Here is a 72089-nt window from a genome sequence, read left to right as displayed (position 1 = left end):
TCAAGATATAGGTTGGGATACGAAAAGAATCACATGGAAGGATGGGTCCACAAGCCTTGCATCATTTGTCCTTTGAGTGAACTCACTTATTCACAACGCACATGATAGCACAAAATAAAACAGAATAATCAGCAAATCTCTGAACATAAGAGATAGTTAAAATAAGCTTTTTTTTAAATTTTAACCGAAAATTGACATGACTACACTTTCAAATCTTACTACCCAATGAATCAGCGCCAGCAACGGAAAAAAAGAAACCTCTCTTAAACAATGAGTAAGTAAAAGATAACTCTTGTGCAATCTTCTTAAACAGTCACAGTTATTAAGTTAACAACTGGTAATTTAGAATAAACACCCAAATTTGGCAGATCTGACATATTTTCTTACATCCACAGGACGAATACAATGACAAATTAAGCTCAGTCAAAGAATGGCGACTTATGACTAGAAACAGAAATCTAAGGTGATGCCGATCAGAATGTAAATTACATTAAAATTTGAACAGACAAAGAAACTACCTCAAATTTTAATTGCAACATCGCTCACCCATAAGAATTTAGGCATAACATTTAGAAGTTGAAGGAAGTACATCAGAGACTTAAGAAGTGAAGAGCGAAACTTGACTTAAGGAAGGCAAGGCGTCGGGGCGAACAGTTCCACTATAGCAACAGCGGACACGCCTCGAACACAACCGGAAGGCACGTTCTGGGGCACAACAGCAACAGGACCTCGCGGCCGCCAGTCGGCAAAATGTCGGGCTCGCGATTCACAAGGCGAAGAGGCGCTGCTAACACACTCCACATAAGTGAGACATATACTACACAAATACAAATTACGCGAACAACAGTTGCCACCTTAAGAGATCAAGGCTATAAGCCCAAAAACCGATCATAAAATAAGGTGGCAAATATTACTCTCCCCCCCCCCCCCTCCCCAAAAAACCGTCTAAAAGGGATATAAATATACTAATTAACGTCTCCCCAAACAGTTTAGACAAACTTTACACCAAAATTGCACGGCCAGGTGCCTACTTAAATCAAACAGATAGAGCAAATAAATGGTTAAAGTTACCCCTCCAAGAGAACACTTGTGTCTACGCATTACAAACAGTGTTGCCTTGAATCGGCCCACAGGCTCGACAATCATATAGAACCTAGTTTCAAAACACACATATTGAAACAGTGAATTTCCCTTGAAATAATAAAAAGGTAAAATTACGAACCTTACAAACCAAAAAAAAAAAAAAAATTGTCAAACTCAGTGAATAGTTATTATGCCACACAGACCATGAGCAAATTAATAAAACAAAGAATTTAATGAAATACTAAGGCTCAATTAGGAAACTGTCACACAGATGAGGCGAATGTTAAGTTCCACTAGTTTAGATAACAATTGAGTAACGCAAAGCAGCGAAATAATACTTTTACGCTTTGAGACTACATTAGAAAATGAATACCGGAGAAATCGGTGGGGCAGATTTTCAGAAATGACCATGTGTACTGTGTGGGGCTGCTTCACCATAACATCAACAGATATCGGGAATATGTTTACATACTTCAATCTATAAAGGTCTGCTTTAGGCCTTTATGATTCTCAGCAACTCAGCTTCTTCAAATTACCAGAAAAAAGCCTATAATTAAATATTTGGAGGTGAAGAAAAGAAATATAGCACTTTGACTAATGTACACCCACCGACCCCGCCATCTTGCAGAGTCACTGTATTTTGTCGCACTGATGAATGGTGGAAGAACGGGGAGCCGGAAACGAAGCTTCTTAATAGCTTCCGCACTGCGCGAAAAAACTGGCAGCGACCATATCCCGCAGGTGGCGCTGATGGTGGTCCCCGGATTGTCCTGGGGCGCGTCGTTTGTTGAGAGAGAAAACACGGGGGCGCGCGCGTCCAGCGTTGAGTAATGGGCGGCGACACAAGAAAGCAGCAGGAGCAGCAGCAGCTGCCGGGAATAAAGGGCCGGGGTGAGCGTCCCGGTCATCCCTCTTGTGTCCGCTCTCGGCCCTCCCTCTTTATTACCGCGTAATGCACACGCGGTTTGCTGAAGGCCGGACACTGCACGGGTGTGGGCGGCGCACACCTACACACCTTCGCTGTCTAGTTCTATGTGGACAGCCGTCAGCGCTGCTGCACTGTGGTTGTAAACTTACAGGGACACCGCGGCTTCTTGTCAACTTGTCATCAAAATTGTGTTACATATATATAGGATGGTCCAGTCATCGTGAGCGGGCCAAATTTCTCAGGAAATAAGCGTCAAACGAAAAAACTACAAAGAACGGAACTTGTCTAGCTTGAAGGGGAAAACCAAATGGTTGGTCCGCTAGATTGTGCTGAGATAGGTCAAACGGATATCAACTGGTTTTATTTAAAACAGAAACCCCCATTTCTTATTACATATTCATGTAGTAAGTAAGGAAATATGAATGTTTTAGTTGGACCACTTTTTTCGCTTTGTGACAGATGGCACTGTAATAGTCACAAACGTATAAGTACGTGGTATTACCGAACATTCCGCCAGTGCGGACGGTATTTGCTTCGTGATACATTACTCGTGTTAAAATGGACCGTTTACCAATTGCGGAAAAGGTCGATATCGTGTTGATGTATAGCTATTGTGATCAAAATGACCAACGGGCGTGTGCTATGTATGCTGCTCGGAATTCTAGACGACATCATCCAAGTGTCCGGCTCGTTCGCCGGATAATTACGTTATTTAAGGAAATAGGAAGTGTTCAGCCACATGCGAAACTTAAACCACGACCTGCAACAAATGATGATGCCCAAGTAGGTGTTTTAGCTGCTGTCGCGGCTAATCCGCACTTTAGTAGCAGACAAAATGAGTGAGAATCGGGAATCTCAAAAATGTCGGTGTTGAGATTGCTACATCAACATCGATTACACCCGTACCAAATTTCTATGCACCAGGAATTGCATGGCGACAACTTCGAACGTCGTGTACAGTTCTACCACTGGGCACAAGAGAAATTATGGAACGATGACAGTATTTGGCACGCGTTCTATTTAGCGACGAAGCGTCACTGCATGACAGATGGCGATGTACTTCCAATATATATATATGCACACCTTACCTTCGAGACAAGAGGAAAATCACTGTCTACATAAGATTTCGCAATCTTACGTGATACACACGTATATATGTAAATACTGTGTGATTTTTTTTACCGTGTATAAACTCTGGGGACTGATCGATTGAGGATACGGAACAAAAAATGTCTAATGAACTTATGTCCGGAAATGCATGGTTTCCATGCTAGAGATCATTTATTCAATCACATAGTGTTCCAGAGACTGCGGTCTAATATGCGCTGTACCACGCAGCCACAGTATGTGTAGAAAATGGTTTCCCTGTGCGTCAACACATGCCTGTACGCTCACATCTGCCAGGCTGCATCTGAACAGTGTCAGAGGCAGCATGAATTGTCTCCACATCTGGAATGGGAATTGCATACACGATACTTTTGAGATGGCCCCAGATGCGCTGAACAAGCAGGCCATGCAACTGGACCCCCTCGTCCGATCCATCGCCCAGGGAAGACACGATTGAAATGCGTCCGCATGTTAAAGGCGAAGTGGGCTGGAGCAGTATCGTGTGGCAGCCGCATAACCCCTCGAGTCATCAATGGCAGGACAGGCAAATTCACCCGCAAGAAACGCCGATAGTTTCGGCCTGTTAGGCGACGTGTGAGGAAGACTGGTCCCAAAATACCATCGCCAATTATCCAGATCCACACACTGCACCGATGCTGATTATTCGCTGCCACCATACCATGGGGGTTCTGCATATCTTCCACAGATCACTATTATGAATGTTGAAGATACTACTTCGCATAATGGTGGCCTCACTTGTGAATGGAATGGATGACACATATCCCGGGATCGTGGTTGCCTGGTGAAGAAACCAGTGACAAAACTGCTCCCGATGTGAAAGTCTGTCGCTAGTAAGCCCTGCACACTCAGCAAGCGATAAGGGAGTAACAGCTGTGGAGAATATTCCACACGGTCGTCTGGCTTACCCTGTACTGGCGGGCCTACTGCCTGGTACTGACACGGCGGTCATCTTCCACAGTTTTAATCACATTTTCCTCCAAGTCTGCTGTCCGAACACTTCTGGTGCGTCCTTCATGATTTCCTGCTTCCTGAAACCACCCTGTCTCAGACAAACGGTCAAACACTGTTGTGGTTGTTGTCAGGGGAGGGGAATAGATCTCCTGATACAACCTCGCTTCCCGCTGCCCATTGCCATTTGCCTTTCCATAAGTTTACGCCATGTCGGCAAATTGTCGATTAGAGTACGGAACCTCTGTGTCGACGCTGTATCACATCCACTACAAGGTGTGTCAGCAAGAGAAGTGAATCGGACACAACATTACCAATTACTATGGCAGGAGAGGGCGCTAGGGCATGACGTATGAGAACAGCACCACCCCGTAGGGGGAAACCAAGCATACTGTAACCGTGGATGCATGACGCAGCGCGTATTGGACCGCAGTCTCTGTAACAATGTATGATTGAATAAATGGTATCTAGCATGGGAACCACGCGTTTCCGGACACACGATCATTAGACCTCTTTTGTTCCATGTCCTCTCATGGATCAATCCCTAGAGATTGTAGACGATGGAGAAAATCGCCCTGTATAAAGTGGTCAGGTTGTTACCAAAGTTCCCTAAAAGTTATTGGCCGATTTACTTCAAATTCCTACACCATTCCCCAATGAACATTTGAGCGGCCGTAGGCTCTACATTTTTTATATACACAGTATTTACTGGCCAATTTATTTCAAATTTCTACATTCAGATGAAACAATGAAGAAAATTAGTGCAAAATTAAACGCCTAAGAAACGAAATATATCGTGGTTAACGAAATGTATCGTGGTTATCAGCCTGTAATTCCTATAGCGAGAATAAATTATAGCGGCAATATCAGTCTTGGACATAGGACCACCAGACGTATTCATTTTGCGGCATTCCGTTGACACCCAGGGAGTCAACTATTCCCTTCGATTTAATGCGGCTGCAGTTTCCCTTGCGGCTTGCATTCGTTATGAGTATCAATAAGGCACAAGGCCAGTCACTTTGTGTGGTAGGTATTAAAAATCTCGTGCAACGCCGGGTTACTGTAGTGATGTAGTATGCGCAGGGCTTGACCGAAATGAAAGTGACAGAAGTGCTGGCTCCAGATGTCCAAGTGTTTAGAAAAAATAGCATTTCTGGCGCGAGTCGACAGAAGCCTGAGCCAATTATATTAGGTAGTGGTTGGCGCAGCGGAGAGAACATGGAACAGGAAATAATCCGAGGATTGTGTGGTCGAATTCATGGGACGAACTTTAATTTTAAATTTTTTCGCTAATTACATGGCAAGTAAATTCCAACAATGGTCAACATCTTGTATGTATTAATATTTACTGTGAAGGATTTTATCGATGACGATGAATAACAGTTGTGGGTGTCCCCTTCAGAGAAAAATAAAATCGCCGAAACCTGAGTCCAGTGCAGCCCGACGAATACAGGTTAAGAGCTTAAGCAAACAACAAGAAGTAGTAAATTATCAAAACAAGAGTAGTGGAATATGGTTTTTAATACCTCAGATATGGAAACATAATTTTATTTTTCCGTCATTCGTCTGGTGTGATGCTGTCCTCTGATCAAAGTATTGTCTACCTTCTCTTCGTCGCTGCGTGATCTAAGCCTCCAAAGATGCCAGTACGGCGTCATTTGAACCAGTGAAGTACCCACTTGGGAGGGACGGGGGAGGGAATTTTCAGCAGGGCTTCGCTGATAAAAAAATGAACAGTTATCGAGTAAGAGACTCAGGCCGGTATCATGGCTTAAAACTGAAACCAGTCTGTAGTAGCTCATGGAGTAACGTCATGTGACATTGTTGTTGATGATCCATCCACCAAATGGAAACATTTATGCTGGAGAACTCGACGTCTTCGCGGTAAGGTCGCATTGTAAGGAAGTTGTGTCAGTGTCTTGTTATGACCCTAACTCGCAACAAACAAGGGCTACAGTCCGTTAGTATCCATGCCGTAAGCGAAAATAGCTTGTAGAAAGTGCGAGCTGTAAGCAGTTGCTGACTCCACCCTTAGACTAAAAGCGCTGTCAGTTTACTGCTCAGAAACCAGAGACATCACCAATACAGGCCGATTCATACGGTCAACTTTACTGGTCCTAACTGAGTTCATCGGGATAAAGGGTCAATGCACCCGAAAAGTGTCTTTAAGATTCTAGAATGAATATCTCACTGGAACAGGTTGAACCAAAAATGACTTTTGCATAAATATGCTAATTTACTCAAATTTCTTAATTTACTAATTTCGATGTCTTCTTTGTTGTTGGCTGCCATTAAAGTTGATTCCGTGCATTATGGAAGTAAGGATTTCATTTTTACGATATGCATACGAAATAACTATTTACAGGTGTTTGACCTTCGAAAAAAGCTTCTATTCTTTTACCTGCTTGTCACAAACAAATCATCTCAATATTCAGGTCAGTCTTTCACAATAAAAAATGTCACACCAGTAACAACTCCATACTCTGTCTCTCAACAGACATCTTCGAACTACTCTTTGGTACACAAAAGTCAATAACAGCAAATATACAAAAAGTGACCAAACACGCACAGTTTGAAATACAAAGACATTAATCCTTCAATGTCGATAATTCGTTTTCACAGAAACTTATAAATGTTTTATAAATTATAGACTGCAGCAATCCTTTTTTTAGATTTTATTACGCAAATCGAAATTTCGGCTAGTGGCTAGCCATTCTCAATGCACTATTTCTATTCTCGATGCATGTAAGTCCGTGTTGTTCGGGCGCCAGTCACATTTCTTTGAATACTATTGTCACAACTGTGGCTCAATGACACGGTGCATTGTTATCCATAAAAATTCTATGTTCGAATGACTGCAAATGGTCTCCAAGTAGCCTAACGTACCCATTTCCAATCAATGATCGGTTCACTAGGACCGGCCCCAGCGCATTTCGTGTAAACACAGCCCTCACTATTACGGAACCACGACCAGCTTGCACAGTGCCTTGGTTCAAATGGCTCTGAGCTCTATGGGACTTAACATCTGAGGTCACTAGTCCTCTAGAACTTAGAACTACTTAAATCTAACTAACGGAAGGACATCACACACATCTATGCCCGAGGTAGGATTCGAATTTGCGACTGTAGGGGTCGCGCGGTGCCAGACTGTAGCGTCTAGAACCGCTCGGCCACTACGGCCGGTCTCAGTGCCTTGTTGACAGCTTGGGTCCATGGCTTCGTGGGGTCTGTGCCACACTTGAACTCTACCATCACCTCTTACCAATTGAAATCGGACTCATCTCAAGAGGCTAAAGTTTTTCAGTCTTCTAGGGTCCTACGAATATAGTCACGAAACCAAGAGAGGTGGTGCAGGCGATGTCGTGCACTTAGCGAAGACACTAGAGCCTATTAGCACTGACAACTTTACGCAAACGTCGGTCATTAAATGAAGGCTGTCTGCCACTGTGTTGTCAGGGGTGAGAAATAATGCCTGAATTGTGTATTCACGACACTCTGTTGACACTGTGGATCTCGGAATACTGAATTCGCTGACGATTTCGAAAACTGTAGGTCCTACGTGTCTGGCTCCAACTACCAATCCGCATTCTAAGTCCGTTAATTCACATGCATCTCCTGACTACACATGGAATCTCTGCCAGTGATCTGCCGTTTTATACCTTATGAACGCAGCGCCATCTGTATGCTCATATCGCTGTTCCAAGACTTTGTAACGCGCCGACTGGCGGTACCCAAGATCTAACTTACAACGACAATGGATCGTACTGTACCAACGTCGCTATGCCGTTAATGTATGGCTTCCTGCCGCGCAAAACGTTTGGGCGAATCAATCGACCACTACAGCTTTAATTAGGTACAGTTTTTAATTTCACAGTCGATGTTATGACTTCGGATCGCTATCTGACTTTAGAAGATTCCAGTCGTAGTGGAGCGCTGGCGACTACTCGAAGTCTAGCTCGTACAGTAATCGCACTCTCAAGAAACAAATTGAAGACAGAACACTCTTATTATAATTACTACTGCAGCAACCTCAACCACTGACTAAGCAGCCGGCTCGAATATCGAATAATGAAAGACAGCACCCTTACTTTACGCAACGTCGAGATCGAACAGTGACACGATTACACTACGAATAGACACATCCAAGTATTCTAACGACAATGATCATCAATATCAAACAGTAATTGCAAGATAGACTGTTTTAGATAACAACTTTCATTATCTAAGCTACTGGTCGAATCCAAGCATCAAATTTACTAATCTGTGAAGTATCTGTGAAGTATCTTGTGTAATAGTTGACCTTTCCGTAATAAATTACGACAACCTCAATTCTGGTTGCATTTCTTAGACACTCTTTCCATCAATGACATCGTTTTAACTTTTTAGAATGTCTACCCTCTGTAGTTTTATCGGAGTTCCACTCAATCAAAGAACTTTTGATTAGGAAAACTTACAAATACCGGAGTATACTTGTGTCCTGCAACGCGGTATTAAGATCTCTGGAACTCACCCTTTTCTTTTCTCGTAAAATATATATACACACACCAGATACTAATTAAATACACGTAAAGTTTATGTTAACCCAAGAACACTTGAATTTATTTTCTCTAGATACTTCAATACAATTTCATTCGCGTAAGTGAGTGAGTGCCATCAAAGACTACACCCCACAACACCGAAATTCGATAATAGAAAATTAAACAAAAACCCTAAGTGCCATCGCCACTTCAAATCTAACCTTAAGTGACAATTTAAAACAATTCTGAACCTCTTTAGGCGTTGACAATACTCGACCCACTGAGTTACCTACTTGAATTCGGCCACTCGCCACTTTGCCAAATCAAGTTTTTATTTAGCTGCGTGCTGCTTGTAAAATGGTTCCTTTATTTTCTCGTCGCTTATCCCCTCAACTACTGGTGTACTCTATCACAATATAGTGAAACAGTTCGTATTTATTCGAGCCAATTCTTGGTCCGCCGTAAGATGGTGGTATTTAAACAACAACTACGTACATGTGTTCGAGGCTTTCCCTTCTCGACACACACATCCACTTCAACAAAACGGCTAACAACCCAATTACCTTTGGGCGAGCCGCGACCAGTAATCGTACGACACGGACAGGATGTCGGTTCCACCGATTCCCAAAAACTCTGCACCTACAACTACTTCTCTTTCTAACCAAGCTCACGCTGGATTTAGGACTGCAAACTTTACGACTGAAACTACCCACAAGACGACAATCAATTGATAGCTCGTGCACCTAAATTCGCCAAAACCGATGTATCACCAGCGACTATTCAGAAAATCCCAGCGAATCTCTGTATATTCCGTTGCTCAATTTTGGGAGGAAACAACCGTCACAGCCACGTACATGAACAGGGGCCTACAGACTAAATGGCCACGCTGCCTCTGCGAACTGTACCCACATTAAAATACTGGTAACACCAATCGAAACTCCTTTCCCTCCCCCAAACCTTAACCGCCAGCTGCGGTGCCTCAGTACACCACGCAGTGAGTCGCTCTACTATCAGACCTAGACGCACACCCATATATCCACTTAGTCAGTGAGAGGTCTACATGGGAACTAACTAAGCCGTACCACAGGAACCATTTAAAACGAACAAACACGCAACGCCACGCCAACTTTTGACAGTTAATTAGTTATTCGTTGCTGCTGTCGGTTCCCTACGACAGCGGCCGGCTACTGCTCGTCTCTCAGGCACCATATCTGGACCCAGCGAAGTTGTTGCATTGCTGAAGTCGCGCGCTCACCACCTGTTTTTTCGTCGTCGTTCCAGGCTCATCTACAAAATATTTTTTTTCTTCACACATCGTACACGTATATTTACAGTAACCACCAGGTGTTATTATCGTTTAGCATGCTCAGCACTGGTAAGGGCGGCTGTAACCCGTGCGTTTTGACACAGCACAACTTCTGTCATCTCGGTGTATTATTAAAGAAGAATATATAAAAGAACGGTTTTTACGGACTTTCTTAATAATATTTCTCAGAATGTAGCAAGCGGCTGCAGGAAAAGACGAAGCAGTAACCTCTGTGGTACAGAAACCCTCGTCCGGAGAGTGGAGCCGAAGCAAGATTGGCGAGCATTTCGTGCGGCGCCCTTTCGCGCCACGTAACTACCCTGTCGGTCAACAACAGGGGCGCGGAATGAGCTGTCAGCCGGCCTTTACTGGCACGCCGCACACCAGAGTGCCTCATTTCCAGGTGATCGCTGCGGGGTCGTGGCGTCAGCGGACAAGAGTTCCGGCCATCCAGGGCGGCGCGGCGCAGCGCCACCTCGAGGCTGTTGTCGCGCTGGAAGGCTTGTCATGTCCGCGGCACGAGAGGCGGTAACGCCTCTCCGGCAGGGCGCCCCAGGGAGGCCCCGGCGGCCTGATGGCGTCATTACGGCCACTGCTGGCTGCGTCATCCCGGCCGCACAAAACCAATTAGCCCACCGTACTCTGCCACCGATATTGATCTGCGTTGCGTACTCACCATCACTCGCCACGGGCATGTCGCGTACCGCGTAAACCGTGCCCTGCTCACGCACCTGCGAAACGCGTCTCTGACTGCTGACCCGTGAGACATCTCGTCGACAAAGCGGCCCTCGTAGCGCTTGTTAAACACTTAGGCTACTTCTAGAAAAGAGCACTGATGCACGCCCAATTCTACACTGCTGACTGTTAAAACTGCAACACCAGGAAATATAGGAAATAACTTACTATGCGTATGCAGCGTGCTAGGAATCTTTTCCAGTCATCACCGGCGTATGTGCAGCCTGTTACTGGCCTGAAATTTAGTGTCCAGTCCGTAGCGAGTGAGACAGAAACTGAAACTGAGGGTGGCAAAGCAAAAGATGAAATGCTCAACCCCTTTTTCAATTGTTTCTTTGCAAAGGAAAATCCAGCAGGGCTACCCCAATTTAATCCTCTTACCACTCAAAAGATAAATGAAATAGGTATTAGTGTCAATGGAATTGAGAAAGAGCTGAAATCTTTAAAAGCAAGCAAAGCTCCAGAGTTCGATGGGATTCCTAACAGATTCTATACTGAACCTGCGGCTGAGTTAGCTAACTACAGTCTATCGTAGATCGCTCGAACAAAAAAACCGTGCTCAGTTCTTAAAAAAAAATAAAAAGCACAAGTTACATCTGTCAACAAAAAGAGTAGTGGAAGTCATCCATAAGCCTACCGTCCAATATCCTTGACATCGATTTGTTGCCCAATCTTAGAAGATATTCTGAGCACAAACTAAATCTGATATCTTGAAGAGAACGACCTCCTCAGAGCCAACCGGCACGCATTTCGAAAGATCGATCATGTGAAACTCAAATCGCACTTTTCTCACATGACATACTGAAAGATTTGGATCAAGGCAATCAAGTGGATGCTGTATTTCTTCATTTCCGAAAAGCATGTAACTCAGTACCGCACCTACGCTTATTGCCGAGAGTGAAACTTGTGACTTGACTGAGGACCATTTGGTAGGGAGGATGCAGCATGTTATCTTGGATGGAGAGTCATCGTCAGATGAAGTAACTTCAGGTCTGCACCACAGAAGTGTGTTGTAACCCTTGCTGTTCAAGTTGTATATTAGTCACCGTGTAGGCAATATTAAAAGTATTTTCAGACTTTGCAGATGATACAGTTATCTATAAGGAAGTTTTATCTGAGAGACGCTGCATAAATATTCAGTGAGATCTCACACACACAACCTTCCACATAAAATTAATTAATTAATTAATTAATTAATTAATTTAACAGTCTTCATCGCATTTATTGTTGTTATAATACCGCTAACTGGTTTCAACCCGACTTAGGTCTTCTTCTGGGCGTTTCACCATTGCTCGACTGCTGGTGGTATTACTCCTGTCTACATAAAGGCGCGAAACTAGTTTCCTGCCATTATGTAGACAGAACTGACATCACCAGCAGTCGACCAATGGTGTAAACGCCCAGAGGATGACCCCTACGTTGGGGTGTAACCGGTTGGCGGTATTATAACAATAATAAATGCGATTAAGACTGTTCTTGAATTATTGATTAATCACACTGATCGCTGTTCTCTCCACAACCATGTTGTCCAAAAATAGCCATAACAGTTTCAAAATCTTAATTTATACTTCAATGATTTGTCTAAATAAGTTGTATACTGTTGCAGATGACAAACTGTGAGAGAAAACAGACGCTATAAAAGCATAATACCTCATGAAAACCACACTATGTGGTAAAAGGTTATGAAGACATAATTGTATGTGTTCTTCATAAATCTGTAATTACGATTTGAAAAATTAATATTTACATGTTTACAAACAGTATAGAGCATTCTTTATGTTTAACATCCACAAAATAAAAGCCCACTGACGATGCTGCAGCTGCAGTAAAATATGTTTGGCATACAAAAACAAAATTGTGTTTTGCTAAAGGCGGACCCCATCCAAAAACATACATATCCTATCAATATAATATCAATGAGTCACTATTAGAATCGGCCAACTCACACAAATACCTGGGTGTAACAATTTGTAGAGATATGAAATGGAACCATCACTTAGGCTCACTCGTGGGTAGATTTTGGTTTATTGATAGGATATTGGGGAAATGCAGTCAGTCTGCAAAGGAGATTGCTTACAAACCACGCATGTGACCAGTTCTACAATATTGCTCAAGTGTGTGGGACCCATACCAAATAGGATTAACAGTAGATCTTGAGTGTATAAAGACAAGGGCTGCACGAATGGTCAATGGTTTGTTTGATCCATGGCAGAGTATCACAGAGATACTGAAGAAACTGAACTGGAAGATCTCTGAAGACAGATGTAAAGCATCCTGAGAAAGTCTATAAACAAAGTTTCAAGAACTGGCTTTCAATGATGACTCTAGGAATATGCTACAATCCCTGGCTATTGTTCACATAGTGAACTTGAGGATAAGATCAGAATAATTACTGCACTCACAGGGACATTGAGACAATCATTCTTCCAGCACTCCATATGTGAATGGAACCAGAAGAAACTCTAATAACTGTTACAATGGGAGATACCCTCTGTCATGTGCCTCAGGGTGGTTTGCAGAGAGTGGATGTGGATGTAGATGTAATGTGTAGGCCATAGGCCTGTTCCTTCTTATAAATATCTATCTAACTTTTTCTTGGTTTTCCTACAGATCTTGTACCTAAAGGTCTGAAATTTAAGGCTTCTTTTGGTAGTGTAGAATCTGGCATTCTTTGTAGATTTTCTAGCCAACTTAGACGATTGATCTTTTCATTTGTAGCATACACCCCAAGTTCAGCTCTTATGTCTTTGTTTCTTAGTCTATCAAATCTTGTGTGGCCCTTCACTGTTCCTAGAAATTTCATTTGTGCTGCTTGCCTCCTACTTTCTTGCTGTTTAGTAGTTGTCGAAGTTTCACTTCCATATAGCATTTTGAGGGCGGCCATTAGATTAGAAAACTACTTTTGCTGTGCCCGCCCACTTCATACATCGTAGCGCCTACTACATCGGCATCCCACTTCACGTCCAACCAACGCGGTGTGCCTGCATCACAGGGCGTATATTCACCAGGAAAACCTACGTCATCTGTGTTGTCAAAACAAATACATACCGGCGACCACAACACAACACAACACAACACCAGGTCTCCACCAACGGCCGGGAGGGGCCGCTACCCATTCGCGGAGCCTGCAGAATAGCTTCACCAGAGGTCACAACTAGCCCAGGACCTTCTTTGCTATGTCAGGCTCGTGATCGCAAATAGTTTCGGTAGATACCTCCACCAATGGGCTTTATAAGGCGGCGCACTGCCGGGAAAAGACAGTTCGATGCACCATTTGGAAGGATACAGAGCTGCCGCCCCAGCAGCCACGACCAGACACCTCTTCTAGCTGTCCGATCTCTTGTAGATGGACTTAGTGTAGTCGACGAACGTCTTGACGTTGTACAATTGTTTACTATGTTCGCTCCCCCTAAAGAGTAGGTTCTTGTCCGTTATTATTATTTAATATTTTATATTTGTTTCGATCCGCAGTTGGGATCGAGTCCATTGTTCTTTTGGAGATTGTATTAATGTTTCGTGTTGGTGAGCTCCATAAAATGTTTTTGGACTTGTGTTTTCAGCATTTCTATTATGCTAGCGCCGATACTCCAATTTTTATGTCTTTCCTCACTTTATTTCTCAATGTTCTATTGATTGTTATGCATATCATTCGATATTTTTACAATTTGTTGTCGATCTCTGGTTCCTTCTGGTAGCTTATAATATTTTCCTGGTAACTGAAAGGACTAGTTAGTCCGATGTTTTGGTTTCCTATTATTTATTTATTTATTTATTTATGCATTTATTTTACCTGGCAAGATTAGGGCCTTCAGGCCCTCTCTTACACCTAACCAGGCATACTCAGATTGAACGAGTTACAGTTACTAAATAACATTAAGAACATTTAACGTATTATGCAGTATTGATGTCAAACGAAAAAAATTTGAGATTATAACAGTAGTACAATGATAGTTATAACAATAAAAATAATTATAACAATCAACAATAATAATGATAATAATAATGATAATAATAATAATAATAATAATAATAATAATAATAATAATAATAATAATAATAGTGACTAAGTATATGAAAGTAAACATACATTTCTTTTGTGAATGTCAGTTAGTTGGGAATTTTCTCGTTATATTCTTGCAGCTTGTGAGTTATTCTCATCGAGCAGAGACTTAAGACGATAGAATGGGGTGAAAGAGATATATAAGAGGTAGATAGGTTAGAGGAAGATCTTTGTCCTCATCCGTTTTGTTCTTTAGAATAAAACATGGCCAGGCGTGTAGGTGGTTTGAGGATACACCAGGTGCGAATTCTACTACACAGAGCTGCCACCTCTATAGTCCGATTCACGAGCGATGGCGATCGCCCAGGTCAAGGCAAGGACGGAGATTGCATTAGTTTCAAGCGACAGATGCCGTACACCCACACACTTGCTTTGCGCATGGAGAAAGCATTCAAAATCAGTAGCATAGAGATTCAGTATGTAACTCGCTAAGATCACGTTTAATTCTCGAGTTGGCCACGACATTCACAGGAGAGCGCTCAGATTACGACTGAACGCTCATTGGCTGTTGGAGAACGTGTGCATACGAAGGCTATTCGGAACAAGAGGTCCGATGGGTCGCGAAATGGAAACGACAGTGAAAATCCGATGAAGCTTTGCACAGGTGTGTTGCGCAGTTTCTAGCACGCCAGTCGTTTGCTTTACGTCGCTCTTTTCACTTCTGATTATACAGGGGGGACATTAAGATACCTAGAACGGTAGTGTATCCCGCCTACTATGGGTACCTGCCGAAAAGTTTCGCCTGATTTCCTGCAATCCCACATAATTTAACTGTCACTCATTTCTGAAACCGGCAGTTATGGATGTAAGCCAAAAGGTTAGGAAACATGTAACATAATATGCCATTTCCTGTTACTACCTTGTTGAGATAACAGCCTCTGAAACAGGTATGCCTTTGCCAATCACAATTTCACTTAATTACAACACAGATTGAGTAAGCTCTCTGATCTCAATAATAAGGGTAGTAAAACAGATAGGCCTTGATTAATAAGAATTTCAGCTAACGCAAATTATGAAACAGTTCTTACTTTAATTAAAAGGGAATAGGCAGGCCTCAAATAATATTAGCTTCAGGTAAGTAAAATTACCAAATACAAAACAGGTAGACATTCAGTAATAGTGCTTCAGTTAAGTAAGACTACCAAATAGAAAACACGTAGGCCTTCATGAATAACTGCTGCAGTTAAGTAACCAAGAACTTGAGTTGCATTCTCAAAAGGAGTGCACTAGAAGGCTTATAAGGGAGGAGCACAAGACTACACCATATAGCGAAAATAATTCGTCATGCCAATAAATCAGGGTATCTCCTTCCTATCTCCAGGCTGAGGAAACTTTTTCACATCTTATTTCGTTCCTTGTCAATCCTAGCGCCGCTCCCAGGAATTAAATGACCCAGGAAGCACTCCTGTTTCTTAGCAAGTGTAATCTTGGACGGATTAACGGTCAATCCAGCATCCTAAAACTTGGAGAGGACCTGCCAAAGATGGGAAATATGATCCAAGGACTGATTGTAAATGGCAACATCATCAAGTTAATTAAAGACACAAGAAAACTTCAAGTCGCCTGCGATGTGATTTAACAAACGAGACAAACCCGCCACCCCATTGGACAAGCCAAACGGCACCAGGGTGAACTCGTAAAGGTTCTAATCATTGCAGTACGTGCTGACATGTTTGGAGTCCTCAGTAAGTGGAAGCTGACAAGGTTGGTTGAGATCAAGCACAGGGAACCACTTAACCCCTGAAAATCAGGTAAAGCAGTTGTGAAGATCCACCAATGAGACAGATTCTAAGATAAGCTTTCTATTAAGGAGTCTATAAACAGCCACTTGCCTGTAGTCCTGGCCCTGAGCTTTAAGAACGAGAAAAATCGGTGACGCGTAGGGGGATATAGACGGCCTAGTAAGCTCCTCCTTGAACACACTCTCCAATTTCTGTATCAAGATTGTCACTCTGGGTGGTGAGAGGTGATAAGGAGACTGTCGCACCGGACTATCGTCAGCCAAGCATATATGTAAGACGTTAGGACCACCATCTTATTAGAAAAAACTGGGGAAATTCCTCTAATAAATTCAACATCTGCCCCAGCTGACCCGGCTCAAGATGGGCCGCATCAAGTTCACTGTAGCTACAATTTACCGAATCCTCCACAATTGTGCAACGGCAAGAACAAAATGCTATCTTGTCTCTAGGCGAAAACCAATGAGAGAAGGTGCCACTTGCAAAGTCGAGAACTAATCCACTTTTTGAGTAAAAAATTGAGCACTAGATCTTTAACAAGCAAGAGCGTAACGGGCCATGAGAAATTACGAATGGACAATGGACACCTCGCCGACCAGAGGCAACTTTTTCCCAATGGCCACACGACATCTGAGGGCATGGGCGCTCGCTTGAATATTTTGCACAAATGCCCAATCTCTAAATACCAGTTATAATTCAAGAACGACATGGAGCTACAAGAATCTTGTCCTAGACGGGCACAGATGAAAGGGAGGGCAGATCCGAAGGGAGCATTAACACGCGCTCACCATAGCGCCTCCGACGGAAACAATCCGCCCCTTTCTTCACCTGGCGTCATTTACCGGGTCTGGATCTCATGTTACGGTGTAAGTAGGCTGTTTAGGTTTTTTTATTGGTAACGCCACATAGCGCTCTGTATGAGAAATCACTGGCTGTGCTGTGTGCAGTCAGTGGCCGGTTGGCATTGTTGTAATACTCGCCATTGTAGTGTTGGGCAGCTGGATGTTAACAGCGCGTAGCGTTGCGCAGTTGGAGGTGAGCCGCCAGCAGCGGTGGATGTGGGGAGAGAGATGGCAGAGTTTTGAAATTTGTAAGAATGGATGTCATGAACTGCTATATATATTATGACTATTAAGGTAAATACATTGTTTGTTTTCTATTAAAATCTTTCATTTGCTAACTATACCTATCAGTAGCTAGTGTCTTCAGTAGTTTGAATCTTTTATTTAGCTGGCAGTAGTGGTGCTCGCTGTATTGCAGTAGTTTGAATAACCAAGATTTTTGTGAGGTACGTGATCTGTGAAACGGAGAGGTTAATGTTAGTCAGGGCCATGCTTTTGTAGGGATTTTTGAAAGTCAGATTGCGTTGCGCTAAAAATATTCTGTGTCAGTTTAAGCACAGTCATGTATAATTTTTCTAAGGGAACGTTTCAACGAGACATTCTCGTACCACGAGATCGCGGGCGCCGCACCGAAAACATTTCCCAGAAAATGTGTTGCATGCTTGAGGGGCCAGATTAATTCTCGAGGTGGGCTCATCTGCAAATGACGAGGATTCATTGCATTTCCCAGAAGCAGGGGGGGGGGGGGGGGGGGGAGGAAGGAGAGGGGGGGGAGAAAAAGCTAAGCGCGTCCTATCCTTGGGATGCAATCCCTCCAAAATGTTTGATTCAGTATTGAGTTCCGAAACAGACATACCAAGAGCCAAGGCGCACTCGTTCGACGTAATGGAGACTTCAGATATAAAATCACTCAGAACCTTTCGCCATGGGGTAAAGTAATGCTAATATCACACAGTGAGGGTCCCCAAGGTATTCACATGAAGTTTAAATTGCACAAACAGCCACAAAAACTTCTGGACACAGCCGAAGTTGTCGAGTGGAAGCTCTGAAATACCGTTGGGTAGTCTAGCAAAACGATTAGCCAGAGGCCCACCAAAACTTTTGTCCCGGATACTTGATCAAAGACCAAATTCGTGGTGGTAGCTGTGGTACTTTCTCCTCCTTCCTGACTTTCCAAGATTAAGGACGCTGCATGGGCCTGCAAATCCGTCGCTCGATCACTCAGCTGCACCATCCTGGTAGCTTCAGACTGGCGATCACTCGACTGCCCCACCGTAGTTACTTCAGGCTGGCGATCACTAGACTGCCCCACCCTAGTAACGTCAGGCTGCCGATCGCTCGATTGCCCCACCCTGGTAACGTCAGGCTGACGATCGCTCTATTGCCCCACACTAGTAACTTCAGGCTGCCGATCACTAGACTGCCCTACCCTGGTAACATGTAGCTGTCAATCTTTCGACTGCCCACCCTAGTAACTTCAGGCTGGCGATCACTAGACTGCCCCACCCTGGTAACTTCAGGCTGGCGATCACTCGACTCTCCCACCCCAATAACTTCAGGCGGGCTAAGTTACAAGGAGGTCATGTCCCGCAAATTCTCCAAATGTCATAGGTGGGCCTGAATTCTACTAATATGCCTAATAGTAGGTTGTCTGTCCTGCAGTTAGGACCGGTTCCGCTGCACTTCTTCCAACGCTTCGGGAATATTATAGAGAGAAGCACCTTCCTTCCCAAGATATGACAAATGACCAGAGAAACGGTAGACAATTCAAACCACCCCCCCCCCCCCCCCTTTCCGGTGAATATCAGTTGAAAGCTATATGGGGATGTAACGCCAAAGGTTAGGGCTCATGTACCATCATGTGTCATTTCCTGTTATTACCTTTCCGACTAATACCTCATACAGGCAAGTCTTTGGCAATCCAAATTTCAGTTACTTATAACACAGATTGAGTAAGATATCAGATCTCAATAATAGGTCAATAAAAACAGGTAGGACGTGATTAAGAAGAGTTTCAGCTACGAAATAGCTATTAATTTAATTAAAAGGAGACCGGCAGGCCTTCAATAATAACAGCTTCAGTTAAGTAAGACTTTTTCTTTTTTGGGTCATCAGTCTACTGACTGGTTTGATGTGGCCCGGCACGAATTCCTCCCCTGTGCTAACATCTTCATCTCAGAGTAGCACTTGCAACCTACGTCCTCAATTATTTGCTTGACGTATTCCAATCTCTGTCTTCCTCTACAGTTTTTGCCCTCTACAGCTCTCTCGAGTACCATGGAAGTCATTCCCTCATGTCTTAGCAGATGTCCTATCATCCTGTCCCTTCTCCTTATCAGTGTTTTCCACATATTCTTTTCCTCTCCGATTCTGCGTAGAACCTCCTCATTCCTTACCTTATCAGTCCACCTAATTTTCAACATTCGTCTATAGCACCACATCTCAAATGCTTCGATTCTCTTCTGTTCCGGTTTTCGCACAGTCCATGTTTCACTACCATACAATGCTGTACTCCAGACGTACATCCTCAGAAATTTCTTCCTCAAATTAAGGCAGGTATTTGATATTAGTAGACTTCTCTTGGCCAGAAATGCCTTTTTTGCCATAGCGAGTCTGCTTTTGATGTCCTCCTTGCTCCGTCCGTCATTGCTTATTTTACTGCCTAGGTAGCATAATTCCTTAACTTCATTGACTTCTTAACTATCAAACCTGATGTTAAATTTCTCGCTGTTCTCAATTTCTACTACTTCTCATTACCTTCGTCTTTCTCCGATTTTCTCTCAAACCATACTGTGTGCTCATTAGACTGTTCATTCCGTTCAGCAGATCATTTAATTCTTCTTCACTTTCACTCAGGATAGCAATGTCATCAGCGAATCGTATCATTGATATCCTTTCACCTTGTATTTTAATTCCACTCCTGAACCTTTCTTTTATTTCCATCATTGCTTCCTCTATGTACAGATTGAAGAGTAGGGGCGAAAGACTACAGCCTTGTCTTACACCCTTCTTAATACGAGCACTTCGTTCTTGATCGTCCACTCTTATTATTCCCTCTTGGTTGTTGTACATATTGTATATGACCCGTCTCTCCCTATAGCTTACCCCTACTTTTTTCAGAATCTCGAACAGCTTGCACCATTTTATGTTGTCGAACGCTTTTTCCAGATCGACAAATCCTATGAACGTGTCTTGATTTTTCTTCAGACTTGCTTCCATTATTAGCCGTAACGTCAGAATTGCCTCTCTCGTGCCTTTACCATTCCTAAAGCCAAACTGATCGTCACCTGGCGCACTCTCAATTTTTCTTTTCCATTCTTCTGTATATTATTCTTGTAAGCAGCTTCTATGCATGAGCTGTTAAGCTGATTGTGCGATAATTCTCGCACTTGTCAGCTCTTGCCGTCTTCGGAATTGTGTGGATGATGCTTTCCCGAAAGTCAGATGGTATGTCGCCAGACTCATATATTCTACACACCAACGTGAATAGTCGTTTTGTTGCCACTTCCCCAAATGATTTTAGAAATTCTGATGGAATGTTATCTATCCCTTCTGCCCTATTTGACCGTAAGTCCTCCAAAGCTCTTTTAAATTCCGATTCTAATACTGGATCCCTTATCTCTTCTAAATCGACTCCTGTTTCTTCTTCTATCACATCAGACAAATCTTCACCCTCATAGAGGCTTGAAATGTATTCTTCACAACTATCTGCTCTCTCCTCTGCATTTAACAGTGGAATTCCCGTTGCACTCTTAATGTTACCACCGTTGCTTTTAATGTCACCAAAGGTTGTTTTGACTTTCCTGTATGCTGAGTCTGTCCTTCCGACGATCATGTCTTTTTCGATATCTTCACATTTTTCCTGCAGCCGTTTCGTCTTAGCTTCCCTGCACTTCCTATTTATTTCATTCCTCAGCGACTTGTATTTCTGTATTCCTGATTTTCCCGGAACATGTTTGTACTTCCTCCTTTCATCAATCAACTGAAGTATTTCTTCTGTTACCCATGGTTTCTTCGCAGCTACCTTCTTTGTACCTATGTTTTCCTTCCCAACTTCTGTGATGGCCCTTTCTAGATGTCCATTCCTCTTCAACTGTGCTGCCTACTGCGCTATTCCTTATTGCTGTATGTATAGCGTTAGAGAACTTCAAACGTATCTCGTCATTCCTTAGAACTTCCGTATCCCACTTCTTTGCGCACTGATTCTTCCTGACTAATGTCTTGAACTTCAGCCTACTCTTCATCACTACTATGTTGTGATCTGAGTCTACATCTGCTCCTGGGTACGCCTTACAATCCAGTATCTGATTTCGGAATCTCTGTCTGACCATGATGTAATCTAATTGAAATGTTCCCGTATCTCCCGGCCATTTCCAATTATACCTCCTCCTCTTGTGATTCTTGAACAGGGTATTCGCTATTACTAGCTGAAAGTTGTTACAGAACTCAATTAGTCTTTCTCCTCTTTCATTCCTTGTCCCAAACCCATACTCTCCTGTAACCCTTTCTTCTACTCGTTCCCCTACAACTGCATTCCAGTCGCCCATGACTATTAGGTTTTCGACCCCCTTTGCATATTGCATTACCCTTTCAATATCCTCATACACTTTCTCTATCTGTTCATCTTCAGCTTGCGACGTCGGCATGTATACCTGAACTATCGTTGTCGGTGTTGGTCTGCTGTCGATTGTGATTAGAACAACCTGGTCACTGAACTGTTCACAGTAACAAATCCTCTACCCTACCTTCCTATTCATAACGAATCATACACCTGTTATACCATTTTCTGCTGCTGTTGATATTACCCGATACTCATCTGACCAGAAATCCTTGTCTTCCTTCCACTTCACTTCACTGACCCCTACTATATCTAGATTGAGCCTTTGCATTTCCCTTTTCAGATTTTCTAATTTCCCTACCACATTCAAGCTTCTGACATTCCACGCTCCGACTCGTAGAACATTATCCTTTCGTTGATTATTCAATGTTTTTCTCATGCTAACCACCCCCCCGAATGGGGGACTTTTCCGGAATCTTTTGCCAATGGAGAGATCATCACGACACTTCTTCAACTATAGGCCACATGTTTGTGGATACACGTTACGTGTCTTTAATGCAGTGGTTTCCATTGCCTTGTGCATCCTCATGTCGTTGATCGTTGCTGATTCTACCGCCTTTAGGGGAAATTTCCCACCCCTAGGACAAGAGAGGAAGAGAGTGCCCTGAACCTCTATCTATTCCTCCGCCCTCTTTGACAAGGCCGTTGGCAGAATGAGGCTGCCAATGTTGATTATTTATCAAAATTTAGGCAGTGGCGGGGATCGAACGCGGGACCGAAGACGTTTTGATTATGGATCAAAGACGTTACCCCTATACCACGGGTAAGACTACCAGAGAGAAAACAGGTGGTGCGTCATGGCTAAAGGCTTCAGTTAAGTAATCAAGAATTTGGATTGCTTCCTCGCAAGGGGAACGCCGGAAGGTTTACACGCAAGGAGCACAAGACTACACCAACTACGAAGGCCAGGAAAGGGTACAAGGAGACGACCACCTTCCAAGGCCCTTTTCGTTGGGTACAGACTGGCAAAAGAAATATTAACGCAGCACATTTAATTACGTCAAAGCAACAGTAACGAGCCAGACGGTATAGCCGCGTCACTGAAAGAGACCGCCTCTACAACGACGACGAAACGTCCGAAAGAAATCTAGATTTTCAAACATAATTATATTGCCTCATAAATTGCAAATTTTGAGACCCAGGCACTTCGTAAGCAAACATAAGTAAGAGAGCAATGACGTCTGCAATGCCCGAAGGTATCTCGAAACCGGCACCTGGTGTTAACACCATCATTGGCTCACACAGTTTGAGATTTCCTATAAACAACAACGAAGGCCAGTATCGACTCAGGAAAAGCAAACAGCCACAATTCAAGGAACCAAACGGTGGTGAAATAGAGTAGCTAAGAAATCGCAATGATCCATAAGAAAATGACAGTAAAGTCATCAAAATCGAAAACTTAAGTGAAGTTTACGAGTAGAAGCTGAAGCTTGCCGATTCCAAAAGGCGCACAGAATTCAGCACAGCGAAACTGGCTTCGACACTCATCGGTGTGTCACGTCTTAGAGCTGGTTGGCCATATTAAACAGGAAGACGGCACTCGAAGTCAGCCACGGATTCAAATCGGGCCACAGATATGCCTAGCAACCACTCACCATACTCTGTGCACAACTCGCTTGGGCAAGTGCTCGCCTTACTCGCCTGGCGGACCTCTCACACCGTCCTCCTCGCTCCTTCACCACTCCCCAACTCACCACGCCACAACACGCCGTGGCCCCCTTCAACAACATAGAGCAAATTTCTTAGGGGCCTCAAACCAGATGGACATCGCAAGACAGATCTAGCTAGTGGCACCAGGAATTCGAAAGGCGACGCCAGCAACACCACCACGACTGGGTTTCATTCTTCATGACAAGTAGTTGGAAGGTGTGTCAAATGGTTGCAAATAGAACAATTCTGATTTTCATTGTGGTTTCCATTTCACGTCTATTTCATTCCTTGCTGCAACATACCTGTTGCTGAGTTCTCAGTCGACTGTCTGGTTCATGGTGGCATGCCAGCGTCTCAGTAAAGCTTGACCACACGTTTCCAGCGGGCGAGGCACCTGGAGAATGTGCTCGTTGGAGCAACAGTGTAACACCACCAGCACAAAGGGAGATCAGCATAGCTCAGGCGACATGTAGTCTTGCGTTATCTTGTTGAATATAATGTCAAATGAGATTCCCGCCCGGATAGCCCATGCGTGTTAAGGCGTAGCTTCCGGAACGAAAGGATGTACCGGCACCGGATCTAATCGAATCCTTGAGACAGGTTAACAACAGTGGTCGGCTTGGACGTGGCTCTTAGGCGGTTTCCCGCATCCCATCCGGTGAATACGGGCTCTTACCCAGCTTCTGCCTCAGACGTTTCGCGAACTTTAGAAAACTTTTCCTCACTTTCAAACGAATGAAATTATACGCAGTCAGCTGTGGGAGACATATTTCGTCACGGGAGGTGGAGGGCAGGGTGAAGGGTGGGCATCAGGCCCTCTTTAAATTAACCATGCCGGCCCTGTGCCGACGCTGAAAAAACGCACAAGAAAAAGGTCTTGGCCCATAAATGGTTCAAATGGCTCTGGGCACTATCTTCGTACAACATTCTTTATACACCTGTGAAATCTCGCTGAAGTTGTGTGTACTATCTGTTCAACATCAAGTTATCTGATGATGGGCTACGAAGCTGAAAGTCGTTCATAACGAACTAATAAGTATTATTGTGGAACAGTAATATGTTCTATTCAAGTTATTAATAAGTAAACATTCATGTAATCCGAGACTTACTCGGAGATTCTACCAAACCACATGCTCGTGCAACGCTTCTTATACGCGCGTAAACGCATACCATGAAGCAAATCAGCAAAGCTACACTCGGGGCTTCAAATAGGTTACAGTAATTGCAAGAAAAGGTTATTATTCAAACATCCCAGGCGAGGTTCACTGTGGGAATAAAAATACGCGCTGTAACTTCTTTAGCACTCCATATGCCGTCATTCAAAGCACTTTTCCGGCCGCCAGCATCCAAACTGCACACGGCGAGAACATTCGAGAAGGCAAATTACTGGTGCAATCTCTCTTTCTCCAAAATCCAGAAATCAGCCACAATGGATGCTATCCTACATACGGCTCCAAAAGCACCAAGAGACCACAACAGCCGCCACGTCAACAGACTAGCCCCTCAGTCCATACCTGCTGCCGCCTCGTACCGACACCAATTCGCCAACCGTGACAAGGGTCAAGCATTTTCCTCTCTCCCAAACAGCGATAAACCGCGCTAATCAGCGCGGCACTCACCCCTCCTATCGGGACCCCATTCGATCAGAGGATCCAACCACTACGGTTCACAAGGTATACGGAAAAACGGTAATGTACAACTTGTACAAGAACCGAAAGGGAATAATAAGACTGAAAGGCAAAGAACGAAGCAAAAGGGGTGTAAGACAGGGATGTAAACTTTCGCCGTTGCTGTTCACTCTATACATTGAAAGTATATAAATGATAAGATTCGCTGTGACATTGCTATCCTCAGTGAAAGCGAAGAAGAATTACAGGAGATGTTGAATGAACAGTCTAATGAATACAGAATAATGATCGAAAGTAAATCGAAGAAGAAAGTAATGAGAAGTGGTAGAAATGAGAACAGTAAGAAATTAAACATCAGAATTGGGAACACGAAGCAGACGAAGTTAAGAATTTTTGCTACCAAGGGAGCAAAATAAGCCATGATGGACGGAGCGAGGAGGACATAAAAAGGAGACTAAAAACTAAACTCCTCCCGAACAGGCCATGAAGGTCCAACGGTACTGACCGGCTTCCGTGTCATCCTCAGCTCATAGGCGTCAATGGATGAGGATACGGAAGGGCATGTGGTCAGCACACCGCTCTCCTGGCCGTATGTCAGTTTCTGAGACAGGAGAAAAGGAGACTAGCTTTGGCAAAAAGGGCATTCGTGACCAGGAGAAGTCTAATTGTATCAAACATACCCCTTAATTTGAGAGATAAATTTCTGAGAATGTGCGTTTGGAGATAGCGTTGTATTGTAGTGAAACATGGTCTGTGGAAAAACGAAACAGAAGAGGAACGAAGCATTTGAGATGTTGTGCTAAAGAAGAGTGTTGATAATTAGGTGAATTGATAAAGTAAGGATTCGGCGAGAAAAGGTTCCAATGGTTCAATTTAAACTGTGAAAATTTACCTCAAAAATCTTTTCTTAAAGAATTTACTTTATTTACTAGCGATTCATCAAGAACATTTACACACTATGTGAGTGTGGAAGTAGTTGCCAAGGAGTAACTGATGGAAACAAATTAAATTTCAACCAATGGAAGTTTTATTCATAAAAGCCTTTTCAAAACATATTTAAAATTTATAAGCAGAAAAACATCCTCGAAATATCAAGTTACAATTATTCAGAGGCAGAACAAAATTTTTTATCATTACAGTAGGAGCCTTCGGGCTGAGGAGCTTCCGCTCCGTTTCAACAAGGCCGTAGTCACGAACGCACACAACGACCACTGAAAAACTGCAAATCTGCAACACACCAGATTACTTTAAACTAAAATTTTTAACAACTCACTCAAACACATTAAGTATGCACCCGGTAAGAGGGATGGGAATGGTACAAACACTCAGACTAAGAACTTATTTTCCACCAAAAGTATAATTTGTTTTTAAATGCACTGGAAGAGTCGCAACTTTATAAAAGTAACTATGTAAATAAAACCCATGAAATTCAGACTTACATAAAGTGTACAACATACACTACATTACACATATGCCGCCTCGCAAGATGATAGGCAAGATAAAAACATTTCAGGAATTTGGCCCTTCCTTAATTCCATAAATTCGTTAACACCGAATCTGACAAACATGACGGAGGCAGCTACTAACGTATGGCAGATTGACAGGGGGGGGGGGGGGGGTGTTACTAAACAACCCGAACCGCAGATTGCTCTAAACCTCCCCAATTCTGCAAGGGAAAAACGGACCACTCAAGTCACAATAACCGCCTTCTCGCGGGTGGGCAAACGCAGAAGAATGGTGGGACGACCCCAAAACAAAGAGGCTCGTGACCTCACCAATAAAACAAGTAGAATTTAACAAGTGAATGAACCATCTCCAATTACTTAACTTGTAATAAACTGCGATTGCTGGCGAAGACCTGGCGCAGCACCCCCGACGCTTTCCCGAGCCGTCCGCTGCCAGCAGCTTCAACGGACGCAGGGAGGTGCGCCGATCTCCCGTCGCACGGCGTCGCAGCTCGCCCCGGCCAGCCAGATGTCGTGGTTCCGCTCCGGTTGCTCTCTTGTTAACCGCGAAGCCACCACCCCTTTCTATATGGCGCTGCCCACTGGACTCACGTGGGGACCTCACATGCGCCGACGCTCAAGGCGGGCAAGTCATCTCGTGTCTCAGTGCGCGACCAACCAACCGACCGATCCAACCGCCAATGACCGTTGCCCGAGCAACTCGAGCAGACTGGCGGCCTAACGCGCAGACTCAGATGCAGGAACTCAGCCCCGACCGGGCGACCACTAGCTGTGTTACTCGCGGAGTGGCAAGACTCTCATTTTCTGGCTCAAAGTTTGATCCAAACGACAGCCATACTCGCATTCCGACGACAGACAAACACTGACTGCCCCACACTGAGCCGGCTAACGAACTGACAGACTCCTGGCGAGCTTATAGCGCCCCTTAAATGCACGTGAACAGGCAACCTTTCCCCTTTTCCACCAAAGGGAGATACCAAAGCTGCGACTGCCACAGCAGCGCCACCGCCAGAAATGGAGGGTGACTGCTTCACACTAGGCGCTGCGGCGTGCTCTTCAAAACAGAAAATTTTATCACGGCTCACAAATGGCTCTGAGCACTACGGGACTTAACATCTGAGGTCGTAAGTCCCCTAGAAGTTAGAACTACTTAAACCTAACCATCCTAAGGACATCACACACATCCATGCCCGAGGCAGGATTCGAACCTGCGACAGTAGCGGTCGAGTGGTTCTAGACTGGAGCGCCTAGAACCGCTCGGCCACACCGGCCGGCGTGTGAAAAGGAATAAGTGGAAAACACAGCGAAGATGAGTGAACAGGATGACACCATCGATTAACTAGCGTCCTACTATAGGGAGCAGAAGAGTATAAAAAGTGTAGAGGAAGACAGAGATCGGAATACAGCCAGCAAATATTTGAGGACGTAGGTTGCAAATGCTACTCTGAGATGTAGAGGGTGGCACAGCAGAGAAATTCGTGGCGGGCTGCATCGAACTACCCCCGAGCTACTACCATGTTTTACAAGAACTTAAGCTCAATCAAATATTTGGTGGCATCTCATAATAATTATTCCTGTAATCATCGGCGGTGCACTGTTAAATATCAGCCAAAATCTTTACAGCAATTCTTTTGCCATCAGAAGTGACTGAATGTATAAGAGTTTACAGCCATATGCTGCTTGTGCTATAAAGGACGAGTATCTTTTTAAGATTCTAGCTGACTGGTACAGAACTTGCAGTGTGCTTCTTTGCACACACCTCGAACTTTCGCATGAAATGTGAACTACGCCGTTGAGGTACGTGGAGAGGTGATGATTCGGAATTTCGATATAGGTAATTCGGAGGATAAAGAAGTAAACGTACGTTAATCATGTCTGAATTATATGTTGCAGATAATTAATACTACAGGATCTTATAGATAGATTTACGTGATAGCCAGTACGTGTAGTACAGCAATGTAATTATTTGTTTTTCCTTACTTAATAACGCTTGATAATGTAGTAACGTAGTGGTGAAACATATAATATATCGTGCAGTTTTTACATTCTCAGTATCGATATTTGGATTTTATTGTCATCCCAGAAGAATTATCGTGAATAAGAGAAGAGTGGTTTCCCATAGTGTACTTATCGCATTAATAACGGTCCATTTCATCTGAAGAGCAGAGCTCAGCTGACTGCAGTTGAGAATAATTTACGCTTCCGGCTGTTCGCCGAACAAACGCCTACAGCCGCCGTAAAAGACAAGAGGCATTAAGTTTATCCTACTTGGCGAGCCGTGAATCCGAAATTTTATGTTTTCGCCTTTTGATAGCCTTTGCTCCCCGAAGGCGATGACGGACCATTAGGAGGCAGTCAAGCATGAAGCCGTCTCGCGAGTGTGTCGACGTATCGATTGCCGATGCTATCGACGGGCGGCGCCCTCGCTGGTCGGTAATTACCGCCACTTGTAGCCGCTGGCGACCTTCGCCGCGGCGCTGGGGGCTGTCCGCCCTCGAGGACCCGCTGCCGCCTCTGCCGCCGGCCATCGATCAGGGCGAGGGCGCTCTGGGGGGCCGAAGGGCGGAAGGGCGGAAGGGCGGGCCTCCGCCGAGCTGTTGCTGGCGCTGCCGAGGGTGCGCGGGCTCTGCTTAGTTAGGGGTCACATTAAAAGGGCTACGTGGGGCTGAGAGATTGTTAGCCGTGTCAGTAACCAAGTCACTACACTGAGGTGACAAAAGTCGTGGGATACTTCCCAGTATTGCGTCGGACTTCCTTTTGCTTGGCGTAGTGCAGCAACCTGATGCGACATGGACTCAAGTCGCTTGAAGTCCACTGTAGATATATTCAACCATCACAAATGCTGTGCATAATTGCGAAAGTCTTGCCGGTGAGCGAAATTACCTCTCTATTATGTTCTATAAATGGTCGACTGGATTCATGTTGGGTGATATGGGTGGCTAAATCATTCACTATTACTATCCAGAATGTTCTTCAAATCACTCGCGTTTAACTGTGGCCCGATGACATGGTGCATAGTCATCCATAACAATTCCATCGTTGTTGGGGAACATGAAGTCCAAAAATGGCTGGAAATGGTCACCGAGTAGCCGAACATAACCAAGACCCAGTCACTTCCATGTAAACACAGTCCTCATCATTGTGGAGCCATCACCAGCTTGCACAGTGTGTTGTTGGTAACTTAGGTCCATGGCTTCGAGGGGTCTGCGCTAAATTCAGACCGTACCATCAGTTCTTATCAACTGAAATCGGGATTCATCTGACCAGGCCACGGTTTTCCAGTGTCTAGCATCCAACCGATATAGTCACGAGCCCAGGAGAGGCGTTGCAAGTAATGCCGTGCTATTAGCAAAGGCACTCGCGTCGGTCCTCTGCTACCATAGTTCACAAACGCCAAAATTTGCCGCACTGTCCTAAAGTATACGCTCGTCGAGCGTCCTTTATTGATTTCTGCTGTTACACTCCTGGAAATTGAAATAAGAACACCGTGAATTCATTGTCCCAGGAAGGGGAAACTTTATTGACACATTCCTGGGGTCAGATACATCACATGATCACACTGACAGAACCACAGGCACATAGACACAGGCAACAGAGCATGCACAATGTCGCCACTAGTACAGTGTATATCCACCTTTCGCAGCAATGCAGGCTGCTATTCGCCCATGGAGACGATCGTAGAGATGCTGGATGTAGTCCTGTGGAACGGCTTGCCATGCCATTTCCACCTGGCGCCTCAGTTGGACCAGCGTTCGTGCTGGACGTGCAGACCGCGTGAGACGACGCTTCATCCAGTCCCAAACATGCTCAATGGGGGACAGATCCGGAGATCTTGCTGGCCAAGGTAGTTGACTTACACCTTCTAGAGCACGTTGGGTGGCACGGGATACATGCGGACGTGCATTGTCCTGTTGGAACAGCAAGTTCCCTTGCCGGTCTAGGAATGGTAGAACGATGGGTTCGATGACGGTTTGGATGTACCGTGCACTATTCAGTGTCCCCTCGACTATCACCAGACGTGTACGGCCAGTGTAGGAGATCGCTCCCCACACCATGATGCCGGGTGTTGGCCCTGTGTGCCTCGGTCGTATGCAGTCCTGATTGTGGCGCTCACCTGCACGGCGCCAAACACGCATACGACCATCATTGGCACCAAGGCAGAAGCGACTCTCATCGCTGAAGACGACACGTCTCCATTCGTCCCTCCATTCACGCCCGTCGCGACACCACTGGAGGCGGGCTGCACAATGTTGGGACGTGAGCGGAAGACGGCCTAACGGTGTGCGGGACCGTAGCCCAGCTTCATGGAGACGGTTGCGAATGGTCCTCGCCGATACCCCAGGAGCAACAGTGTCCCTAATTTGCTGGGAAGTGGCGGTGCGGTCCCCTACGGCACTGCGTAGGATCCTACGGTCTTGGCGTGCATCCGTGCGTCGCTGCGGTCCGGTACCAGGTCGACGGGCACGTGCACCTTCCGCCGACCACTGGCGACAACATCGATGTACTGTGGAGACCTCACGCCTCACGTGTTGAGCAATTCGGCGGTACGTCCACCCGGCCTCCCGCATGCCCACTATACGCCCTCGCTCAAAGTCCGTCAACTGCACATACGGTTCACGTCCACGCTGTCGCGGCATGCTACCAGTGTTAAAGACTGCGATGGAGCTCCGTATGCCACGGCAAACTAGCTGACACTGACGGCGGCGGTGCAGAAATGCTGCGCAGCTAGCGCCATTCGACGGCCAACACCGCGGTTCCTGGTGTGTCCGCTGTGCCGTGCGTGTGATCATTGCTTGCACAGCCCTCTCGCAGTGTCCAGAGCAAGTATGGTGGGTCTGACACACCGGTGTCAATGTGTTCTTTTTTCCATTTCCAGGAGTGTATGTACAGCAGTAAATCCCGTCAAATAAACACTGCACACCGACATATAATGAAGAGAAGATACGATGCTGCTGCTGTTGTGGGAATACTGCAGTCGGTCGCAATATGGAAACGGAGCGATTTATCTGACGTCAAAGAGGGGTTGGTCATTGGTTCAAAAAATGGTTCAAATGGCTCTGAGCACTATGGGACTATGGGGGAACTAACTAACTAACCTAAGGACATCACACAGCCATGCCCGAGGCAGGATTCGAACCTGCGACCGTAGCAGCCCCGCGGTTCCGGACTGCAGCGCCAGAACCGCATGGCCACCACGGCCGGCTTGGTCATTGCATTTTGTGCCAGGGGTGGAAGCATTTCTGAAACGGCAAAATTTGTAAACTGTGGTTAAAATATACCGGCAACTATGGGCCACAGATGATACGGTTAACAACGACTGCGGAAAAGTGTACCTGTGAATAGACGTGCAACTGAGCAAATAACCGCCCAGATGAATCAAGGGGCTAATGACAGCGTTTCCTCAGCGACCATTCAGCGATCGCTGGTCCGTATGGACCTGTGCAGCAGGTACCGTGTCCGGCAGCCATGCTGACTGCTGTTTTTCGACGACGAAGACTGGCATTTCTACTCTTACTACCAGAACTGGACGAGCAATGAGTGGCGAAGGGTGGCCATCTCAGATGAATCACGTTTTATGCTCCGCCAGAGTGATGGCCGTTGGGGAATACGGCGTGAAATGTCTGAATGCTGCAACAGTCGTCGGAAGGATCCAGGCCGGAGGAGTTGTATCTACACCAATCTCAGCCACCAGCCTTATGGTTTGTGGCGGAGGATACTTCTGGTACCAATAACGGATCCCCTCTACCCTGTCCCGCTCGCGAATGGCGCACCCTAGAATAATGATTGTTAGTAGGCCTCTGTATTGGCTCTAATTTCTCTAATTTTCTCGTCATGGTCATTAAGCGAGAAGTCCGGAATTTCCATATTAATCTCTCCGTGATGCACAACGCCTCTCTTATGACGTCTGCCAATGGAGTTTTTTGAACATCTCGTAACATTCTCGCGCCACGTAAACGAACCCGTGAAGAAAGGCGCCTTCTCTGTTTCGAACAGTTCCCTTTATAAGCCACTTCCTTCCTAATAACCTTAGTCTGGCAACTCTGATATTCCTGCTATTTGTTTTATGTGGTCATTCCACTTACGGTCGCTCTGCATAGTTACTCCAAGATATTTAACGGTAGATACTGAAACTAGACCCGTGGTCTAGAGGCTGTTCTGTCAGAGGGTTGGCTACCCTCTGAAACTGAGTGAATGGATCCAAAGAACCTAAATGGGTGTCATAGGACTTCCACCCAGAAGAAATTCAACAAACAACATAGAACAAAATTTAAAAAAGGGGGGTTTGATTCATAATCATAACGTCTTCGGTCTCGGTTTCGAATCCCGCCGCAGCTTAAATTTTCATTAATAGTCAGTATTGGCGGCCGAAGACTTCCGGCATAAGAAGTCACCCTCATTCTGTCAGCGGCCTTGTCAAAGAGAGCGGAGGATCCGACAGAACTTCAGGGCACTTTCTTGTACTAGTGATGGGAATCTGCCCCTAAAGGCGGAAGAATCAGCAAAGATCAATGGCATGAGGATGCAGAAGGCAATGGAAACCACTGCATGAAAGACACACAGTATGTACCCGTAGGACCTGTGGCTTGTACTTGATCGCGTCATGATGATCTCTCCATTGGCAAAAGATTCCGGAGTAGTCGCTCATTCGGATCTCCTGGAGGGGACTGCCAAGGGAGAGGTTAACCTGAGAAAACTATTGAATAATCAACGAAAGCATAACGTTCTACGAGTCGGGGCGCGGAATTTCATAAGCTTGAACGTGGAAAGGAAACTAGAAAATACGAAAAGGGAAATTCAAAGGCTCAATCTAGATACACTAGGGGTCAGTGAGATGAAGTGGAAAGAACACAAGGACTTCTGGTCAGATGAGTATAGGGTAATATCAACAGCAGCAGAAAATGGTATAACTGGAATATAATTCGATATGAATAAGAAGGTAGGGCAGGGAGTGTGTTACTCTGACAGGGATGTTCTTATCAGAACAGCAAACCAACACCGGCAACGATAGTTCAGGTATATATGACGACGTCGCAAGCTGAATATCAAGAGATAGAGGAAGTGTACGAGGATATTGAAAGGAAAATACAGTATGTAATTGGGGGGGGGGGGGGGGGGGGTAGACACGGGAAACTGGAATGCAGTTCTAGGGGAAGGAGTAAAAGAAAAGGTTACAAGAGAATATAGGCTTAGGACAAGGAATGAGAGAGGAGAAAGACTAACTGAATTCTGTAACAAGTTTCAGCTAGTAATAGTGAATGTTCAAGAATCACAAGGAAGGAGTTATACTTGGAAAAGGCCGAGAGATACGGTAAGATTTCAATTAGATTACATCATGGTTGTAAGGCGTACTCAGGAGCAGATACAGACTCTCATCACAATATAGCAGGGGTGAAGAGTAGGCTGAAGTTTAAGACATTAGTCAGGAAGTATCAAAACGCAAAGAAGTGGGATGATACGGTTGAAGTTCTCTAAGGCTATAGATACAGCAATAAGGAATAGTTCAGTAGGCAGTAAAGTTGAAGAGGAATGACCATCTCTAAAAAGGACCATTGCAGAAGTTGGGAAGGAAAACGTAGGTACAAAGACGGTAACTGTGAAGAAACCATGGGTAACAGAAGAAATACTTCCATTAATCGATGAAAGGAGGAGGTACAAAAATGTTCCGGGAAACTCAGGAATACAGAAATACAGGTCGTTAGGAACAAAAAAATACGAAGTTCAGGGAAGCTGAGACGAAATGGCTGCAGGAAAAATGTGAAAACATCGAAAAAGAAATGATTGTAGGAAGGATAGACTCAGCATTCAGGATAGTCAAAACAACCTTCGATGACGTTAAAAGCAAGGGTGATGACAATAAGAGGGAAACGGGAATTCCACTGTTAAATGCAGAAGAGAGAGGAGATAGGTGGAAAGAATACATCGAAAGCCTCTATGAGGGGGAAGATTTGTCTGATAGGGTAGAAGAAGAAACAGCACTCGATTTAGAAGAGATAGGGGATCGAGTATTAGAATCAGAATTTAAAAGAGCTTTGGAGGCCTTTTCACGTTGGTATGTAGAATGTATGAGTCTGGTGACGTACCATCTGACTTTCAGAAAAGCATCATCCACACAATTCCGAAGACGGCAATAGCTGACAAGTACGAGAATTATCGCACAATCAGCTTAACATTTCATGCACCGGCCGGCCGGAGTGGCTGTGCGGTTCTAGGCGCTACAGTCTGGAACCGCGTGACCGCTACGGTCGCAGGTTCGAATCCTGCCTCGGGAAAGGATGTGTGTGTTGTCCTTAGGTTAGTTAGGTTTAAGTAGTTCTACGTTCTAGGGGACTTTGACCTCAGCAGTTGAGTCCCATAGTGCTCAGAGCCATTTGAACCTTTTCATGCACCAATGTTGCTTATAAGAATAATATACAGAAGAATGGTAAAGAAAACTGAGGAAGCGCTAGATGATGATTAGTTAGGCTTTAGGAATGGTAAAAGCACGAGAGAGGTAATTCTGATGTTGCGTATAAACATGTAAACAAGACTAAAGAAAAATCAAGAAACGTTCATAGGATTTGTCGACCTGGAAAAAGCATTCGGAAATGTAAAATTGTGGAAGAGGTTTAAAATTCTGGAAAAAAGTAGAGACGGGTCATATACAGTATGCGCAACAGCCAAGAGGGATTATTAAGAGTGAACGTCAAAGAACGAAGTGCTCGGATTAAAAAGGGTGTAAGACAAGAAGGTAGCCTTTCGCCCCTATTGTTCAGTATGTACATCGAGGAAGCAATGATGGAAATAAAAGAAAGGTTCAGGAGTGGAATTAAAATTCAAGGTGTAAGGATATCAATGATACATTGCACTGATGACATTGCTATCTTAAGTAAAAGTGAAGAAGAATTACATGATCTGCTGACGGAATGAACAGTCTAATAAGTACAGAGTATGACTTGAGATTAATTAGGAGAATGACAAAGATAATGAGAAGTAGTAGAAATGAGAACAGAGAGAAACTTAACATCAGGATTGATGGTTACGAAGTAGATGAAGTTCAGGAATTCTGCTACCTAGGCAATAAAAAATCCAATGACGGACGGAGCAAGGAAGACATCAAAAGCAGACTAACAATGGCAAAAAGAGCATTCCTAGCCAAGAAAAGTCTACTAATATCAAACATCGGCCTTAATTCGAGGAAGAAATTTTTGAGAATGTACGTTTGGAGTACAGCAGTATAGCAGAGAAACATGGACTGTGGGAAAACCGAAATCGAAGAGAACCGAAGCATTTGAAACGTTGTGCTATAGACGAATGTTAAAAAATAGGTAGAGTGATAAGGAAAGGAATGAGGAGGTTCCGCGCAGAATCGGAGAGGAAAACACTGATAAGGAGAAGAGACTGGATCTGTTAAGACATCAGGGAATGACTTCCATGGTACTAGAGGTAGCTGTAGGGAGAAAAAACTGGAGAAGATAATTGAGGACGTAGGTTGCGAGTGCTGCTCTGAGTGAGATTATCACAGGAGGGGTATTTGTGGCGAGCCGCATCAAACCAGTCAGAAGTCTGATGAAAACTGTGTGCCAGCTCTCCAATTTAATCTATTCTGTGCGAGCCTCTATTGCAACTTACATCTCTTTGAACCTGCTTAATGTAGTCAGATATTGGTTCACCCATACAATTTTACCCCATAGTTCCTTCCCCTACCAAATCGATATTTTCTTGATCTCGTTTCTGTCTACACATCTAATCTTCATCGTTCTTCTATAGCGTTACGTTTTAAAAGAAATCTCTTCTTGTCTGGATTGTTGATCGTCCGCATTCCACTTCCATACAAACACATTCAGAAAATACTTCCTAACACTTAAATTTGTGTTCGTTATTAATATATTTCTCAGTTTCATACATTTTTCACTCCAGGTGGAACAGTTTTACGATAGTATGTTCTCCCAAGGATGTCAATACTTTATCTATAGGGTGACCACATCCGGTTTCATTTGCAGTAGATTTTATCCTCTTAGTCCTTTTCTGATCTGTAAAGAGGAACAAAGCTAGTAGTAATTGAGATTTTCATAGAAACAAATATTTCCTTGAATAGTAAGGCCCATTGACCCATTAACGACTGTTTCATCGCAAAGGCAATCCACCTAAGCTACCTGTAGCATGTCTTGCCTTGTGAGGCAGATGATCCAGACAAGAACTGTGTTTCCTGTGACACGCCCCACCCTCCCCCAACCATACAGTGATCTCTAAAGCGGACACAAACATTACAGTTACAGTGGTCTCAAGAACCCTTGTTCCAAGGGTGCCATTGGGCATGACCTTGAAGTACTGGGGAGGGGAGTGGCGAGACGGTAACAGAAAAAGGCATAATTATGTGGCTCGCTTAATGTGGCATGTATTGAACAGAGTGCTGTATGGCATGAACAAAAAGGACCTATAGTGTGGAGCCGTCATTTGTTGGTCAGATGTTATTTGGTCCTTAACATATTAGGATCAAGCATTTAAATAAATCTGAAAAAGAGACAACAAACCTAAACATAATACCAGAATATAAATGGATTTCACATAAAAAATAGCTCTGGAGTAATGAAAACCAAGCTTTAGAGGAGGAACGCCATGAAATGGATGAACCATATGACGGCGATCTCGTAAAGATTCAAGAACTTAACAAGGCTCTGAATAAAAAAAAATAGAGTTACTAAAATACGGGCATAATTTTTAAAACTTAGACTTCTTCATTTATACAATATGTATTGGGAAGAACGCCAAAACCATGGACAGTTGGAATTGTCTTTACAATCCTTAAAAAAGTTAAATTAAATGATTGCAATAATTATTGTGGTTTAAAATTAACTGACACAGCATATAAGATTCATGCCCAGATGATAAATCAATGTGTCCTCGAAGTCTTTCCCAGGGGCAAGCTGCGTCAGTTCCAATACAATTCTCGAGTTTTCGATGGCTAGGTCTGCCATTGTCGTGAGGAGTAACACTGCTGACTGCTAGGGTTGTTTTCTTTTTTTTTGGTAGGTTAAGGTACAGCGTCACCGGTGGATCTCGGTCATGATGGAACTGTAAAATTTTTCTATTCTACAATGACATCATTCGAATGCATCTTGAATGTGTGGCGGTGGGAGTTGATGTCAGGTGCCACTCCCTGCCGTTGGAAGTTCAAGTGCCAGGGCTGTTTTTCTTTTTCTTTATTGTGATTTCATTCCCCTGCCCCATATGGACAGGGGAGGGCTATCAGTGGCACAATCTGCTGCTCTTCAGCCGAGTGACATGACAACTAAAACAAGAATAAAATGCAACATACACTCCTGGAAATGGAAAAAAGAACACATTGACGCCGGTGTGTCAGATCCACCATACTTGCTCTGGACACTGCGAGAGGGCTGTACAAGCAATGATCACACGCACGGCACAGCGGACACACCAGGAACCGCGGTGTTGGCCGTCGAATGGCGCTAGCTGCGCAGCATTTCTGCACCGCCGCCGTCAGTGTCAGCCAGTTTGCCGTGGCATACGGAGCTCCATCGCAGTCTTTAACACTGGTAGCATGCCGCGACAGCGTGGACGTGAACCGTATGTGCAGTTGACGGACTTTGAGCAAGGGCGTATAGTGGGCATGCGAGAGGCCGGGTGGACGTACCGCCGAATTGCTCAACACGTGGGGCGTGAGGTCTCCACAGTACATCGATGTTGTCGCCAGTGGTCGGCGGAAGGTGCACGTGCCCGTCGACCTGGGACCGGACCGCAGCGACGCACGGATGCACGCCGAGACCGTAGGATCCTACACAGTGCCGTAGGGGACCGCTTCGCCACTTCCCAGCAAATTAGGGACACTGTTGCTCCTGGGGTATCGGCGAGGACCATTCGCAACCGTCTCCATGAAGCTGGGCTACGGTCCCGCACACCGTTAGGCCGTCTTCCGCTCACGCCCTAACATCGTGCAGCCCGCCTCCAGTGGTGTCGCGACAGGCGTGAATGGAGGGACGAATGGAGACGTGTCGTCTTCAGCGATGAGAGTCGCTTCTGCCTTGGTGCCAATGATGGTGGTATGCGTGTTTGGCGCTGTGCAGGTTAGCGCCACAATCAGGACTGCATACGACCGAGGCACACAGGGCCAACACCCGGCATCATGGTGTGGGGAGCGATCTCCTACACTGGCCGTACACCTCTGGTGATCGTCGAGGGGACACTGAATAGTGCACGGTACATCCAAACCGTCATCGAATCCATCGTTCTACCATTCCTAGACCGGCAACGGAACTTGCTGTTCCAACAGGACAATGCACGTCCGCATGTATCCTGTGCCACCCAACGTGGTCTAGAAGGTGTAAGTCAACTACCCTGGCCAGCAAGATCTCCGGATCTGTCCCCCATTGAGCATGTTTGGGATTGGATGAAGAGTCGTCTCACGCGGTCTGCACGTCTGGCACGAACGCTGGTCCAACTGAGGCGCCAGGTGGAAATGATATGGCAAGCCATTCCACAGAACTACATCCAGCATCTCTACGATCGTCTCCTTGGGAGAATAGCAGCCTGCATTGCTGCGAAAGGTGGATATACACTGTACTAGTGCCGACATTGTGCATGCTCTGTTGCCTGTGTCTATGTGCCTGTGGTTCTGTCAGTGTGATCATGTGATGTATCTGACCCCAGGAATGTGTCAATAAAGTTTCCCCTTCCTGGGACAATGAATTCATGGTGTTCTTATTTCAGTTTCCAGGAGTGTATATATAAGGTGATAAAAAAGCGGAACATAAAACAGAGTAAGAGGAGATAATGGAGGTAAAAATACACTGACTGGGAGACGCTCATGGGGGGACTATTAAAAAAGTCACCAAAAAATTAAAAAACACAGTTGGCGATTCTTAAAACACAAAGAAGACACTGAATGCACAGGATGAAAGTCGGCCACAGTATTAAAAAAACTCCAGAACAACACACTTCAATCTACCAGGTGGGACCTGCCGAGGGAGAGGTCGGAGAGGATGGAGAAGGAGACGAGAGAAAGGGACAGCAGGGGAGGCGGGGGGATGAATGGAGTAGGGGCGTCAGCAGGTACACGAAGAGGCAGGAGACTGGAGGGGCAGGAGATGAACAGAGAAGATGAGGCAGTAGGGAGTGCAGAGACACTGAAAGGGATCACAAGAGAGGGGGAGTAGGAGGGGGAAGCCACTCAGGAGAAGGGAGGAGGAGGAGAGGGAGCCCTGAGAAGGAGGCAGGAAGATGGGGTTAGAGTTGGTAGGAAGGGTAGATGTCAGGGCGAAGCTCATCATCCCGGAGGGGTAGATAGTGGGACTTGCATTGGGAAAGGAGGCGAAAGGTGTGGAGATGGAGAGAGGGTGGGACACAGCGGTAAAGGCGCGGCAGCGGGTTTGGGTGGAGAGGAAGGGAGTCACCAGGGGGTGAGGGGGATCAAGGTGGCGGAAAATATGTAGTGTGCAGATGTGTTCAAGGAAAAGGAGAAGGTGGTGGAAGGGGATGAGGACATAGAGGATGTGCGTGGGGGCTGGAAGGCAGATGCAGAAGGCCAGGTGGAACACATGGCGTTCGAGGATTTATAGAACCAGGGAGGGGTGGGAATCCAAGCTACACTGGCATAAAAGAGGATGGGGCCCATCAAGGATTTGTAGGTGTGAAGGATGGTGGAAGGATGCACACCCCATGTCTGGCTGGACAGGAGTTTCAGGAGGTGGAGTCTGTTGTGAGCTTTGTTTTGGATGGGAAGCAGATGGGGAGTCCAGGTGAGGTGGGGGTCGAAGATGAGGCCAAGGTATTTGAGGGTAGGAGTGAGGTGAATAGGACGGCCATAAATGGTGAGATAGAAATCATGGAGATGAAAGGAGTGGGTGGTGCAGCCTATGATGATCGCCTGGGTCTTGGAGGGGTTGATACGGAGGAACCACTGATTGTTCCAAGCAGTGAATTGGTCAAGGTGGTTTTGGAGGGTAAGCTGGGACAGCTGAAGGGTAGGATAAAGGGCTAGGAAGACGGTGTCATCAGCAAACTGGAGAAGTTGAACAGGTGGAGGAGATTTGGCCATATCAGCAGTGTACAGGAGATATAGAAGAGGGGGTAGGACAGAGCCTTGGGGATGCCGGCAGAGGGATGGAAAGTATGGGAGTTGGAATTGTGGATAGTCACATAGGAGGGACGATGGGAGAGGAAGGAAGCAACGAGATGGACGAAGTTGATGGGGAAAGCATAGGTCTGGAGTTTGAAGAGGAGCCCAGGATGCCAGACGTGATCATAGGCGTTCTGGAGATCAAGGGAAACAAAAATAGCGGAGCGACGGGAGTTACGTTGGGGGGAAAGAAGATTGGTAAGGTTAAGGAGATGGTCGTCAGTGAAGAAGGAAGGCCGGAAGCCACACTGGGTATGGGGAAGGAGGTAGTGCCGGTTAAGGTGGCGGTGAATACGGTGAGAGAGGATGGCCTCGAAGACCTTACTGAATACGGAGGTGAGGCAGATGGGACGATAGGAAGAGGTATCAGTGGGTGGTTTGTTAGGTTTAGGGAACAGCAGGACATGGGAAGTCTTCCACAAGTCGGCATAAAATCCAGTGGAGAGGAGGACATTGTACAGGCCAGCAAGGACAGTCAGGGAGGATGAGGGGGATTCCTTGAGGTGGTGATACGTGACGCCATTATGACCAGGGGTGGTGTTGCATTTAGAGCGGAGGACGAGTGTGATGTCTTGTGTGGAGATGGGAGTGTTGATGTCTGAGGGGGGTAACCGATCCAAGTACTGGCTGGAAGCCAGGGGCGAGTGGGGGGACAGAGGTGTCAGTGCGGTCAAGGACGGTGGGGAAGAGGGAGTAATCAAAATGGGGATTGTCAGGAATGGAGAAGACCTCAGAGAGGTGGGAAGCAAAATGGTTAGCCTTACTGAGGTTGTCAGGAAAGGGTCGATCGTCATGGAGGATTGGGTAATGCTGGGTGGGATGGCTACCAGTAAGGCTGTGCAAGGCCGACCAGTACTTGGAGTTGACAGGGAGGGTGGAGTTGAGGCGTGTGCATGTCTGGCGCCAGTCCCGGCGTTTCTTTGCTGTAAGGAGGTTCCGGATGTGTCGCTGTAATTGCAGTTGACGGGTGATTGTATTCCAGTCACAGGTGCGGAGGAAGGAGCGGTAGAGTCTGCAGGATTCGCGCAGAAGGAGGACGGCCTATGGAGGAAGCGTAGGCCGGTGAGGGTGGATGAGTTTGGTAGGGACATGAGCCTCCATAGCGTCAGTGCCGGGACTGGCACTATTTCTCGCTTGCATAACTACGATTACGACCGCCGGCACCAATCAGAGAGTGTCAAAACGACTTGTGTGCGGGAGTTGGGCAGCTCATAGCAGTTCCAGCCGCCGCCACGTTTGAAACTGCCGCTTCCGCCTTCGTACAAGAGTTAAGCATCCACCGTTGCTTCCTTTTGACAACAATGTCTACAAGTTACCGCCTAAAATACGTTACCTAAAAAACAAAGTTTCAGAAAAGCAAAATCCTATACTGATAATGGTTTCAGAAAAGCAAGATCCTTTACTGATTACGTTTTTCGACATAAACAGATTACAGATAAACAAAGAGACTTCAGTAGGGAAACCAACATCGCACTTATAGACATAGACCATGTAGATAGGAAAATCCTGTGGAACATATTACACAAAAATGAATTTCCTCAGTGAAAAATAAAGGTGATAGAAAGCCTATATAAAGATACAAAATTAAGAATAAAGACTAACCTTGCCATATCAGCAGACATACCTATAAACCAAGGGGCTCGACAAGGGTGTAGCTTATCACCCACACTTTTTAATATGTATATTGACGATATGATTGAAAAATAGAAGACGACTGGAGTGGCCGAGCGGTTCTCGGCGCTACAGTCTGGAACCCCGGAACCGCTACGGTCACAGGTTCGAATCCTGCCGCGGGTATGGATGTGTGTGATGTCCTTAGGTTAGTTAGGTTTACGTGGTTCTACGTTCTAGGTGACTGATGATCTCAGAAGTTAAGTCACGTAGTGCTCAGAGCCATTTGAACTATTATTTTGAAAAATAGAAACAACGAACTGACGCGGACTTGAGATTGTCACATGACTTATTTTTTAATATGGTGTCGTTCGCAGACAACCTTGCGATTGGACAGGATAGCGAAACTTCGCTACAAAGATCCATCAAGAGGCTGAATCAAATTTCTAAAAAAAATATAACATAAAAATATGAATTCTATTAACGAAAGTGATGGCGTACAATGGGACGAATCCGCTGAGAATTGAGATAGGGGGAAACAAAACCACTGAACAAGTTAGCTACTTCAGTTACCGTGAAAATGTTATAAGCTACCAGAGTGACCTCGAAATTGACAACAGATTACAGAAATATCAAATGATATGCGGAACAATCAAAATAAGAGAAATAAAATAAGAAAAAATTGAGAAATAAAATAAGAAAAGACGCAAAAATCAAGTTTTGTAAGGGAATGATCACCGCCCCCCTCCCCCCCACAATTGCCATCTGAAAGCGAAACCTCAACAACTACTGTAAAGCAAGAAATTAGAATTCAAAGGGAAGAAATGAAATTTGTAAGAGGAAGTAAGGGCTGCACAAGATCAGACAGAATAAGAAGCGAAGCCATAAGAGTAAAGGTAAGGAATATACTCGTATATTATATATGAAAAGATTAAGTCGATCCCGTAAAGCTGGTTAGAACATCTACAAACAAAAAGCCAGATTCAAGACTTACCAAAACAAGGCTTAAATTTTAAACCTTTAGGTAGAAGATCTGTAGGAACGTGGCCTAGAACACGACGAAAGAAAAAGAAGAAGAAGAAATCTTAGGAACTGTGTCATTTAATTCTCCCCTGTGGTGTACTGTTTATAGACATAGTGTAACGTATGACAGTATTTGGGAGACGTGTTTAATACTATAAAGATCCGTTAATTCAGAGCTGGTCGGACTGTGACGGAGAGAAAGGACTTCATTAGCTTCTCCAATTAACCAAGGTTTTTCCAATGCTGTTAAAATAACATAAACAGATTTCTTTCTTGCAGCTGTTGTCATAAACTCTGCTCCGTTGCCGATAGCTTTAAAGGCATCTCATAATGGAAAAAAACATAAACAATTGTTTAAAATGTCGATGATATTTCAGCGAGCTTCCACGTGTGTCCTGCGTGGCTTACGTGACCCGCCTGTGTTCCCGGACTGTCGATAATCACACAGAACAGTCACCAATCAGAGGAAAATTACAGGGCCAGCGGCGGCCGGCACAGTACAGGCACCCCTTGAGCTACCGGCTTAGCCGCATTTACTTGCTATTAGTGTATCGACCACGGCACCTCTGACCAGCGGAGGGCGTGGCCTCGAAGGCAACTCGCTGTCTGCGGACCGCGGACCGCGGACGGGGCAGCAGTTGGCAGACGCGTAGCTCATTTGTTACCTTCGAACTACATTAATAAGTATTTTTTTAATCCCAAGAAACCTGTTAAGGTCAAATCCACAGCTAGTTTACGATAAGGACGGTGATATGCTCGACTCCGTCAAAGTAGGTTTCTGCCAGATATTTAGCTTGTGACTGTCTCTTCAGCTCGAAACTGAATATGCAGCTGAAATTTTTTAAGAAATTAGTGAGTCTCTCCAACTAAATTCGTTTAAATTCTTCAGAATTAAACGAAAAGCAAGGAAGGACCCCAGTGTGGCTAGCACACTGGACTCGCTTTCGGGAGGACGACGGTTCACTCCCTCGTCCGGCCATCGTGATTTAGGTTTTCCGTGATTTCCCTACATCGCTCCAGGCAAATGCCGGGATAGTTCCTTTGAAAGGGCACGGCCGACTTCTTTCCCCGTTCTTCCATAATCCGATGAGACCGATGACTTCGCTGTCTGGGGCGGTATTTAGTATGGGTTCTGAACAATCCTGTTTACACGGATTAGGTCAATCACTAGTTGCATTCTATGTAAATTGAAGGTGGGGGTGGAGGGGGGGGGGGAGGAGAAAGGAAAGGAAGGGAACTAATGACTTTACTTGAAATGAGCAGCGACGAGAGACAGTGAGTGCCGGGACAGGACTCCAATCCGGAATGACCCGCTTACTAGGCAGGCGTTAATCACTGTGCCACACGGAGACAGTGTTTAGAGGAAATACGCGGACGATCTCGACCCACACTCCCACGTAGCGCCACCGGTCCGCAGTCCCCATCCACGCACTCCTTGATCGCTAATTTGAGATTCCCTTTGGAGGCCGAGCGTAAATGTACATGCGCACTTAAGGTTGTAGATCATTGCCCATCGAGGTGAATCAATTATGTCAAAACGTGTTGTCCATTCTATGGACATGTCCTAAAGAACAGACACCATGCAGAATCCGCAGCTATGATACGTGTTATGTAAACTGAAGTTTGAGGGAGGGGGGAAAGGGAAGGATTGGGAAGGAACTAATTATTTCAGCTGCGTCGAGACTCAGTGGCGTCGAGCGAGAATATGTACCTGAACGGGACTAGAACCCATGATCTCTTGCTTACTAGGCAGTTGCACTAACAACTGCCTCACCTAGACACGGCTTCTATTGCAAATGCGCCGACAACCTCGGCACGTTCCCTGGCGCCACCTATCCGCAATCCCCGTCCATGTTCTACATGATAACTACATTCCTGCTGTAGGTGGAATGTACGGTAGATGCGCATCCGCACTGAAGATTGTAGATTCATTGGCCATCGAGGCAAATCAACTATACACATCAAAAAAAGTTTTGCTTCTACCCCGTTCTCAGAACTCCTTAAGACAGATATTGACTGAGTATATTGTATCACAGACACAGTCCCTTTGACTCTTCAGAGATGTCACTAAACCCACCCAAAGATGTAAACAACCTTGCAAGAGCAGCGCCAGGGGTCCGACAGCCGATGAGTTCCAGGCATTCCATTAGGAAGGAAGCACACGGCTAGTGTTGTCTGTAGTTCAACCATGCCTAGACGATTAATACAGCGGGTCGATCACGTCCGATTTATTACTTTGTGCCAGGAAGGGCTCTCCACAAGGGAAGTGTCCAGGCATCACGGAGTGAACCAAAGCGATGCTGTTCGGACAAGGAGAAGATACAGAGAGACAGTTACTGTTGATGACATGGTCCGCTCAGGCCGCCCAGTGGGTGACCGCTACCTACGGATTATGGTTCGGAGGAACCCTGACAGCAACGCCACCATGTTGATTAATGCTTTTCGTGCAGCAACGGGACGTCGTGTTACGATTCAAACTGTGCGCAATAGGCTTCATAATGCACAACTTCAGTCCCGACGTCCATGGCTATGTCCGTCTTTGCAACCACGACAGCATGCAGCGCGGTACAGATGGGCCCAACAACATGCCGAATAGACTGCTCGGGATTGCCATCATGTTCTCTTCACCGATAAGTGTCAAATATGCCATCAACCAGACAATCGTCGGAGACGTGTTTGGAAGCAACCAGGTCAGGCTGAACGTCTTAGATACACTGCCCAGCGAGTGCACCAAGGTGGAGTTTCCCTGCTGTTTTGGGGTGGCATTATGTGACGCCGTCGTACGCCGATGGTGGTCATGGAATTTCATTTGAATTTCATTCTCCGACTGGTAGTGCAACCATATCGGCAGCATATTGGCCGGGCATCCGTCTTCACGGATGACAATTCGCGCCGCCATCGTGCGCATCTTGTGAATGACTTCCTTCAGGATAACGACTAGAGTGGCTAGCGTGTTTTCCAGACATGAACCCTATCGAACATGCCTGGGATAGATTGAAAAGGCCTGTTTATGGACGACATGACCCACCAACCGCTCTGAGAGATCTACGCCGAATCGCCGTTGAGGAGTGGGACAATCTGGACCAACAGTGCCTTGATGAACTTGTGGATAGCATGCCACGACGAATAAAGGCATGCATGAAGGCAAAAGGACGTGCTGCTGGGAATTAGAGGTAGCGGTGTGTGCAGCAAGGTCTCGCTGTATGAGCGGTTTTCACGAGCAATAAAAAGGGCGGAAATGATATTTATGTTTTCTCTATTACATTATACCACCAAGAAATGTTAGGAATAAAATATATGACAATCAAAAACTTTCCGTTATTGTTCCTGTTATTAATCTGACAAGGAAAGTTTGAAGGATACGCTTGAGGTTCCGGGACTCTTGCAACCGAGGTGATGCAAAACTGTTTTTCATGTGTGTATATGAATGAGCGGTATGTGTTTTTTCGGAAATGTCCAAAACAAGAGGCACCATGCATTCACATAGCTAGCTGTATTTTACCAGTGACTTACAAATTATACATTTAGGAGCTGTGGAATTGGAAATAGCTATGTTGGTGGTGATGCTGATAAAGCCTGCTCCACGATAATATATTTCAGATAGATATTAACCACAGCTTATAATTTCCTCCTCATTTAACTGAAATAGTCAGCCCGACAAAATAAATGACGCATGCAAAGGAAATGGTCTGATGCTAATGCAGCTTCGTACACGCTTTGTGCATCAAGCATAGGGTATCTTAACCCCCTTCGCATCTGCACCTGCCATCGTAGAAAAGGTAATGGGCCCCGTGCAACATTTTGTCAGCTGCATAATTGTCAAAGACCAGCAGCAGCCACACTAGTGAATTATCGTCGTGGCACGCGTAGGATGCCGCGAACAACACAACACAAACGGCTGTTTTCGGACTGGTAGCGTGTCCTGGAAGCACAGACTGCTGCTGAATGGCGTCGCATTCTGCAGAGTGCAGCAACGACCTAGGGTCAGTTCCCACTCTTCCAGTGTTTTGGAGATTCCCAGTGATGTTACCATGGCATCATGGTGTGGGGACTCACTGAAGATGACAGATGGCACGGCTGGCAGTAATTGAGGGAACTCTGACGACACAACGGTACGTCACGGACATGCTGCCTCCACGTGTGTAACCTATCATGTGACAATATCGTGGTGCCACTTTTCGACGAATCTGTGCTAGTGTATGGACGGCATGTGCCTCTGTGATCTCTATGCATCGTAGAATCGCTAGTCTTGGTCAGATCAGCCTCCTAACGTACTTTACATATTTCCATTCAATAATGTCTTATGGAACAGTTTTTTGGGGTAACTCACCACTTAGACGAAGTATTGATTGCACAAAAGAGAGCAGTGAGAATAATTAGTGGTGTTCACCCAAGGACGTCATGTTGGCACCTTTTCAAGGAGTTAGGTACTTTAACTGCACAATCAGAGCACATATATTCGCTAACGAAATTACTAAGAAACTAAACATCTATGGTCGATAGCACGCTACTGCTGGCAACCCCAGATACTCGGCCCGCTGAAAAACAGGCAATAGCAGGGAAACCGTACTGTATACAGCACGCAAACCAGCCCCCCCCCCCCCTACATTGTGAGCTGATCTAGGACCGATCGCCCACTAATGTATGACGACCTTGAACTGTTACAGGGACGCAGCAGCTGCAGAGGGCCCTACAACGAGCACGCGCAACGACAAAGGTAACGATGGACGATACCTCCCACTAACATAACCACACCTTGCATGCACTGTCGCAGCTAGCAAGCCGCTAGTGCCCTTGCTACCCGTCCTACTGTCGCAGAGGTTTTTTCCCTTGACACTTGCCTTGGCACTTTCTTCCCTGTCCCCTTACAAACCGCTACCCTTCGATCGCTTTCGTCCACTTTCTGTCTTCTGATGGGCCATGTCAAGGAGTAATCCTACCCAGACGCATGGACAACATCATAGCCCGCATCCTATGACTCACGATTTGAAAACTAACATGTTATACGGAGGTGACAGTAGAACTTTCGGTTTGGTCACCTCGTTGGTGTGGGCGTGGAGGGGTCCCATCCGTTGGTAATGAAATTCGTAACAAATAATCCATCGCAATTCATGAAGGACAGTGATGTTCATACGTACAACACTAGAGGGAAAAAATGACCTTTCCTATCCGTTATTGAAGCTGTCAGTTGCTGAAAAAGGAGTAAATATTCGGCAACAACAATCTTTTATCATTTGCCCAACAAAATAAATTGCCTGGCAGGTAGCAGATCAAATTTTAAATCTAGCTTAAAATCATTTCTTTTGGACAACTCCTTCAACTCCATGTTTCAGAAATGACAAAAAAATGTACCTCTAAATGTGGTTGCATGTGTAGAACTTAACATTTCAGTAATATTAATATTAGCACTATTAACGAATGAATTGGTTGGCGTCACAGGTATACGAGATACGGGAGCGACCTCTTCCACAGCTGAACTTGTGACAGTAGTAGCTTGAATGACATTATTTCTTGTAGGTTTGACATGCTAACGGGTACCGTTATAAAGTTTCGGAGGATCGAGGTTGTGTACTGGTATTAGAGAAACGTCGATTTTAAGCCTCAAGAGCCAGGTGGATTCACTGAATTTAAATGTTCTTGTAGATATTGAAAGGCATCTAATTTTTTTCTGTTAGTATTTCCTAAATAGTACTGATTGTTCCAGATGAATTACGACGTGTCAGCGTAGGTTTTCAGTTAAAACTGTTAAGGAAACAAAAGAGAACAATTTTGTATATACAGTTCTTGTTTAAAATTATCTGTATGGAGAATCAATACATATGTCAGAAACCATAATTTGTCTAATAGTTAAAATGCGCTGCTATCGTATTTAGTTAAAACGGAATACGAGAAAGGAAACGAAACCATACAATTTCACGGGGCTGCGCAATTCCTTTCTGCAGTCGGTTTTTGCAGAGGATGCTATTGTTTAAAAAAGTATTTAGTCTATAACCGCTCGCAAAAAAATGTGTGTTAGAGAACTGTGTAAAAATTTGAATAACTTCCGGAGAATTTTCATAATTTTCCTCATTAATATTGAGTGATTCAGGCATGAGGGTGAGAGTTGTCTTCGGTCATGCTTGTACACTGGGATTTGCTAAAGCTTGTCTATGTGTACTTCTGGACTAGGGTTATTAGTTTCCATCCGTTTACTGAAACCGCAACGTCTTCAAAAATCAGACATGAAATTTTCTTATTCCCTCGCTCTCTACATGTAAACTACTGGTCTTACAGAAAGAAACGAACAGGACCTTTTTTTGGAAATGTAATGTAGTTAAATTTTATACTCAGGTACCTTTCGGCAGGAGGCCACGGTTTTCGATTTATTCAAGAAAACGCTTTTGAAAGTCAATTATATACGTTTTCCTTGAACGGAGCGAAAATTAAGGCCTCTAGTGAAACTGTTTCCCAGTGCAAAATTTTATCTACGTTAAATTTATTACGAAACGGTCCTGTTAATGTTTTCTGTAGGACTATGTGCTTGCAGGCAGCGAGGGAGGAATTTGAAAATCATGTACGTGGTACTTGAAGGCACTGCAGGTTGCATAAAACCCATAGGCAGGGGCAGCTGAATCACTTCCTACATTCCTTTTATGTATTAGTATAGATAAAAATCTATATACGCAATAATGGACTAGTATGACGGTGGAACCACTTTAACATATGAAACAATAAACTGAGAAGTAGTTTTCAGATAATGTAAAAGCTGGATTTACATAAAATGCTGATAATGTAGCATGATGATGACTTTATTAGTGTGGTTTGTAGCTAGAACGTTGAAGTATTGAAACTGAAATGGAATGTTTTTTGGATACTGTGTAATACTAAATCATAAAAGGTTACCACAAACAGAAGAAAATAAAAATCGTCGATGTGTGACGATTAATTTAATATAGATGAAAGCACACAGTACAAGCCGCTTTCGTAAGTCGGTTAAGACGTCATATGCATTGAGAAGCCACTGATGCACTTTCACAGATTCTGGATTCTCATTTGTCTAAGTAAACAGCGCCAAACGCTGTATATAGAGGCCCTCAAATGTTAAAGAAGGTAGAGTTCGGCAGAGACTTCAACTTTCAGAAGAGTTCCAGTGTTGGATGACTGGAGAGTTACCTCCAGTTAAGCTAGGGAGGGATTTGCCAAAGTTTGTCCGTTCATACCTCTGGATTAGGATTATTATTTTCCGTCGTTCATTTGTCTTCATGTAGCTATGTCTGTAAGTCACTTGCATTGTGATGAGTACGATTAGAGCAATAGGACTTGACACTTCCATGATTCATGGATTGTAGTACCAGACACTGGAGAATATAGTAAACCTCTTCTGTGTTTTTATAAACGAGTGTCGTAGCATGTTAATTGCTAATACGTGGAGAAGCAATAAGAAGCCGAGCAGTGCACCCAAAGTCTCATTTCCCCGATATGCGCTTTATCCACCTCTTTGACCTAACATTTAAGTTTTACCGTACTGCCTCCAACCAAAAAGACGAGAAAAATCTCAGATTGACCCCCTCCTGTACGTAGCCGCTTGTTTATCAAGAAATGGATGACCTTAAATCCCGCGTCATCTCTGATATGAACTTGAGCTACTAAATACGTCGCAGCCTACGTTTGGTTCCGGCAACTGGACTGGTTTTCTGAACTTTTTTTCACTTCCTCTACAGTTTTTGCCTCTACAGTTCCCTTGAGTAACAAATAAGTTATTACCAGATGTCTTAAGAAGTCCTATCATCCTGTCCGTTCTCCTTGTCAGTGTTTTCCACATATTCCTCTCCGATTCTGCTCAGAACCTTCTCATTCCTTACCTTGTCAACCCACCTAATTTTCAACATTCGTCTGTAGCACCACATCACAAACGCTCCGATTCTATTTGGTCCTACTTCCCACAACGCATGTTTCTCTACCATACAATGGTGTCATCCTAACCTAAATACTCGGAAATTTCTTCCTCAAATTAAGGCCGATGTTTGATATTAGTAGGTTTCTCTTGGCCAGGAATGACCTTTCTGCCAGTGTTAGTCTGCTTTTGACGTCCTTATTGCTCTGTCCATCAATGGTTATTTTGCTGCCTACGTAGTAAAATTCGTTAACTTCATCTACATCGTGACCATCAATCCTGTTCTCATGTCTGCTACTTTTCATTCCTTTCGTCTTTGTTCGATTTACTCTCGATTTGTTCGATTTACTCTCAATCCATATTCTATACTCAGTAGACTGTTCATTCGATTCAGCAGATCATGTAATTCTTACTCACTTTCACTCAGGAAAAGCAAAGTCATCTGTGAATCGTCTCATTGATATCTTTTCAACATGAATTTTGATTCCTCTCGTGATCCTTTCCTTTATTTCCATAATTGCTTCTTCGATGTACAGACTGAACAGTATGGGCGATAGACTACATCCCTGGTTTTTTAATGTTTTTAATCGGAGCACTTCTTTCTTTTTCGCCCATTCTTAATATTTCCTGTTGGCTCTTGTTCATCTCGTATATTACGGTCTCTCTATATAGCTTCCGCTATTTTTCTCAGAATCATTTCACATTATCGAATGCTTTTTGCCAGTCGATAAATCGTATGAACATGTCTTGAATTTTCTTTAGTCTTGCTTCCATTATCACTGCAACGTTAGAATTACCTCTCCTGTGCCTTTACGTTTCCTAAAACGAAACGGATCATTATCTATTACGTCCTCAGTTTTCTTTTCCATTCTTCTGTATATTATTCTTGTCAGCAACTTGTATGCATGAGCCATTACGCTGATTATGCGATAATTCACGCACTTGTCGGCTCCTGCTGTCTTCAGAATTGCGTGGATGATATTTTTCAGAAAGTCAGATTGTATATTGCCAAACTCATACATTGTACACACCAACGTGAACAGTTGTTTTGTTGCTACTTCCCCTAATGATTTTAGAAATTCTGATGGAATGGTATCCACCCCTTCTGCCTTATTTCATCCTAAGTCCTCCAAAGCTCATTTTAATTCTGATTGTAATACTGGATCCCCTATCTCTTCTTTATTGATTCCAGTTTCTTGTTCTGTCACATCAGACAAATCTTCCCCCTGAGGTGGCCTTCAACGTACTCTTTCCACCTACCCACTCTCTCCTCTGCATTTAACAGTGGAATTCCCGCTGTACTCTTTGTTTTACGAAACTTGCTCTTAATTTCACCGAATGTTGTTTTGAGTTTCCTACATGCTGAGTCGGTCCTTCCGACATTCGTTTCTTTTTCTGTTTCTTCACATGCTTCGTGCAGCCATTTCGTCTTAGCTTTCCTGCATTTCCTATTTATTTCATTCCTAACGACTTGTAATTCTGTATTCCTTAATTTCCCTGAACATTTTGGTACCTCATCCTTTCATCGGCAAACTGGAGTATTTCTTCTGTTACCCAAGGCTTCTTCGCACGTTTTTTCTTTTCACCCTCTGTGATTGCCCTTTTTAGAGATGTCCATTCCTCTTCAACTGTACTGCCTACTGGGCTGTTCTTTATTTCTGTATCTACAGAGAACGTCAAGCGTATCTCGTCATTACTTAGTACTTTCATGTCCCACTTGTTTGCGTCATGATTCTTCCTGCCAATCTCTTAAACTTCAGCCTACTCTTTACCGCTACTACATTGTGATCTGAGTCTATATCTGCCCCTGGGTACGTCTTACAATCCAGTATCTGATTTCGAAATCTGTGTCTGACCGCGATGTAATTTAACTGAAATCTTCCCGTATCATCCGGCCTTTTTCCGAGTATACCTCCTCCTCTTGTGATTGTTGAACAGAGTATTCACTCACTAGCTGAATCTTGTTACAGAACTCAGTTAGTCTTTCTCCTCTCTCATTGCCGGCCGCGGTGGTCTCGCGGTTCTAGGCGCGCAGTCCGGAACCGTGCGACTGCTACGGTCGCAGGTTCGAATCCTGCCTCGGGCATGGATGTGTGTGATGTCCTTAGCTTAGTTAGGTTTAAGTAGTTCTAAGTTCTGGGGGACTAATGACCACAGCAGTTGAGTCCAACAGTGCTCAGAGCCACTTGAACCATTTGAACCTCTCTCATTCCTTGTCCCAAGCCTATATTCTCTTGTAACCTTTTCTTCTACTCCTTCCCCTACAACTGCATTCCAGTTTCCCGTGTCTATTAGATTTTCATATCCCTTTACACACTGGATTATCTTCAGCTTGCGACGTCGGCATGTATACCTGAACTACCGTTGTTGGTGTTGGTTTGCTGTCGATTCTGATAAGAAAAATATTATCACTGAACTGTTCTCAGTAGCACATTCTCTGCCCTACCTTCCTATTGATAATGAATCCTACTACAGTTATATCATTTTCTGCTGCTGTTTTCATTACTCTGTTCTCATATGACCAGAAATCCCTGTCTTCCTTCCACTTCACTCCACTGACCCCTACTATATCTAGATTGAGGCTTTGCATTTCTCTCTGCACATTTTGTAGCTTACGTCCACGCTCAGAATCGTAGATCGTTATCCATTCGTTGGTTATTCAGTCTTTTTCTCATAGTCACCTCCCTCTTGACATTCCCTCTCAGAGATCCGAATGGAGGACTGTTCCGGAATCTTTTGCTAATGGAGATATCATCATGACACTTCTTAAATTGCAGTCCACATTTCCTGTGGATACACGTTATGTGTCTCTAATTCAGTGGTTTCCATTGCCTTCTGCATCCTCATGCAGTTTATCATTGCGGGTTTTTCCGCCTTTAGGGGCAGTTTACCACCCCCAAGGACAAGAGTGTCCTGAACCTCAGTCCGCTCCTCCACCCTGTTTGAGAAGTCCGTTGGCAGAATGAGAGTGACTTCTTATGCCGGAAATCTTCGACCGCTATTGTTGATTATTAATCAGAATTAAGCGGTGGCGGCTTTCGAACCTGGCACCGCGGACGTTTTGATTACTAATCAAAGACGCTACACTTAGACGACAGGTAGTTGGTAAAAGGGGGACCTACAGTGATCATGCGGACGTGAGTCGCCATCTTGCGGTGTTGTGTTTACCTGGGGCAATGATACTGGATTCATGTCTCGAGAAAAGCCACGACTTGCAGCCGACTTGTAGCCACTGAGCGATAGGTAATATCGACTCTGGCGTCGTCTCCTGCATGCGTTGTATTGCTACAACAGGTCTTGAAAGATTTCAAAATACCTGTTTCTTCTCAAGACATTCAACCGCTTAGCAAGCGTTGTTTCTCTCTCTCTCATCGTGAACAAAAATTTTTAGTTCTTTCGTAGTACGTATCTGTAAGATATAAGAAGATTTTTCCCTAAAAATGGCACTAATGGTTTTACGTCATGTTTCCTCCCACACAGCTGAGACTATGGAGGAGTTTGCTCTGATGCCCTGACCACAAATTGAGGGCTCATCAAATTGTCAGTCCTTTGGATCAAGATCTCGGGAGTTGTCGATCTTGTCAACTGATGGGGTAGCGGTGATGCTGTCTGCTGATCCGACGCCACCTGATCTCAAGAGTGTGACTTTTTTTGTAGGATATTGTTAAAGACTCCGACTATGTGCATACTCTTTTAAAAATTACGGGTGAACTGCGACCTAGTGAGGCAGCAGCAGCAAACTCAGTAATTCCAGACCTGGTCGCAACCGTATGGCACGAGGTTGACTATCGTCTAGATGTTTGTCGCGCACCTAATAGATGGTACCTTAAACATCTGAGAAAGGTAAATCAAAGCTCTGATCTTAGACATGATCTTAAAAATTAATCGAAGATTGTGTGTACATGCATCTAAAAACTTTTTAGTACTGTGTGTAAGTAAAATCTGCCTCAAGTTTCTACTTCCAGTCGTGTAGAAGGTATAGTCTTGTCAAATAGGATCAAACTGTTTGAGATACACTGTGCTTTAGAGTTGCAGTTCTCACTTATGCAGTGTGTTTGAAATCCCATTGTCTTAAACATTTTTGTTAGATGACTGTTGAAAGTCGTCAAGTAATTCATGAAACGTTTATTTGACCATCAGCTGTTTTATTGAAAACCTTAAGCAACAACCTGTTTCGGTATTAAGATCATCTTCAACAGATTAGTACACAAAATATGTTAAAAAATTAAAAAGAGGTTCAAAATAAACATCACTTACAAGGTTAAAAACGGTTCAAGTAAATACATCTATCATATTATTATTTTAAAGATCAGGTGTTGTAAAACGTAATAAATTAATGTATAGTAAGTTCTACACAGGACATTTATGGATGCCCTCAGTAGTATCAAGGCAGCATACACGCTAATGAGAAGGCTATAGACTTATGTACTCTCATGGCACAAACACTGAAATGTTGGTCCAAGACCTTCACTAAACCTTTTCATCCTATGATACAAAGTGCAACGATCATGAGCTAGCTGCTGATTGCAGGAGATTAGAATATCTTTTTCTAACTTCTTTGGTATTTTGTGATGTAAACAGAAATGGGGAACCAAGTTGCCATTACTTGCATTGAAAAAAAACATCTATCCCATAGCAAGGAGGTACAAACAACTGCAGCATCTAAATGCTAAACAGTAGTGTAATAATTGAATAATAATCCATGAGGTGTGTAAAAACAAACATCAATCACAACGTAAACGTAATGTAAGTGGTATTGGTCAGCTACCACTGGTTTCCATTCTAGTTAATTTAATTAGCCATTACCATAGGTTAATGACTACATATGAAGTACCACATCATATGTGATTATTATTCAGTTATACTGTTTATTTTAAAACCAGTTCTGGCAGTAAATGTATTTATCACGAAAATATAACCAATCACTTGATAACCAAACAACCGCCAAGTTCAGCTTTATGAAGTGCTAGTGGCAATTGTATATAACAGTAATGTTGATTAGGCAATGTCCCTTTCAACAGAACTTTACAAGCAGCATAGACATTAGGCAGAAGTTGACTTATCCAACAAATATTCCATAATATTCAATACTGAGAGTTTGGTAATTAAAAACGTGAAAACAATGTTTATGAAGAATAAGTAAGCGTCAAATGTACAAATTATCTAGAGAAAATATGTGGTCACATACTGGCAAGTGTATAAACAACTGTTGAAAATTCATGTACATGATGCAGATGATGATTTTACTCTACAGTATCTGTTAGAGAAACATATTATGTACCATTAACTGAGATACAAATAAACTGCATCTTGAATAATAGGCGCATACTTCATACAAAAGACAACCTATGGCTTAGAAGTTCAAGTCTGAATAATGGAGATGAAAAACATTTTAACAGTGTTGTCAATACATAACATAATTAATGTAAAGTAACGGAAAATAAGTTACACAAATTTTATAAAAATCTGAATCTGGTATAATGTAATAAAAACTATTAGGGACTTATACTTTTAATAAAATCTTAACATTCAGGACAGTGTCCTATAACATAAACCTGTGAACACAAATCAGGACATTAATAATAAAAGCCTCACTTCTTCTGATATGTATCATTGTAAACAGGAGAAGTTAATGCTACACTATCATTGTGCACCAGAGACATGTGTAACACTGAAAGTAAGGCACATATGTATAATGAGATGGAGGACCATAAGAAGTAAAACAAGGGTGTGGAAGGGAGGTGTTATAATCGAAATGCACTGAAATGTATCTAAGGAAAATGTATAACTGATGTATGGAGGTATAGACTTATATGTTACAATTAATATGTCAGCAAAATATATCTGATATGATATTCTATTGGAGGCTATGTATATTAGAGGGTACGAGGAACTCCACGATCTAAGACATATATCTCAGATACATGACTAGTCAATCATTTGAATATTATCAATATAATGTGAAATGAAGTGTAATTAGCTGGGTAATTTACAGAATGAAATACAACCCATCTGTACTTTAGTTGTATACTACACACACGTGAAAGGAAGTACATGAAAACTATGTGTGATGAAAAGAGTGTCAATAGCATTAAGTGGTAGCAGACTGTATCCGATTAAAGTTGTCAACTATGTCCATTGTTGTGTCAGGCAATCTGTCATGATTTACAGTGTAAAATGTGCTTCACTAGAATGGAGTCTAGACATGTAACGAGATACAGGGCATCAATTTGTTTTAGATGTAATCTGAGCACTTCTTATTCATGGTACATCTTTACCCTAAATCACTGCACTGAACACTTACACTTTGATTTTTAGACAACGACAGGTATCTACGTTGCCTTATGAAAGATTTAAATGCTTTCTTCCTCTTTCGACTGAAACACACACACACACACACACACACACACACACACACACACACACAAATATATACAGGGTGTTTCAAAAATGACCGGTATATTTGAAACGGCAATAAAAACTAAACGAGCAGCGATAGAAATACACCATTTGTTGCAATATGCTTGGGACAACAGTACATTTTCAGGTGGACAAACTTTTGAAATTACAGTAGTTACAATTTTCAACAACAGATGGCGCTGCAAGTGATGTGAAAGATATACAAGACAACGCAGTCTGTGGGTGCGCCATTCTGTATGTCGTCTTTCTGCTGTAAGCGTGTGCTGTTCACAACGTGCAAGTGTGCTGTGGACAACATGGTTTATTCCTTAGAACAGAGGACTTTTCTGGTGTTGGAATTCCACCGCCTAGAACACAGTGTTGTTGCAACAAGACGAAGTTTTCAACGGAGGTTTAATGTAACCAAAGGACCGAAAAGCGATACAATAAAGGATCTCTGCAAGGTTCGCAGAAGAGCTTCTGTAAAGTTTGGAAGGTAGGAGACGGATACTAGCAGAAGTAAAGCTGTGAGTACCGGCCGTGAGTCGTGCTTCGGTAGCTCAGTTGGTAGAGCACTTGCCCGCGAAAGGCAAAGGTCCCGAGTTCGAGTCTCGGTCGGGCACACAGTTTTAATCTGCCAGGAAGTTTCAATAAAGGATCTGTCTGAAAAATTTCAACGGACTGGGAACGTGACGGATGAACGTGCTGGAAAGGTAGGGCGACCGCGTACGGGAACCACAGAGGGCAACGCGCAGCTAGTGCAGCAGGTGATCAAACAGCGGCCTTGGGTTTCCGTTCCAAATGACGCCAACGTCCACGTATCGTCTCATGCGCCAGAGTTTACACGTCTATCCATACAAAATTCAAACGCGGCAACCCCTCAGCGCCGCTACCATTGCTGCACGAGAGACATTCGCTAACGATATAGTGCACAGGATTGATGACGGCGATATGAACGTGGGCAGCATTTGGTTTACTGACGAAGCTTATTTGTACCTGGACGGCTTCGTCAATAAACAGAACTGGCGCATATGGGGAACTGAAAAGCCCCATGTTGCAGTCCCATCGTCCCTGCATCTTCAAAAAGTACTGGTCTGGGCCGCCATTTCTTCCAAAGGAATCATTGGCCCATTTTTCAGATCCGAAACGATTACTGCATCACGCTATCTGGACATTCTTCGTGAATTTGTGGCGGTACAAACTGCCTTAGACGACACTGCGAACACCTCGTGGTTTATGCAAGATGGTGCCCGGCCACATAGCACGGCCGACGTCTTTAATTTCCTGAATGAATATTTCGATGATGGTGTGATTGCTTTGGGCTATCCGAAACATACAGGAGGCGGCGTGGATTGGCCTCCCTATTCGCCAGACATGAACCCCTGTAACTTCGTTCTGTGGGGACACTTGAAAGACCAGGTGTACCGCCAGGATCCAGAAACAATTGAACAGCTGAAGCAGTACATCTCATCTGCATGTGAAGCCATTCCGCCAGACACGTTGTCAAAGGTTTCGGGTAATTTCATTCAGAGACTACGCCATATAATTGCTACGCATGGTGGATATGTGGAAAATATCGTACTACAGAGTTTCCCAGACCGCAGCGCCATCTGTTGTTGACAATTGTAACTACTGTAATTTCGAAAGTTTGTCTGCCTGAAAATGTACTGTTGTCCCAAGCATATTGCAACAAACGGAGTATTTCTATCGCTGCTCGTTTAGTTTGTATTGCCGTTTCAAATATACCGGTCATTTTTGAAACACCCTATATATATATATATATGCTGTGGCGAATAAACTTCGGGCGTAGTAGAACAGTAATATTAGTCTTCTGATGCGAAAGTTGAACCTTTTGTTCATTGACCTTGTTGGTATGACAGTTCAGAAGGTTAGTCAAAGAGAATTTTACTTACATAGTAATGTAGGAAATTGAAATTCGTAGCGTTCCGTAACGTGAATGTCAGCAAATAATGTCATGCTCGTTTCCTGCACTTCGGTTTTCTCATAACTTCGTTCGAACAGGTATTGGTTTTCAGGCTGATCATGTGGATTACATGTCAAATTCGCAGACACAGATGTGGCTGAGATTGGACGCCTTTCATGTGTTAATAATGAAAAGCAAATTTCAATTTCTGTTATATCCCTGTCAGTGGAAATATTTGAGATAAACTGTCTCTGAGATTGACTACGAACTGGTTCTCCAGTAGACAATTTTTCCAGGTTTTAGCTTCGAGGAGACGAGAAGTAATTCTCGGTGAAATACACTCTATTCGGCAAACGACGTGTCTTGATAGTATACTAGCTTAACGCCCTCTGCTTCGCCCGTGGTGATTGTATGGTCTCCACATTTTTCTTTTAAATCGAATTTTAATGTTGCCACGCCCATCGTTATGTGCAAATCAACACACTTAGCAAACATAGAATTAGTTTCAGATATGTTTGCATAATGAAATATTTCAATAAAAACTTTCATTCTCTATTTCAGCCTCATAGGGGTTGAATTTCCAAAGAATTTCCAAAAACAGTGAGTCACATATCTTTTTGTTTCCAATCAAAAAGTCACCTTCAAATTCTCATAGATACAGCTTTAAAAATGCTTAGCTTAGTTTCGTAAAATATTTCATTCCCTGTTTCACCCATTTAGGATTAAATTTTCAAACACATCGAAGCATTTTTTAAAAATATTTAGAACATGGCTGCACGTCAGCAACGGTTACAGAATAGCAGATGAATAAGACAGCCAACCAGTTGCAGTACATGATGGTTTGAAATTCAGCTCAAATACCAATTTCGAAAGATGTAGCTTTAAACATACAGTAATAGTTCTTTGCTAATAATCTGTTTAAAAAATAATACTTTCACCCACTATTTCATTCCCATAGGAGTTACATTTCCAAATATGCTGGAACTTGTATTTCTTTATTTCTGACTGAGAAACTAAACAGCAATTTTTGTTACTATATCTTGAGACTTGTATTCATAGCGACATATTTTCAAAACGTCTTTCATCCCATATTCCACCCCCCCTAAGTGGTGGAATTTTGAAAAATTCCTTTTTAAACGAAATCTACAGTACAAAATCAACACCCTCTCCAAAATCAAAACTTGAAATGTTTCTTTTTATGTGTAAATAAATTTAAGCCCCAAAAACTAAAATAATTTATATAAACCTACATAAGAAACGCTGTATTTTTATATTAATTTCGTCTATTGTGTTTAAGTTGTCTTATAATGTAAAATTATAATTAATTTTTCTCAAATGTTTCAGATCATACAGACGTTAAAACGAGCAAAAGAGAGCAATTGGATTTTTTAATTTTGAAATAGTGCATGAGACGTAACCTAGGCGGCGGGCGACAACATTCAAATTTTATACTGTCAGCCACGCCGGAAAGGAGCGCAGCGAAGTTTCTCGAGCATTTTTGCACGCAACAGGCTTCCAGAACAGGTAGAGACTGAGAAAAAATGACATTAATTTTGTCTTCAGTTATCCGCTTGTATATGAACAGGACCGGCGTCTGGATTGCTCTCTCTCGAAATCTCTTGTCTCACTTGAGGCACTATTGATGTTTCCGCTCTTGCACTTGAAATATATTTTCAAGGTGTGTAAAGTATTCATCTGTGTAAAGGAATCGTCAATATATGAATAATTGGTATTATTTATCAATGTTACAATAACGTTAACCTTGCCTGCCAACCTTTCTCTCTTACAGCTAGGAGAACTGCAAGACTACTGACATATCGTTTGCTGGCCGCTGTTTAACATCATTGATGTTCATATTTGTAGCCACCACTTGTGCGTGCCTGAGATATGTTTCACCGATCTGAAAACGCTGTTTCCGGGCAGCATTTCTGTGTATAATGCGTAATATTAATACTCGGCATACGGCTAACAAACGATGTGCCGGTTAGTCCACTCCATGCGTCTCAAAGCAGGTTAGACAAAAATGTTGAATTATTAATTTTCTCTCTCTTAGTTATAAATTTATCTGAGCCACGTGGTAATTTAAACTTATCATAATTTTCTTTACTTGGCTGCTTTTAATTAACGGCACGCCAATTAACTTCGTCTTACCAAGTTTATTTTTCAATTACCACTAAAGGGCACCAAACAAAATAGAAAACTTTCCATTTTCGAAAATAATAATTGAAGTTTCTATGCTTAGTGTTTGGGCTGGGCGACGATGAGTCAGTGAGTGTGTGAGTCAGTCAGGACATTGCCTTTTATGTCCAAAGATTATGGCTGTATTGTCCTGATTCATCTTTCGGTATGAATGGGTCAGAAATATTCCAGAGCAACATTTTACTGCAATAAAGGATGGATTTGTTTAACCGTATTCATTTTTTTATGTAATGCGTGCTTTATCGTTGAGCATTTTTCTAACTTAGAGAATATATGACAGCTTTTTGCTGATGATGATATTTGCCTGTTCCGCCTGACAGTCTTTCGCCCATACACATCTTTGTATTAGTCTCAAAGTTTCTGGTGTATTCCCTTTATGATTATTTCGTATTTAGATTTATGATTTTCAGCGTTGTAACTGTTGCACTGTCAAAGACGAAGTTTCTTTGTTTTTGCACGATATATCATTTCCAGTGTAGTTCACCCAAACTGAATCGGCCTTGATGACGATGGTCAGTTACAGTCTGATAATGTCTTTGTAAGCCATAGACGATTTAACTAAATAAAATAATGCTGTAGAGCATCCATAATTTCATGCTCTTCATTTGTAAAAGCTGGAGTAGCTGCTGGTGAGGTCGTGGTTGTGAAATACATATTGGTAAAATACTAAAATTTGGCTGAACCACACAAAACTCGTGCGATTCGATGGCAGGCTCTGATCTTCAGGTAAAATAAACACTAATTTTAAAGAAATCTTAATACTTTAATAACGTAATTTACTGTTTTTACAACTGTTTAAGTAGTAGTCTTTTTAAGGAGTGTTATATATTTCACCTGAAGATATAAAGTTTTATTATTTTACTAGCAAATGAATGCCACCATCAAACAATTAAACGTTTGGACAGTAAATGGACGTCGTTGCACAGCAGTGATTTGCTGGTTGACGACGTGGAGACTTCAGTTCTGCTAAAGAAACTTTCACGAGGGAGAGAAAAACTGATTTGTTTAGAGTAAATTATTCGCATACTTGATGAGCGTCATGAATCAAATAGGCTGTTTCTTACTCGAATTGCCTAGTTAACGTTTAGTACACATTTGTGCCACTATATTTCATATTCTTTTCTTTCTCTTGTACTTTCACATCACTGTGCATGTCTCCTTTCTCATGGCAATCAGGATCTTCCTGATCCTATAGTTACAGGCTGTTAATGTTATTCTTTCGTATGTTTAAATTATTTTTGAGGATTCTTCTTTGAAATTAAAACACAAATATCTTGTTACAGAGCCGCCAGACTCTACCACTGGAACTGAGTATCCGAGGCATTTAGTCCATCCCACCACATAGCTTTATGTTTTCAGATTTCACGATGTGTAGCAGTATAGAATGGAGGCTACCATGATCGGATGGCATTGATTCTGGTAAACCTTTGGGCTATAAGATCGTGGTTCACGAAACAATTCTGTTCCTAACGTTTCGTCCAGAACTGCGCTGGACGTCTTCAGAGGCGTTGCTACTCCGTTGGGACTTGCCTCAATTGAGCCAGAAAGACTCAGCGGAGGAGGAAGACCTCTGAAGATGTCCAGCGCAGTTCTAGACGAAACGTTAGGAACAGAAGAGTTTCGTGGACTGCGACCTGGTACCCCTAAAGGATTACCAGCAGCATTGTAATAGTACATCTGTGGTGCTGCTTGCACATGTGGAGAGAATAACACAGCAGTAGATCATCTTTTATGGAGTGTCGTGAAATTAATAATGAAAACGACGCACTAAGGAAGATATTACAAGAAACTGAAGCAGATATTGAATCGACAAACCAATTTTAGTAAAGATATACATGGAAGAATTTCACAATTTGTAATAAAATGACTTTCTCAACAAACAAATAACCTTAATAGAATAACAATCCACTTTAGTTGCCAGCAGTTTCTTATTTATTACACGACAGGTTTCGAAGCCTACAGCTCCATCTTTAGTGCCACCAACTGCAAATAAGTGGAGCAGAACTATGGAGTTGACATACCAAGATGAAAAGTAAAGTCGTGAAGAGAGAGCCTTAAGAAAATATAAATATTGGGCAATCGGGACAGTCAGTCACAGGGGATCACACCCAGTGTAAACTAACACATGGGACTGCAAAAGAGGTGCTAACATAGAGTAAGGGATCGGGACAAGAACGAATACAATAATAAATAAGCAACTGTACTCACACATAGGACCAAAAACCGGGGCTCCCGCCTCGACAGCTGATACGGAAGTGATCAGTGCAGCCTGCCAACAAGTTAGCTGATCACTCCGGAGGATGCAACTGACGTAGGAGCCAGTGAGTTGGGGAAAAATTCTAAATAGCCGAAAATGTGTGGGAAACGAGAGCTGACTAGTCTTCTCTTTTACTTGTAGTTCATAACACAGACAAAAATAAAACTACAAAGTGCCAATAGAAGAATATATACGAGGACGTTCAATAAGTAATGCAACACATTTTTTTCTCTGCCAGTTTCGGCTAAAAAGATGTGTAATTTCATATGGGCCATCAAGGAATACACCCGCTTCAGCCTCGACGGTAACACCGTTTCGAAATGTGGAGGCGCTCTACGTAGCCTTTAAAATAGCACCTCCACGGAGGTGCATTCCAAGCAGAGAGCTGTCATTGAGTTTCTTTTGGCGGAAAACCAGAGCTTCGCAGATACTCATAGGCTCTTGTAGAATGTCCAGAGAGACCAGAAAGTGAACATCAGCTCTGTGAGTCGTCGTGAGAAGCGTCTGTAGTGATCACGACTAGGTCCCGCAAACCTCTCCGACCTCACGCTTGCCGGCCAGCGGCACACAGCTGTGATTCCAGTAATGTTAGAACGTGTGTATATTCTCATTCTAGGTGGCCGACGAACCACAATCAAACACCTCGCTGCTCAACTGGACGTCTCTGTTGGTGGTGCTGACACACTTAAAGGCGTTTGCCCGCTGGGTTTCTTGTCGCCTAATGGAAACCATAAACAGAAATGAAGAACCGAGACTCCAACTTTTGGACACTTTGGACACTTGTACTGAATAAACAAGAACTGACTAACAAAACAAATAATACTGTATATCTGGAAAAGATATCGACAGTAGCATGTAACCCAAAAAACAAGGAAAGAGCTTTAAAATCGCATATAACAGACAGAAAAAGTTTTAAAAATAAGACAGTAAATTTAGAAGGCTTTGAAGGAAGAAGAAATAAAATATTGGGCACAATATGGAAAGAAAAAAAGAAAAAGAGAAAATCGGGAAAAAAGTATGGAGCGCTGCAAAAATAGAAAAAAAACGCCAAAGAAAGAAGAGAGGTTGAAGTCGTCACGTGATCGTAATTTTTTGACACAAAGGTAAAAAGAATGCACGATTTGGCAAAAAAATAGTGAAGCCCCGACGTGACATGTCTGGTCGTCAGTACAACTGTGTACACGTTCACATACCAACCGTGGGCAAGTAAAGCATTAGAGTTGTAATTTCCTGTGGCAGACGGAGCGGCCACCAGAGTGAGTTAGTGTAGTTCGTGTTCAGTTACCGTCAGTGGTAGGATTCTTTAAGCGGCTTGAACAGAACAGATGCCGAGTGATCACTGCGAAGTACAGGGAGATACTGCGTACTCGTGTAAGACAGTGTTATCAGTTTGAAAGGCGCCTTATTTGGGTTATTTTGCAGGATGGTTGAATCGTGCAATTGGTGGAGCATTCGAATCTGGCGGTGGCCCGAAGTTGGACCACACGGCAACCTTAGTGCAAGCATGCTGTCGTCAAAGTTCTGATCGACCACATTTGACCACCACGAGGCAGAATCGCCGTACCATGCACCAAGCGCATCCTAACCCGTTCACATCTGCCAACAGATAACAAGAACTGGACTCTCCCCAATATTCTGTTCCGTCTCGCACAAATGGTCGGAGACTTGCTGCAGCCAGACAATAGAATTACCGTCCCAGGTGTAGGCTTCCGTTACACGTCATTTACTCTAATTCCTTAACAAATCAGTTGTATGAGAAAAATGGTTCAAATGGCTCTGAACACTATGGGACTTAACATCTGAGGTCATCAGTCCCTTAGAACTTAGAACTACTTAAACCTACCTAACCTAAGGATATTACACACATTCATGCCCGAGGCAGGATTCGAACCTGCGACCGTAGCGATCGCGCGGTTCCAGACTGTAGCGCCTAGAACAATCGCTCGGCCACTCCGGCCGGCAATTGTATGACAACATGGGGTGCTAAGAACTCAAATGAGGCGGCAAATGAAATTTACTTTTTTACACTATAACTTATTAGCACCTTGATTTGATACGGTAGGTAGTTTTAACTTTACAAGGAACAAACAATTTCGCAATCAAACAAATTAAGACAGAAAACAATTCATTGTAGTAACATTTATTATGAAGTTAACACGAAGTAGGCACATTTATGGAATGTTTCCTGACGTAGTTGTTTCACAATATTCAGTGTTTTCAATAATTATTTTAAGTCTATTCATATCGCCATTAGTAAAGGCCTTTGCCATGTGAATATGGTGCACATATTGTAAATTCTGAGTGCCCTAGGTGAAAGATCATCGAAAGGTGATTCGAAATAACTGGCTACTTAATTGTTACGGCAATTTGTAAACATGTTTTCTTTGTGTAAACCAGTGTTGCAGGAAGGCATTTGTCAATAACGAAGGAGACGCATAATGTAGTTTGTATGCGTTAAATGATCGTAACAAAGCGGGCTATCTGGAAATATGTGTAAATTTAATGTTTCATGAGCATTAATCGAATGGTGGTCATAAAAGCAATGCAGTGTAACGTCAGCATCAGTATACAAGGGAGACGGGCCCCGTGGTGTGGGGTGTTTTGTACGTGAGTCGCAGGACCGGTCTAGCTGATGAGTTCTGAATAGGCAGTGATGGCGATAGTTCTAAGACACTCCTTACGATATCCTTGTCTCAGATGAACATTTTTCATCGAGGGCAACGTACTAGGTTCTTTTGCTTACGAAATCTTCGAGCCATACACATGTCTGGGAACCTATTTAGCAGGATTGCACCTTCGTTAGAAGTCTGCAGCGGGGCACCGAGTCAAACGCTTTCCGGAAATCTAGGAATATGGAACATACCTGTTGCCCTTCCTCCACGGTTCGAAGCATATCTGGGAGAAAAAAATCAAGCTGTGTTTCGAACGAGCGATGCTTTCTAAAGACGTGCTGATCTGGGGACAGAAGCTCTAGTTAACTAGTAGGTAGCTGACTAACCAGTATCGCTAAAGAGAAACCAAATAGATATTCTTGGACAACTTTATTACCACTGTTCACTGACTTCAGAACTTTTCAGTCACTTCAGTATTAAATAAGGATTTTTTACTTACGATTTTCCTGAAGTCAGGACGCTTCTGCTCTTCAAAACTGAGGGCCTGCCACTGATGTCTACTTGATATGGCCATTCGCTTTATTGAAACGAGATGCACTGCCAGCCGTTCTGCAAACATATATGCACCTTGCTGAGGAAATTTTCTTCGCAAAAATGTTTATTTCTCTATTTTTTGTTCTGGTGAGGTCAGTTAATTGAAGTTTATTTCGTAAAATAAATTAGTCACTTTCAATCACAAATACTTCTCTTTTTCAGTAACTTGGCTACCCTAGTTTATCAATTGTATCTGCAAATGGCACCGCATTTTGCAGTTCTATTCTGTTCTTAAAAACGCAGTACAAATCTGACGATTCCACAGCCAAGGTAGCCAAAGGGTGCCATTCAACAGTCATTTTTAGCACTGATTTTATTATTCGAAAGAGAAAGTGGTAGTCCTTAAGCTGATGGTGAAATGGGTGCAACGTCTCCTTTATTAAACAACGGCACAAAGCAGAATTCAACCAACACAATAATCTGCAGCAAGGAAGACAGAGGTAGGCAACATCTCTGGTGATGTATCTAGAGCGTAGCGAAATAACGTCCAGCAAATAGACACATAAGCAACGGCCTTGCCGCAATGGATACACCGGTTCCCGTCAGATCACCGAAGTAAAGCGCTGTCGGGCGTGGCTTGTACTTGGGTGGGTGACCATCCGGTCTGTCATGCGCTGTTACCATTTTTCGGGGTGCACTCAGCCTTGTGATGCCAATTGCGGAGCTACTCGACCGAATAGTAGCGGGAGAGCGGTGTGATGAGCACACGCCCCACCTATCTGAACTTCAGCTGAGGATGACACGGCGGTCGGATAGTCACGATGGGCCACTTGTGACCTGAAGACGGAGTGCTAAGGAGGCACATGAATCTGCTTCCGCTTGACACTGCGTGCATACTACACCGCCCAAGACATCAGTAGTTGCTGGCACGTGGAGTGTGTCCGCAGCCTGGAATAGCGATGTTGGTGAAGACAGCAGAGGACACCACATGCGGCGTGGTCTGGCAAACTTTGTGGTCCGAATCACTGTCGTTGCCAGCCCTTACAGCAATGGCTTCTCACATAACGCATTGTTAATACACTGTCCACTCACATTAATGTGACACTAATCCAATGCCTGAATAATCACCTTTTGTACTGCGTGACGTGCAGGAAAAAGTTAGTGAGTTTCCGGATAGTACTGACAGGGGTGTGGAACAATACCGACTCTTCTGCCGTGACCAGCTGCGCTAGGTTTCTCGTTCATGTATCAACAGCGCGAGCAGCCCTATCTAGGTGGTCCAACAGATTATCGATTGGATATAGATCCGGGGAGTCTGGTGGACGTGGGCGTGTGTTTAACTCATCATGACGCTCTTCGAACCACGCATGTACATTGCAAACTGTGTGACACATTCCATTATACTGTTGGTAGATGCCACGGTGCCAAGGATAAACGAACTGCATGCAGGGATGGACATGGTCCCCAAGGATAGACGTCTCCTTGTGTTGATCCACTGTACCTTCCAGCATAACGATATCACCCAGGGAATGCCACGAAAACATTGCCCGGACTATAACGATCACTCCTCCAGCCTGGAATCTTCCGGAAATTGTTGCTTGGTATTTGGTTCTCTCTGATGAAGCAAAAAACGTGATTAATCTGAAAAGGCCACCTGAGGCCAGTGAACGTCCAGTGGCGCATCTGGCGTACAGACTCCTCCTTCGTCGTCGCTGAACACGATGAACAGCAGTTAGCCTAGGTGCACCAGCTGCCGGAGCCCATACGCAGCAACGTTCACTGGATGGTCGTTGAGGAAACACTGTTGGCAGCCCCTTGTTTCATCCGGGCAGTCAGTTGCTCAACAGTTGCACATCTATTCGCCAATTTCTTATCTACTGCCCTTGGTGCACCACAGTTGCCTCAGCGCTAGTTTCGGATAGCGTCAGTTTGCCATACACTGTTTACTTGACCACGTTGGCACGCGAACCGTTTACAGACTTAGCTGTTTTGGAAATGCTCCCATCCTTGGCCCGTAAGCCAGTGATCATGCTGTTTTGGACGTCAGATAAATCACTCTGTTCCCTCCCCCACCCCACCACCCCCCCACCACCACGCCACCGCCTCTAGCACTCTTTATATACTGTCCACTGCTAGTGGTGCCACCTGCCGTCTGTGACTGGTTACTGCACTTTCCACTTTGAGGCTGAACAAAGGCGGTGGTCACGTTAATGAGACTGGCCTGTGTATTTAAACCTGAGACGAAAAATTGTGATTATGCTTATCACAACATTAAAATTAATCCATCACCTACCCCTCCTTCTCGGTTTGTTGGAAAAATTACTGGATTTCGCGAACGTTTATTCCGTTTCATGAAACTATATGAAAACCAGCATTGCGCTCTCTTATTAAAATAAACAAAGAAATGTTCGAAACATTTAAAATTAATGCTATTCTCGTCATTTATGAGGGATCAGTTCTTAGATCATCCCCTTATTTAAATGCAATAGATTCAATTTGGCCTTCAGTAAATCTGTATTTACAAAAGAAGAGACTTATATCTGTACTGGATGGCGTTCTTGGAAAGTAAAGAAGCAGTTTCCTATCATGTTATCGGATAGTCTTCTCCGTGCTGATACGTTCATAAGTTCGAACTGAAATAACTCTTGACACGAGAACAATTCATCTTGAATGCACTGGCGAACAGCACTATTAGTAATGATACTAATAGCGCAAGGGACAAAGCCACACTATGTGATCAAAAGTATCCGGACAGCTCCCTCCAAAAAATCATACGCTTTTCATATTAGGTGCATTGTGCTGCCACCTACTGCCAGGTGCTACATATCAGCCACCTGAGAAGTCATTAGACATCGTGAGAGAGCAGAATGGTGCGCTCCGCGGGACTCACGGGCTTCGAACGTGGTCAGGTGATTGGATGTCACTTGTGATATACGTCTATACGCGAGATTTCCACACTCCTAAACATCCCTAGGTCCACTGTTTCCGACGTGATAGGGAGACATCTATCCAGACCATCACACACGAATTACAAACTGCATCAGGATCCACTGCAAGTATTATGACAGTTAGGCGAGAGGTGAGAAAACTCGGATTTCATGGTTGAGCGGCTACTCATAAGCCACACATCACGCCGGTAAATACCAAACGACGCCTCGCTTGGTGTAAGGAGCATAAAAATTGGACGACTGAACAGTGGAAAAACGTTGTGAGGAGTGACGAATCGCGGTACACAGTGTGGCGATCCCATCTCTGGGTGTGGGTATGGCGAATGCCAGCTGAACGTCATGTGCCAGTGTGTGTAGTGCCAACAATAAAATTCGGAGGCGGTGGTGTTATGGTGTGGTCGTGTTTTTCATGGAGGGGGATTGCACCCCTTGTTGTTTTGTGTGTCACTATCACAGCACAAACCTACATTGATGTTTTAAGCATCTTCTTGCTTCCCACTGTTGAAGACCAAATTCGGGGATGGCGACTAGAAGAATCCTGGAGATAATAGAAAGTATTAGATAGATTATATAATGGTAAGACAGAGATTTAGGAACCAGGTTTTAAATTGTGAGACATTTCCAGGGGCAGATGTTGACTTGGTTATGAACTGTAGATTAAAATTGAAGAAACTGCAAAAAGGTGGGAATTTAAGGAGATGGGACCTGGATAAACTGACTAAACCAGAGGTTGTACAGAGTTTCAGGGAGAGCATAAGGGAACAATTGACAGCAATGGAGGAAAGAAATACAGTAGAAGAAGAATGGGTAGCTCTGAGGGATGAACTAGTGAAGGCAGCAGAAGATCAAGTAGGTATAAAGATGAGGCCCAATAGAAATCCATGGATAACAGAAGAGATATTGAATTTAATTGATGAAAGGAGAAAATATCAAAATGCAGTAAATGAAACAGGCCAGAAGGAATACAAACGTTTCAAAACTGAGATCGACAGGAAGTGCAAAATGGCTAAGTAGGGATGACTAGATGACAAATGTAAGGATGTAGAGGCTTATCTCACTAGGGGTAAGACAGATACTGCCTACAAGAAAATTAAAGAGAACTTTGGAGAAAAGAGAGCCACTTGTATGAATATCAAGAGCTCAGATGGAGACCCAACTCTAAGCAAAGAATGGAAAGCAGAAATGTGGAAGGAGTATATAGTGGGTCTATACAAGGGCGATGTATTTGATGACAATATTGTGGAAATGGAAGGGGATGTAGATGAAGATGAAATGGGAGATACGATACTGCGTGAAGAGTTCGACAGAGCACTGAAAGACCTGAGTCGAAACAAGGCTCCGGCAGTAGACAACATTCCATTAGAACTACTGACGGCCTTGGGACAACCAGTGCCAACAAAACTCTACCATCTGGAGAGCAAGATGTCTGAGACAGGCGAAATACACTCAGACTTCAGGAAGAATATAATAATTCCAATCCCAAAGAAATGTTGGAACAAGTGAGGCAATACTGACCTTACGACTTATCTTAGAAGAAAGATTAAGGAAAGGCAAACCTGCGTTTCTAGCATTTGTAGACAGAGAGAAAGCTTTTGACAATGTTGACTAGAATACTCTCTTTCAAATTGTAAAGGTGGCAGGGGTAAAATGCAGGGAGCGAAAGGCTATTTACAATTTGTACAGAAACCAGATGGCAGTTATAAGAGTCGGGGGCATGAAAGGGAAGCAGTGGTGGGGAAGGGAGTGAGACAGGGTTGTAGCCTATCCTCGATGTTATTCAATCTGTATATTGAGCAAGCACTAAAGGAAACAAAAGAAAAATGCAAAATCATGAAGATGACGTGCTACAGACGCGAAATTTAAGCGACAGGAAGAAGATGCTGTGATGTGCAAATGATTAGCTTGTCAGAGCATTTACACAAGGCTGGCGCCGGTGGTGACACCTACA

Source organism: Schistocerca gregaria, chromosome 1 (genome assembly GCF_023897955.1).
Source record: "Schistocerca gregaria isolate iqSchGreg1 chromosome 1, iqSchGreg1.2, whole genome shotgun sequence".
NCBI classification, from domain to species: domain Eukaryota; kingdom Metazoa; phylum Arthropoda; class Insecta; order Orthoptera; family Acrididae; genus Schistocerca; species Schistocerca gregaria.
Note: the sequence above shows the minus strand (reverse complement) of the source record.